The sequence below is a fragment of the Pelobates fuscus genome, chromosome 6 (genome assembly GCF_036172605.1).
Source record: "Pelobates fuscus isolate aPelFus1 chromosome 6, aPelFus1.pri, whole genome shotgun sequence".
Taxonomy (NCBI): domain Eukaryota; kingdom Metazoa; phylum Chordata; class Amphibia; order Anura; family Pelobatidae; genus Pelobates; species Pelobates fuscus.
In genome coordinates this window covers 80,895,830-80,967,918 of record NC_086322.1, presented here as the reverse complement: position 1 = coordinate 80,967,918, position 72,089 = coordinate 80,895,830, and the positions used below count along the sequence as shown (strand labels likewise).

Sequence of the window (72,089 nt, the reverse complement as noted above, 5' to 3'; positions counted from 1 at the left end):
GGACTTCGTGAGATGCACATGCCCAATAGATTCTCCCAGGAAATTCTTTGGTACACAGTGAGGCCTGCTACGGCCATTGCTCCTCTAACCCCAAACTTGTAATACTGCCAAAACTAGCAAGATTTTTTTCTTACATGTTCCAATGATGGACTCCATCATTGGCACAAGCAGAATGAACTGCCTTCATTAATGGAACATGACTTGCATCACTTTGAGAACCAATGTTATGAAACTATGATTAATTACAACCAGTCTTCTCTAAATAAACCCATTTTGCTTTTTTATTTAGCTTCTATAGAGAGAGAAATCACTTTCTAATGAGGCAGTTGATTTTTTTTCCGTTTTACTTTAGGTTTTGACTTTTGTTACAAACCGCATGAGAGACTATAGAATGTATATGGATTTGTTTTAGCAAAACCAGAATTCTAAATGCAAGTAACAAGACGATACAATATCAAGTATGCCAATATCTTTGTTCATTTTAAAAGCTGTATTTTAACAATCCTACGTCTAAGTTTACAAGTACAATCTCATTTTAGTGGGTTTAATGTTATTGCAGTACTCATTAATCAATGGCTAAGAAGAAAACAAGTTGTCAAAATTGGAAGGAGATGTGCTGGATGAAGATTCATTCTAGCAATTCCTGGTAGTGTGTAGTTAACGCAATGCTAAGTAATGAATAGATTCTCATTTGCAATATGGATAGTTTGAATATTGGGTCAAGCCAGACTCCTGTGATTTGTGCCATTGACAATAAGAAGAATTAAGGGTAAAGGGCTTCTACTATGCACTTTGTATTGACTTAATAAACAGTCATTATACACTGGTACTGTGTGTTACTTTTATTACTCCAGAATTGACTTAAACTGCAATTTGTTTTGTCCCCTTTGACTGCAGGTTACTATGAGATTTGAGCAATTAAATGAATGCTTTAGACTCTGATGTGGGGTTTAATACACTTTTAATGCATTGCGGCTATCAATCATTTCATGTAAAAAAAAAAAAAAGGTAAAAAGGGAATATTCATTGCTTATTGAAAAGCCTAAGGTCTCCCAAGACCAAGAAGTACTTACTGTTTAGTTGTGCAAGTCACTTAGAAGTTGCATGGGGGAAAAAGCTGTGCTATAGCATATGAATGAAACAAAAGTAGCTATTGAGCTTTGCTATTAACTTTAAATATAAATGAGCATGTAATGTTAACTATGGAACGCTAACACGCAGACAGGACAGAGTAGAGAAAATTGCAATACCGATCCTTAGAATGGTCAGGTTATGCAAGAAGGGATAGTCAAAATACAAACCAAGGTCAAGGGAAACAGAGAGATGGAATAACAAGCGTCAAAGCCAAATAACAATTTTTTTTTATTGAATAAAAAAATTCTTTATTTCAAAATAAACATTTTACAGGTTAAAACATATCTGCGTCGCAGCGCAGTGTCAGACATTCTTATAAACTTTATACCTTGCTAGCAGTCCGTATTGGGCACTTTGGGCTGAGACCTTTATTAGTGCTCAAGTACCGACTGCCAACCATATATACATTAATGCACCTATACCTTCCCACCAAAATAATAAATTAAGGGGGGGGGGAGAGAGGTGAGGGGGCTTTTCAACTCTTTAACAGATGGGGTTTTGTTGATTGGGATCAAGTCTCAAGAAGAAGAAAGAGGGGGGGGGGCTGAGGGGTCTTGGTCTCAGTCCTCCTCTTCTTCACCGAGGTTGTCTATGGTGTCATAGTCTCTGAGCAGGCTGTGGATCAGCCTGCGGCAGTCTCGGATAGCGACTTGTTCCCTCCTCAACACCAAGCGATTCCTGGCGAACCATAGGGCGTCCTTCACGCAGCACAGTAGGCGCCATGCGTCCTCAATTGCCCCTACTGTGTGTGTTCCGGGAAATAGTCCGTACAGGATAGAGTGGTATGACAGATGCTGTCTTTCAACTGAGTCTCTGAGTTCTCTTTCCAGGGCACCCAGCAAAGTCTGTGCAAATTTGCACTGCCAGAAGGTGTAGAGAAGTTTCCTCCTCCACAATACACTGCGGACAATGTCTGTATCTGCACAGCCCCCTCGCATGCATGAATGTCCTTAGGGGGAGGCCTCCCTGGATGGCCATCCATGCCAAGTCTTTGTGTCTATTGGTCAGCCTGCCGGATGCCACATTTTCCCATACAGTCTCTGTTGTGGCGGCTGGCAGCCCTGGAACAGACTCTGTAATGTCCTGTGCTCTGATGAGTTTGTAGATCACCTTAGGGGTCCACAGTTCCGGTTTGACTCCTTCCAGATGGTGTTCCTTCACAAACTTTCTCACATCAAGGTAATACCAAGGAGTGTTCCAGTTGTAAGGGATGGAGCTGTCCCACTTGTCCCAGCCCAGCCCTCTCCAGATGGGTAGGAGGAAAAAGCGGGACATGGAGTTCCCGGCAGAGCAGTTTGCATTGTCTCTTAGGGTCCTGCGAACTCCGTTGCATACAAAGAAGGCTCGAAGCCAGGTGGGGATATCTGGCACTCCCTTGTGGGGTTCTTTGTACATCACGGTGCGCTTCACTCTGTCCATCTTGGATCCCCAAATGAAGTAAAAAAACGCTCTTGTGATGGCCGTGTACTGCAGAACAGGGAGGATCTCGTTCCGCAGCACTAGTTTTTTTCCTTCGATGGTAAGGTCTCTGAGGCTCCACAATCCGAACTTCTGGTTCACTTTTGCCAGTCTCTCATCCCAGCTTTTTAAGGCAGCACCCTCTCCTCCAAACCAGACCCCTAGAATCTTAATGAGGCCTGTTTTGATGGGGAAAGGGAGAGGGTCTGAGGGTACATCCCACTGCCCAAATAGCATTGTCTCTGACTTCCCGCAGTTGATCTTTGCTCCTGAAGCTCTGCTGAAGTCGTCACAGGTGGACTTGAGCGCACTCACTGCATGGTGGTCGGCACAGAAGATGGTGACGTCGTCCATGTAGATCGAGCACTTGATTTCTTTTCCTCTGGTTCCCGGTGCGGTGATCCCTCTGATCTCCAGGTTCTGCCTGATGGAATAACAATTGCACCACTTAATGGTAAACCAAAGACACAACAGGGCACTGAGACAAGGGAGAGGATAGCTTATATACACACAGGGTGTGTCTGATTGGCTAATCTCCAATTAGTGTTAACCACAACCCTTGTGGTCTCTGAGGTCATCACTGTGTGTGTCAGGTCACATGACCGGGTGTAGCACACATAAGGATGCTGCTCTGGAGTGTGCAGTGTCAGACACTGCCAGTCTGGAGACAGGGACCAGATGACGCCGCTTGCTGTGATGGGGTAACCATGGTCACTGCGAACGGCGCGGAGGAAGGAGACCTGACAGAGCAACTATATATGAGTCATTTATTTGACAAAAAGCTAATTACCAGGCAGACAGCTGACTTCTTTTTTTCTTAACTACACCTGAATTTGGTTTTGTTCACTTGTTTAAAAAAAAATTAAAAAAATCATGTGTGCTTATTATAACTGTATATAAAAAAACAAAACCACAAAAAAAATCTTAGACAGATGACTTAATATGCCCAGCCTGAGTAAATAATAATTATAGAAAAATAAGCTTAATATGAAACTGCAACAGATCATTAAACAAATCAATGCATTTTCAAATTGAAGTTTTCTTTTTGCTGCTACATTTTATATGCGGTCAGGTGGAAAAGGAAAACCTTTGATGTTTGCAATGGGTTATTAGTCAGTATCATAGCAAGGTTAGGAAAGTTTAAAGAGACACTCCAGGCACCCAGACCACTCCTGCCCATTGGAGTGGTCTGGGTGCCGACTCCCACTACTCTTAACCCTGCAAGTGTAATTATTGCAGTTTTTTTATAAACTGCAATAATTACATTGCAGGGTTAACTTCTCCTCTAGTGGCTGTCTACTAGACTGCCACTAGAGGGCACTTCCTGGTTCCTAGCACAGTGCTAGAGCGTCACTGGACGTCCTCAGGCTGTGTGAGGACCTCTAGCGTCGCTCATTTCCCCACAGGAAAGCATTGAAATAGATTTTCAATGCTTTCCTATGGGGTGCGCTAATGCTCGGCCGGTGGGTGGGATCAGTCTCGCCCACCGGCCGACGAAGTCAGAAGGAGGAGCGGCGCGGAGGAGGAAGCAGCAACGAGGGACATCGTCGCTGCCTCAGGTAAGTGACTGAAGGGGTTTTCACCCCTTCAGCAACTGGGGATTGGGGGGTGGGAGGGAGAGGGAACCTGCAGTGCCAGGAAAACGGATTGTTTTCCTGGCACTGGAGTTTCCCTTTAAGTATGCCAAGGCATGCCAGCGTGGTTTGAATAGGAAGTTTGATAAAAAATGTAGGCCACAGTCAGTATAAGGTCTTATAGCAAAGAATGTATTGTGTTGTATTATCTTCTGGTCAGTTAAAGGGACACTATAGTCACCCAGACCACTTCAGCTCAATGAAGTGGTCTGGGTGCCAGGTCCCTCCGGTTTTAACCCTTCAGAGAGTAACTGCTATGTTTACATAGCAGGGTTAATCCAACCTCTAGTGGTTGTCTTCCTGACAGCCGCTAGAGGCGCTTCTGCGATGCTGGAGCGATTTTCGCATCCAGCGTGCAGAGCGTCCATAGGAAAACATTGAGAAATGGTTTCCTATGGAGTGTTTGAATGCGCGTGCAGCACTTGCCTGCCTCGCATCTGCATTCCGCTCCACTCGGGAGCTGACGTCAGCGGGGGAGGAGAGGTCACCAGCGTCAAGGGAGCCCGGCGCTGGATTAAGGTAAGTAACTGAAGGGGGTTTTAACCCCTTCAGCGCCAATGGAGGGGGGCCCTTAGGACCCAAACGGGTTTGTTTTCCTGACACTATAGTGATCCTTTAATGTCTCCAACTTGGGTCTTTGGTTTTTGTATATTTACGGGAAATCAGAATTGCTCAATTTAGGCTTTAGCAGCCCAGCTGAGACTACAGCTTGGTTGGAGAACTTGTCCAGATCAGATAAGCTTTTAGTCTCTACAATTTGGTACTTTATTTTAGTACTCTAGTAGTGTTCTTGTATAGCTACCAAACCAGTCCCCCCTCCCCCTTCTCGTGTTTTTAAGTTTATTATATTCTTTGCAAATGTTTTTACCTTTCAAGATGACATTTTTTTTCCAATGCTTGCATTTTATGTTGGTATAAATACTATATATTGTGTATAAAATACCAATTTCGAACGGCCCCACTGTGATAGACTGGTTGTGAAACAAGAGCCTCCCCTCCATGCTCATATTGTGTATAAAATACCAATTTCGAACGGCCCCACTGTGATAGACTGGTTGTGAAACAAGAGCCTCCCCTCCATGCTCATATTGTGTATAAAATACCAATTTCGAACGGCCCCACTGTGATAGACTGGTTGTGAAACAAGAGCCTCCCCTCCATGCTCATATTGTGTATAAAATACCAATTTCGAACGGCCCCACTGTGATAGACTGGTTGTGAAACAAGAGCCTCCCCTCCATGCTCATATTGTGTATAAAATACCAATTTCGAACTGCCCCACTGTGATAGACTGGTTGTGAAACAAGAGCCTCCCCTCCATGCTCATATTGTGTATAAAATACCAATTTCAAACGGCCCCACTGTGATAGACTGGTTGTGAAACAAGAGCAATAAAGATCCACCGAAAAAAACTGGAAAAAAATCTTTGGAACGCAACTGGAACGCATGACGCACGCACACAACGCAACGTGATGACGTCATACACCCGGAACCAGGAAGTGATTGTATTCCGATGGCGAACAGCTGAATCTCATCGGTGGAATCCACAAATGAACGTTTATCACTGATTGTGGGGGGTATTTAACCCCTTAAGGACCAAACATCTGGAATAAAAGGGAATCATGACGTGTCACACACGTCATGTGTCCTTAAGGGGTTAAGAGGGAGGAAGTGGGAATGTTTTTATTCATTGTCAAACCTGTTACACTGTCGCAAGGTCCCTGAGGAAGTCCCTGTAGTGGGAAGAAACGCGTTGGACTATTTGTGGACTAAATTCTTTTATCCTATGCTGATTGATTCTTGCTTATATGTGAGTAATAAATGCTTTTTGTACTTTGCACAAGTCCTTCTGGTTTTCTCATTCTGGATGTCTCTTCTTTTTGCATCTTTCTCCATCAATGAGATTGAATAATTTTGAAAGCAGAGCAACACCTGAGAACAACAAGGAGTTGTGATACGCCTTATTTTCACTGAAAAAGTGATCCATTTGGCACATATCACTTTTATAACAATTTCAAACAGAGTTGCACTATGTTATTTTTTATTTCCCTATAGTTGGATTGACCCATATTTTGGTTTCATGTTTATATGGAAGATCTGATGATATCTTCGGGTTAAAATCTACTATTTAGAGGAAAGTCTTTTATCTATTTACTACACTTGGTGTTAGGTCACATTGGTGATATTGTATTACCACTAAGTCATATAGTGAAAGGATTTTGTATTTTGTTCTATACTGTTAAAACCTTGCCTCACTGGGATTGGGGAAGGGATTCGCCTTCATTGGATAAGTGAGTTCAAGGATCCCTGCATATTTTCAATCTTCTTTCTTCCACTGCACATTGGGAAAAGGAGCAAGTACAGCTCTCTCTTGTTCAATTTCTGATACATTCAATTGCAAAGATCTCATCATTCAACTTGTTTTAAAGCAGTCCCAATTTTCAGCAAATGAAATATGCCTATTTAGGGATAATAGCCAAATTTCCATATACATGCTTTTAGTAGTTGGTTAAAATTAACCTTATAACCAGTTAAACTATTATCCAAGAATTGTGGCTGGAATTGTAAGTTTAATGAATAACTTTCCTGGGTTACGCCAAGAGTTTATAGAGCAATGGTGACAAATGTCAAAAATCTCTTGGTGGTCACAAGGTATAAAATACTTAAACTTTATTAATTGGGGGGGGAGGAATTCCAAAAATTAACTGGTAAAAATACGAAAAATATGTAACGTAAATTTGAAATACCAAAAAAATCTTGCCTGTTAGCATTCACACAGATTTAAAATTATTTTTTTTTTTTATCTTAAAGTGATGTATTTAAAAAGGGCAACCACTATCCAATTGCCAAATAAATTATAGAATGACAGTCCCTGCAGATGTTGACCATGGAGGCAATATTCATAAAAAGAAAGCCGATGTAATGTGGTTTATCCATGTTCCATACCAGTCCAAACAAAACGAATGGTTTCTGCTTTCTTTAAAATCCTTAGACACTTGATCCACACTTGGTGCTGTGAAGTTTAAAAACAAAATTGTAACCAGCTGCAAAATACTGAGCCCCGGTGTCCTACCACCTGGAGTTTATTGGATTGGACAAACGTTGCAAGGATGATGAATTTATCAGAGGCAGAATGATTGCTCACAGAAGAATGGCCTGGCACTAGATTACAGGTAAATCTTAAGGTGGTTGTTTTGTCATTTACAAAGGGGGGGAGGGCGGTGGGTGAATATAATTATAACGTTAGTGATCCTTTAATGTTATTCCTGCTTGATCCAAGTTGAGGCACATGTTACGTGCAATAACTGACTTTCTAATTCATCAGGATTAATTTAATCTAGGGCAGCTAAAAATAAACTAAAGATTTCTGACGTATTTAAATATCTATAATGTATACTAGAAACGTTTGTTAATCATATGCATAAACCAGATATTCGAAGCAACACTTAAAACCTTCAACACGAGTATATCTCAACTAAGTTTTGAAGCCATTGATTAAACAATCTCTATGTACACCTATAAAATCTGACACTGTGTGTTAATCCTGCATTATCAATGCAACCAAGATACAGTGGGCCATGTGTGTCAACAAGAGTTTTGGTTTTTAAAAGAAACTCTTTATAAATGGTTTCACATTAACCCCTTAACACAACTTCTTGAATAAAAGGGAATCATGACGGAATATTTCCGTCATGTGTCCTTAAGGGGTTAAAACAGGCGACAACGCCAAGGCCTTCTAGGCAACATAACCATTTCAGCTGGGTTATCAAACTCGGCCTGCCAATGTATTTGGACTACAATTCTCATGCAATTTTAGGGCGGGTGAGCAATCATCGATGCCCACAGGCTTCCTTGGCAAAGGATCATGACACCTACTTGTAGCAAAGTCTTGTAGCAGGTCTTGGTAAAACGCACTTACAGTATATCACATGAGGATGGACAGCACTTTCACCAGATGTTTTGTATTCAAATACAAGAGCAGAATAAGGGGGATTGTTTCTGATTCAATCATCCCTGATTTTTGGGTGAATCGGGGAGTCCCCTACTTCATTTTGGTACAATATATATTGTTTCTAATGCCCATTATATCTCTATTGATGTGGAATTATTAAAAATCTTTATTGTACTTGTATTGAATTATTGTACTAACTCCATTTTAACTTTATACTGTGACTTCGTCCTCCATTTTGTCCTCCTAACCTGACTTCTTCAATCCTCCATTTTGTCCTCATGACTTAACTTGTTCATTTTAAAACTACATTACGTGACTGAACTTCTCAACCCAATTAATACAGTAGACAAAGACCGTGTTTCCTTCAAGGACAAGTACCAGGAGGTGCTGGCTACTCCTTAAGACTTGCTGGCTACTCCTTAAGAGCTTGTAAGATAGTACAGTTTGAAGGCCACAGAACACAGTAGTAATGAAATGTTCTATTCATAAGAGACCTTGCACCTGGACATAAGCCTGATATCACTGACCGTGTAAAATGACGCTTAGGACCCCCTTGTCCCCCACCCGTGTCCAGAATAATCCCACCTCTGATGGGTGGGCATGGGACAAACCTCTTAATTTTACTAACCAATAGGTAAGACACTAACTCCGTCACTTAACAATTAATCCAATTGATGATGTTTATTTGCTGATATTCTAATAATCAATGATGACGCAAAATGCCTCTTAAAAGGGCCTGCGCGCCCGCTTTTACTTCACTTGCCAATAAACTTTCTCGAAGTTATTTTAACCTGAACCTCGTGTGTCAGACTTAATTACTTCAGCGTATATACGCAATTTAATTTTATTGATTTGGACAGGAACAGATAGACTTTGAACATTTTGGTTTACTTTCAAAAAGTACCATAACAACTTGGCGCCCAACGTGGGGCACCGGGCTATGTCTGGCCGGTGAGCCGTCCTAAGGAAGACAAGGGTGGACGGAGGAATCCAGGGGGAAGGAAGGGAGATTGATCACCTCCAGATACACGGTAGAGACTTCTGCAGAGCCACCGGTACGTTCCAGCCCCTTTGATTGACCCGTCCACGTGTCTGTGACTGCTTCCCGGGAGGACATCAAAGACAGGTAATATCTTGCCCGGTGCCTCGTTACTCACTTGTTTACCTGCATTTTAGTCTATCTGTTGCCTGGGTGTGTTTGAATTGTTTGCCTGTTTCCCCATTTTGAGATAAAAGGGGGGTGGACCTGCAGGGGATTTGCCTGGGGTTCTGTCTTGCTTGTTTTCCCCTTTTTGGGATAAAGGGGGGTGGACCTGAGGGAATTTGCCTGGGTCTTCGGTTTGTCTGCTTATCTGTTTGTATTTTGCCCCTTTTGGGATAAAAGGGGGGGGTGGACCTGTGGATGTGTTCCTGGGGGTCTTCTGTTGCCTGTTTTACAGTCTAGCTAGCGTTTTGGTAACCCACAGCTCCGGCTGAGGGGAGTCCGGTTTTGGTAACCCACAGCTCCGGCTGAGGGGAGTCCGGTTTTGGTAACCCACAGCTCCGGCTGAGGGGAGTCCGGTTTTGGTAACCCACAGCTCCGGCTGAGGGGAGTCCGGTTTTGGTAACCCACAGCTCCGGCTGAGGGGAGTCCGGTTTTGGTAACCCACAGCTCCGGCTGAGGGGAGTCCGGTTTTGGTAACCCGCAGCTCCGGCTGAGGGGAGTCCGGTTTTTCTTTGGTAACCACAACCCTGAGCGCTGGGGCTTGTGAAATTCCAGTTTTCTGTTTTATTTGTGAGGGGGGCTCTGTTTCCTGGGGGGGATTCAAGTAGGCATTGCTTGTTTTCCGTGGCCGCTGGTAGTGAGACTTACGAAAGTCGTTCTCCGAGCGGAGACACTACGGGGTTGAGGGAGGTGACTTTGGAATAAGCACACGAGTAAAGGAAAGGGATTACTGTATTTCAATTGTATTGTTGTCTTGTTTGTCTAATTAGGAGTCTCATGAACTCCTGTGTCTGTCTCTAAGGATTTTCCTTGTCTTTCATCTTTCCTATACTTCCTATATTATTATACTATCCACTCCCATTCCTCTTAAAAGAGAAGTGATTGGTCACACACTTCTCACCTCGCTCCAATCCGTGTCTACCACCCCGGGTAGGCGGATTCAGTGACTAGTCTACGTTTTGGGAAGACGCACCTGAGAAAATCCTACGATTCTCGGGTGGCAGTCGAGCATTGTAGACGTTCTTGTCCAGTTTTCCTTCTCTCTCTCCCTATATCTAGGACGCTGGTATAGGGGTAAAGGGATTATGGGACAGGATTTAGGCAAGCCCAGTAAGGGCTGGTTAGCATGTGATTTAGTCGAAGACAGAGAGGGTGAGGAAATGGTTAAAGGTGTTGAAAAGATTGCGAAAGTATGTAGAATTGCTGTACCGACATGTGGAAGATTGCAACCAGAAAGTTGGCGTAGGTTACTGACAGAAAAGAAAGGCAAACTTACAGATAATGGTTTATTAAAGACTGCTGAAGCATGGTATAGGGTAGCGAAGGCTATTCAACTAGAAGGTTGGGTTGAGGAAGAGATAAATCACAAAGGTGTGAAATTGTTTGTGTATCATAATAATTGTGTTGCTGGAGTTTACCCTCAGCCAGCGCCCCAAAGTGGCGCCCAGGGGACGTCTATCCCCAAGGTTCAGTCAGCAGTAGGTGATAGCCAACTGACTATGTTCCCCACTCCCAATCCTCCTAACACCCATCCCGTCACCTCCCCTGTCTGCCCAGTCCTGAATTCTGATGGATCTTTCTTTTCCCCCTCCCCGTCTCTAACATTCCCATCATCCTCATCCATCCCTACGTTACCTGCTGTACCCCCCCCTAATATTTCATCTGCCATTCCTTCCCTACACTCTCTCTCCGTTGATGATCCCCTCCCCTCTTCCTCCGCCCAACTAACCACCTCCTCCACCCTTGCCCCGGCTCCTCCCTCTACACCCACCCCTACCAATCCCTCTCCGTTCCCTCCCATCTCCACCCCAGCTCAATACCCCACCTCCTTCCCCTCCCCAGCCTGGCCCTACCCCTTCCCATATCCCATGACCCTGCCCTATCCCGGATATCCACTACCCACTCCCCAAGCCACTCCCCAGGTTCCGGTCATGCCCAGTCCGGCACAGTCTGCCCCAGACGTGCCCTCTTCCAACATGGCCGCCGCTTCTTCCCTTAACCCTAATGTAGTACCTTCTCCGGCCACCAATATGGCGGCCCCCAGTTCGGCCCTGATGCCGGTAATCCCCGGTGACTACTTATCCCCAGGTTATGACTCGCTAGCCACCCCTGCATCTGGGGCTCGTTCCCAACCACCGATCCTTTCACCTCATTCGGGCCCTGCACCACGAAAAAGAGCCAATATCATAGAATTCGATGATGACGAGATGGACAGGGTGTCCCATGTCTCATCAGAGCTTGCCGCGGGAGCCCCAACTCATCGTTCTATCGATGACCCCTTTGGCCACAAGGGTCGGGGAGAACAGGCCCCTCCTAAATATGTTGCTTTCAATCCCACTCAAGCTAGTGCTCTAATGAAATCACTCCCTGACCCAGAAAAACAGCCTATGCCCTTCTACCGAGGGGTTGTTCAAATTCAAAAGACTTATTCCGCCGCATGGCGTGATCTACTGAGTATTTGTGCTATTAAAGCAGGGGATGCATATTGGCCGAGCATGGCCCGACACCTCAGTACTAATCTACTCAACAGTGATGTTGATTACCCCTCTGGAGTAACTTTTTGCACCCAACTAAGAGAATGGGCTAAGGACAAACTTGCGGATCAGGCTGCTGGCCTTACTGATGTTATTCAAGAAAAAGGAGAATCAGTGGAAAGGTTTCATGCAAGACTGTACCAAATGTTTACAGATTTGGGGTTTGATCTCACTGACAAGATTCATTCACAAATGTTGTCCGGTGCGTTCGTCCAAGGTGTTAAAGACCCAATACGCAAGGGAATCATTGCTGCACGCCCCGAATATAAGGTTGTTCCCCTAGATACTTTACTCCTAGTTGCTAGGGGCCTAGAGTCTGCCCAGACCCTTAGAAGGCCAAGTTCTGCTCCCCTCATGGTGGCACGCACTACCCCTATTCCCAAGGGTACCAGACCAGAGGAAGGTGTTTGTTTTAATTGTAAGGTCAAAGGGCATTTTAAAAGTGACTGCCCGGAACCCAAAAGAGAGCCCAGAAAGCCACACAGGCCTGCCCCGGCCCCTAAGACTGAGAAGGAGGTTCCAATAATTGAGGAACCAGATGACTAGGAAATTGGCAAGCCTGTGTCATTAACCCCTGTTATGGCAGTGTCTACAGGGGATAAGGGGGGGCCACTTGCTACAGTAACTTTGCCCATTGAAGGCCACCCTACCACATTTCTTGTTGACACAGGTGCAGCCCGTAGTGTTCTACGAGAACGAGACTTGCCAGACCCATCTTTCCTGTCCAATATTGATGTCTCTTGTGTTGGAGTGGATGGCCAGCCGAGACATAGCCCTCTAACAACCCCGCTACGAGTTGGCTCTAGCCTGCTCGCTCGCTTTGTAGTATCCTCCACATGCCCCATTAACCTGTTAGGTGCTGATGTCCTCTCACGCCTGCAAGCATCCATCACCTTTACCCCGGATGGGCAGGTAGAAATGTTTACACCTCTGTCTGTATCAGACACTTCAGCCCTATGCTCTTTGCCTCTGATGCTGCATTTAGAAAAGCCCCGTGAGGAGACAGCAGAATTAAGGTCCAATTTCCCAGAGGAATTAAAAACACAGGTGCCCGCAAAGTTATGGTCCTCAGGCCCAGAGGACATAGGTCACCTAAATGTTCCCCCTGTGGTGGTAAAGCTTATTCCAGGAGCTAAGTTACCAAGAAAACCACAATATCCATTAAAACCAGCACAGTCAGCTGCAATTTCTGTCCACATCAAGGCACTCTTGGAGAAGGGTGCCCTTGTCAAATGTAAATCTGAATGCAACACCCCGTTATTTCCTGTGAAGAAGAAAACTCCGAAGGGTGAGCCAGAGAAGTACAGGATGGTTCAGGATCTCCGTGCTGTTAATGAAGCTACAGTCCTGGACACCCCTCTTGTACCAAATCCTCATACTCTGCTTTCTGGAGTCCCACCATCTGCAAAATTCTTCACAGTTATTGACCTAGCAAATGCTTTTTTCAGTGTCCCACTGGACCCATCCTGCCAATATCTGTTTGCTTTCACTCATGAGATGCAACAGTATACCTGGACTGTCATGCCCCAAGGGGCACAAAATTCACCAAGTCAATTTGCAAAGGCCATGGCCACCATCCTTGACCCGTGGCAAGCCGAGCACCCAGAAGTTGTTCTGCTTCAGTATGTGGATGATTTGCTGCTCTGTGGAGATGACATACCCACCACCGAAGAGTGCTCAATTAGTCTGCTTTGTTATTTGGCAGAACAAGGATGCAAAGCTTCGCTCATCAAGCTACAGTTCTGCCAACCTTCAGTAATTTTCCTTGGACACTGCCTATCTCAAGGTACCAGACATCTTACTCGGGACCGGGTAAGAGCTGTGCTGGATATTCCGCCTCCAAGGACTTCTAAGTCTCTTCATGCCTTCCTAGGCCTCATTTCCTATTGCAGAGCATGGATCCCAGAAGCCTCTCTGCTCATGCAACCTCTCTATGACGCACTTAAGTCTGACCCTTTCTGTTTAACTAAAGAAGCTATGGACAATTTTACTGCTCTCAAACGAGCCATTGCTTCTGCTCCTGCCTTGGGCCTCCCTGACTACTCCAAAACTTTCAAATTGTTTGTCTCTGAAAGACAAGGCCACGCAACAGGAGTGCTCACCCAAACTAATGACTTAAGAGGCCGCCAGAGGCCTATTGGATATTTCTCATGTCAACTGGACATTGTGGCCAGAGGGACTCCTTCCTGTCTCAGGGCTGTTTTTGCTGCAAGAGAACTCATAGAGAAGACCTCAGACCTGGTCCTTGGCCACCCTCTGGTTGTTTTGGCCCCTCATGACATCTCTGCCATCATCAACCAAGTCCAGCTCAAGCACGTGTCTCCAGCCAGACACCTGCGCTTACAGTGTCATCTTCTTTTGCCTGACAACATTTCCATCCAAAGATGTCAGGTGCTTAATCCGTCCACTCTTCTTCCACTCCCTGAGGGGGGTATCTATTATGGATTTATCACGGATGAAACCTACATTCACCTGCTCTGTGGATGTATTAAGAAAGTCATGCATCCACATTTGACATTTTATGAAGGTGAAAAACCTCTCTGTGAAGGCCCAGATCACGCCTTCTGCACCACGTGGTATAAACCAAATATTACCCCTGAACCTTGCTATGAAGATGAGCTTTACCACCGGACCGATGTAAAGCTTACTGCACAAGACTTCTATTGTGACTCTGACGGCAATAGTATGGTCTTGATCCAGCTACCTCAACAACTTAACTACCTTTACCGCCATTGGGATACTGCTATCCCACATATTCCTGTTACCAAGTTAAAGACAAGGTCATGGAATGATCTTGGGCCCATGGCAAAACTATGGGCCACCATGACTGAAGAACAGCTACAGGAAAATGGTATTGTCAAATACCCAACAACTGACCTTCTAGAAGCATGGCCACGCCATTTCCTGGAAAAGGAATTTCAAGATCTGGTCATAAAGAATGATTATGACCCAGAAACACCTCATGACTGTTTTGAACAGATGAAAATGGAAACAGTGCACTTACCAACTGTGCATGAGAACCCATTACCAGATCCGGATTTTACCCTGTTTGTGGACGGATCGAGATATGCCGATGAAGGAGGAACATATCATACAGGATATGCCGTAACCACAACAGATGAAGTTATTAAATCATCATCCTTACCACCAGCAATGTCTGCACAAGAAGCTGAATTACAGGCTCTGACTTCAGCCTGCAAAATTTCCGAAGGAAAACGTGCCAACATCTATACAGATTCAAGATATGCTCTAGGCGTGGCACATGACTTCGGCCTAATTTGGAAGACTAGAGGATTTCTTACCACCGCCGGTACACCAGTCAAACACAGCACTGCAATCAAGGAGCTAATGGATGCCCTCCTACTCCCCAAAGAAGTGGCCGTTTTGAAAGTAAAGGCCCATGGGAAATTGGATACAGATGAAGCAAAGGGCAACCATTTGGCTGATCAGGCTGCTAAGTTAGCGGCCAGGGATTTGCAGGAAGTGGATGAAGAAGTGTCCGGACAAGAAGAAGAAGTCCCTATTTTTGCCCTGCAAACTCTTCCTACTGATTTGCGAATTTTACAAGAACAGCAAGCTGCAGTCACTCCTGAAGAAGTCCAGAAATGGAAAAAGAAAGGAGCTGTCCAAAAGGACGGAATATATTACAACAACTTCAAATTTTGTCTTCCCAGAAATTTGTATCCAGCAGTTGTCCAATGGGCACATGGGCCTGCACACCTGTCAAAAGAATTGATGGCCGCCCTCATACAGAAGTATTATGAAGCACCTGGAATCACAACATTGATCAATAGCTTCTGCAAGGCCTGTGTCATTTGTGCAAAATGCAATCCAGGGAGACCGGTTAAAGTACCTGCGAAACACCTGGCAAAGCCCATGTACCCCTTCCAGCGGATTCAAATTGACCACATCCAAATGCCCAAGAGTGGGCCCCATGAATATGCACTAGTAATAGTGGACATGTTCTCAGGCTGGCCAGAAGCCTACCCAGTGGCCAATATAACTGCAAAAACAACCGCAAAGCGCCTACTTACAGATATTGTATGTAGATTCGGACTCCCAGAAGTTATTGAGAGTGATCAAGGCCCAGCCTTTACAGCAACTGTGACTAAAGAAATTTGGACTGCTCTAGGGGTGACTCTAGCCTTCCACACCCCTTACCACCCACAAAGTAGTGGTAAAGTGGAGCGCATGAATGGCACCCTAAAAACTAGAATGTTAAAAATGTCACAAGAAACAAAGATGCCCTGGCCAGAAAGCCTACCGATAGCTCTATTTAGTGTTAGGCACACACCTAGAGGGAAGCATTCACTGTCCCCATATGAGGTTCTATTTGGGACAGCACCCAGACTAGGTTGTTATTATCCGCAGCAGTTGCAACTCCAATCAGATGTTTTAGTAGACTATGTAACTGAACTTGCAAATGTCCTAAACAAAATACATGCCCAAGTTTTCTCTTCAATTCCAGATCCCGAATTGGATACAGGTTCCCATAACCTACTTCCCGGAGATTGGGTCCTGGTCAAGAAGTTTGTGCGGAAAAATACCCTGGAACCAAGATTTGACGGTCCATTCCAAGTTCTCCTGATTACCGCAACCTCCGTCAAATTGGCCGGTAGGCCAAATTGGATCCACGCTTCCCACTGCAAGAAATCTCCTGCCCCAGAGGAAGCGAATATCGCACAAACATGTACCTCTGGTACATCTTCTCCTTAATTAGCCTTATGAAGGCCCAGCAAGTAGCCATTACCAAAGACATTAGTGGGTACACCTTCTGGTATAATTCATCATGCACCCAGGTGGCTACTTATACCTTTGACTACTGTGATATTGTAGAATGCCCATTTCCCACACCACAAATCCAGAGCATCTATAGAGATATCCCTCATTCGAAAGACCCATATGTTTGTGTAGTTGACAAACAATGGGGGCACAATTGTGATCACTGGGGGGCGGCGGGATGGAATGCCGGGCCTGCCTGGGGTTACAAACCAAAAAGTGCCGTAGCTAAAGTAGATGATCATGGTAGATCGCTTCTCCAGAGAATGACTTTGAGAAAGCCTGGGGGGAGCACACCAATGAAATTAATCCTTAACATTGAGCGCCCAAGCCCAACAGATGCAGACCAGTATGTGATGGGAATGTACTGGAAAAAGGGTTCCTACCAGAAATTAGGGCATTTCTACCTCAAAGATATGTGCAACTCTTCTGAGTGGCAAGGGGCCACCCATATGGTCCCTAACCCATTAAAACCCCATATCCAGACCTTTCAGGACATGATGGCCATTGCTAACCCCACTTTTGAAGATACCATGGCCGCTGAAACAGGTTTTAATGATGTAAATTTATGGTTAGAATGGATGAAATATAATGCTAATAAGCATAATAGAACCGCATGTTATGTGTGTGGAGGTGCCCGGCCTCACCTGGGTACTGTACCTCTAATCCTACCCGTAGATATAGAAGAATGTGTTTTAAGCCTTTTTGCCTATCACTATAATTTTAACAGGTCCATATGTATTGCATGGACAAAGGAGTATCCTCTTCTAGCCAAAGACGTCAAACCCCCTGATGGTATTACCGTATATAAAGGTAATTACACTTGCTATGCCATGTACGATGGTATTGGTAAATTTGTAGGTAACTTTTCCAAAGGCTATTGTGCTACATACAGAACTGTCCCTGTACGTTTGCTGCAACATCACACTAGGTCACTAGGAGACATTTATTGGTTGTGTGGGGATTTACAGCTAAGATCCAGAATGGACACAGAATGGTGGGGAGAGTGTACTTTGACTAAGGCCATTATGCCTATACATATTATTTCTGACACACACCTCAACACCCATGAGTTCAGCCACACTAAGGTTAAACGTGACGCCCCAGTGAAAGGAAGTTTTGATCCTCATGTATATATTGATGCCATTGGAGTGCCCAGGGGGGTGCCCAATGAGTTTAAAGCAAGAGATGAGGTTGCTGCAGGATTTGAATCAATTTTTACCATAGTTACCGCAAACAAGAATCTAAATTGGATAAATTACATTTATTATAATCAACAGCGTTTTGTTAATTACACCAGAGACGCCCTCCAGGGGTTGGCCGAACAGTTGCAGGCCACATCCCAAATGACTTTCCAGAATAGAATGGCCCTAGATATGATCTTAGCCGAAAAAGGAGGGGTTTGTAAGATTTTGCCCGACACTATGACATGTTGTACCTACATCCCAGAAAACACAGGCCCTAATGGTAAAGTCACACTAGCTATAGAAAAATTAAATGACCTGTCTGAAGAGTTAAAAAGGAATTCTGGGATAAAAGATCCCTGGGAAAGATGGTTTGGTTGGATGACAGGATGGCAAAAGGCTTTAATGCAGATTGGTATGGCTATACTAATTTTTCTTTTTATTTTTGCTCTTCTCTTTTGTTGTGTCCTCCCATGTCTGAGAAAATCCCTCATGAAGACTGTTGACCAAGCAGCACCCACTTTGACCCATCTCGAAGTTGATGACCAAGAATTCCAAGACATCAACTCACCCTGTCTGCCGCTGCAAACATTCCCTTTTGTTGATAAAGTGCAGGAATTCTAGGAAGGGACTAGATCAGGGACAGCATCTGTCAGTGAATGGTAAAGGCCCCATGTGGAGAAGTGGTGGGTTAGCTGCCATGGGATACCCTTGGGTGTGAAGCGTTCGAGAGCCATACTGACGGATGGTTAGCCTATTAGGGTCAGATCTAGGGACAGCCTTGCACTTTGCATTAACATCTAGCTAGCGGCCACGGGGTTTCTGTGCCTTTGGGTTAACACGTCTTCTGATACTAACATAATAAAGTTTTATCTCTTAGAATCTAACATTTCATAGGGGGGACTGATGTGGAATTATTAAAAATCCTTATTGTACTTGTATTGAATTATTGTACTAACTCCATTTTAACTTTATACTGTGACTTCGTCCTCCATTTTGTCCTCCTAACCTGACTTCTTCAATCCTCCATTTTGTCCTCATGACTTAACTTGTTCATTTTAAAACTACATTACGTGACTGAACTTCTCAACCCAATTAATACAGTAGACAAAGACCGTGTTTCCTTCAAGGACAAGTACCAGGAGGTGCTGGCTACTCCTTAAGACTTGCTGGCTACTCCTTAAGAGCTTGTAAGATAGTACAGTTTGAAGGCCACAGAACACAGTAGTAATGAAATGTTCTATTCATAAGAGACCTTGCACCTGGACATAAGCCTGATATCACTGACCGTGTAAAATGACGCTTAGGACCCCCTTGTCCCCCACCCGTGTCCAGAATAATCCCACCTCTGATGGGTGGGCATGGGACAAACCTCTTAATTTTACTAACCAATAGGTAAGACACTAACTCCGTCACTTAACAATTAATCCAATTGATGATGTTTATTTGCTGATATTCTAATAATCAATGATGACGCAAAATGCCTCTTAAAAGGGCCTGCGCGCCCGCTTTTACTTCACTTGCCAATAAACTTTCTCGAAGTTATTTTAACCTGAACCTCGTGTGTCAGACTTAATTACTTCAGCGTATATACGCAATTTAATTTTATTGATTTGGACAGGAACAGATAGACTTTGAACATTTTGGTTTACTTTCAAAAAGTACCATAACACTATAACAGCGCTGTGCCCCCAGCCATGCCCATTATATCTCTATAACAGTGCTGTGCCCCCCAGCCATGCCCATTATATCTCTATAACAGCGCTGTGCCCCCAGCCATGCCCATTATATCTCTATAACAGCGCTGTGCCCCCAGCCATGCCCATTATATCTCTATAACAGCGCTGTGCCCCCAGCCATGCCCATTATATCTCTATAACAGCGCTGTGCCCCCAGCCATGCCCATTATATCTCTATAACAGCGCTGTGCCCCCAGCCATGCCCATTATATCTCTATAACAGCGCTGTGCCCCCCCAGCCATGCCCATTATATCTCTATAACAGCACTGTGCCCCCCAGCCATGCCCATTATATCTCTATAACAGCACTGTGCCCCCCAGCCATGCCCATTATATCTCTATAACAGCACTGTGCCCCCCAGCCATGCCCATTATATCTCTATAACAGCGCTGTGCCCCCAGCCATGCCCATTATATCTCTATAACAGCGCTGTGCCCCAGCCATGCCCATTATCTCTATAACAGCGCTGTGCCCCAGCCATGCCCATTATATCTCTATAACAGCGCTGTGCCCCCAGCCATGCCCATTATATCTCTATAACAGTGCTGTGCCCCCAGCCATGCCCATTATATCTCTATAACAGCGCTGTGCCCCCAGCCATGCCCATTATATCTCTATAACAGCGCTGTGCCCCCAGCCATGCCCATTATATCTCTATAACAGCGCTGTGCCCCCAGCCATGCCCATTATATCTCTATAACAGCGCTGTGCCCCCAGCCATGACCATTATATCTCTATAACAGTGCTGTGCCCCCAGCCATGCCCATTATATCTCTATAACAGCGCTGTGCCCCCAGCCATGCCCATTATATCTCTATAACAGTGCTGTGCCCCCCCAGCCATGCCCATTATATCTCTATAACAGTGCTGTGCCCCCCCAGCCATGCCCATTATATCTCTATAACAGCATGGGGCCCCCCCAACCATGCCCATTATATCTCTATAACAGCGCTGTGCCCCCAGCCATGCCCATTATATCTTTATAACAGTGCTGTGCCCCCAGCCATGCCCATTATATCTTTATAACAGTGCTGTGCCCCCAGCCATGCCCATTATATCTCTATAACAGCGCTGTGCCCCCAGCCATGACCATTATATCTCTATAACAGCGCTGTGCCCCCAGCCATGACCATTATCTCTATAACAGCGCTGTGCCCCAGCCATGCCCATTATATCTCTATAACAGCACTGTGCCCCCCAGCCATGCCCATTATATCTCTATAACAGCGCTGTGCCCCCAGCCATGCCCATTATATCTCTATAACAGCGCTGTGCCCCAGCCATGCCCATTATCTCTATAACAGCGCTGTGCCCCAGCCATGCCCATTATATCTCTATAACAGCACTGTGCCCCCAGCCATGCCCATTATATCTCTATAACAGCACTGTGCCCCCAGCCATGCCCATTATATCTCTATAACAGCGCTGTGCCCCCAGCCATGACCATTATATCTCTATAACAGCGCTGTGCCCCCAGCCATGACCATTATCTCTATAACAGCGCTGTGCCCCAGCCATGCCCATTATATCTCTATAACAGCACTGTGCCCCCCAGCCATGCCCATTATATCTCTATAACAGCGCTGTGCCCCCAGCCATGCCCATTATATCTCTATAACAGCGCTGTGCCCCAGCCATGCCCATTATCTCTATAACAGCGCTGTGCCCCAGCCATGCCCATTATATCTCTATAACAGCACTGTGCCCCCCAGCCATGCCCATTATATCTCTATAACAGCGCTGTGCCCCCAGCCATGCCCATTATATCTCTATAACAGCGCTGTGCCCCAGCCATGCCCATTATCTCTATAACAGCGCTGTGCCCCAGCCATGCACATTATATCTCTATAACAGCGCTGTGCCCCCAGCCATGCCCATTATATCTCTATAACAGTGCTGTGCCCCCAGCCATGCCCATTATATCTCTATAACAGCGCTGTGCCCCCAGCCATGCCCATTATATCTCTATAACAGCGCTGTGCCCCAGCCATGCCCATTATCTCTATAACAGCGCTGTGCCCCAGCCATGCACATTATATCTCTATAACAGCGCTGTGCCCCCAGCCATGCCCATTATATCTCTATAACAGTGCTGTGCCCCCCCAGCAATGCCCATTATATCTCTATAACAGTGCTGTGCCCCCAGCCATGCCCATTATATCTCTATATCGGTGAGGGCAGACCCCCTCCTCTTTGCGTCACTCTGATCACATGGCGCACTGGGAGCGCACTTCCTGGCCCCTGCTGGGTAACACGTCACGGCCCATTCATCCAGCGCTCCATCCCCGGGTCCTCCTCTCCCCACACCCACATGCCGGCACAGCCAATGCCCAGTGTCCCCTCCCAGGGCCGGCCGATCAAGCTGTGCTAGCGGCTCTGGAGCTCAGTGCTGGGCCGGCTCATTCTGGGGCATAGACACCTACCGCTCACATCCACCAGGTGAGTCGTTCTACTGCCCATACAGCATTCAGTGCGTACCGGGGGAGACCTACTACTGTCTGTGTAATAACCTACCGCCTGTGTATAATAACCTACTGTCTGTGCTACTTACCTGGTAACTGATTAACCCTTTACTGCCAGTGCTGCTAATCTGGTCCATGATTAACCCCTTACTATCTGTGCTACTTGGCTTATTACCCCTTGCTGTCTGTGCTACTTGGCTTATTACCCCTTACTATCTGTGCTACTTGGCTTATTACCCCTTGCTGTCTGTGCTACTTGGCTTATTACCCCTTGCTGTCTGTGCTACTTGGCTTATTACCCCTTGCTGTCTGTGCTACTTGGCTTATTACCCCTTGCTGTCTGTGCTACTTGGCTTATTACCCCTTGCTGTCTGTGCTACTTGGCTTATTACCCCTTGCTGTCTGTGCTACTTGGCTTATTACCCCTTGCTGTCTGTGCTACTTGGCTTATTACCCCTTGCTGTCTGTGCTACTTGGCTTATTACCCCTTGCTGTCTGTGCTACTTGGCTTATTACCCCTTGCTGTCTGTGCTACTTGGCTTATTACCCCTTGCTGTCTGTGCTACTTGGCTTATTACCCCTTGCTGTCTGTGCTACTTGGCTTATTACCCCTTACTATCTGTGCTACTTGGCTTATTACCCCTTGCTGTCTGTGCTACTTGGCTTATTACCCCTTGCTGTCTGTGCTACTTGGCTTATTACCCCTTGCTGTCTGTGCTACTTGGCTTATTACCCCTTGCTGTCTGTGCTACTTGGCTTATTACCCCTTGCTGTCTGTGCTACTTGGCTTATTACCCCTTGCTGTCTGTGCTACTTGGCTTATTACCCCTTGCTGTCTGTGCTACTTGGCTTATTACCCCTTGCTGTCTGTGCTACTTGGCTTATTACCCCTTGCTGTCTGTGCTACTTGGCTTATTACCCCTTGCTGTCTGTGCTACTTGGCTTATTACCCCTTGCTGTCTGTGCTACTTGGCTTATTACCCCTTGCTGTCTGTGCTACTTGGCTTATTACCCCTTGCTGTCTGTGCTACTTGGCTTATTACCCCTTGCTGTCTGTGCTACTTGGCTTATTACCCCTTGCTGTCTGTGCTACTTGGCTTATTACCCCTTGCTGTCTGTGCTACTTGGCTTATTACCCCTTACTTTATGTGCCCCTAACCTGGTCACTGATTTAACACTTTACTGTCTGTGCTAATTACCTGGTCAATGATGAACCCTTTACTGTCCTTAGGTCAATGGCTACTGTGCGTTCTTCACAATCAGTGGCTTTTATGGTTAACAAATCCCCCTGTTTCCCGGACATAGAGCATTGAGTCTTGTTGATGAACAGCACATGAAAAGTGATAGCCCATAGTTATAATTTAGGTGCTAGATTGTCCCTAGATAATTAGTTGATTAGACCATCTGTACGTTAGAAGCTTCAAGGCAGCACTTTTCCTGCTCTACAACCCTATCACATACTGAAGGTGGGGGGCTGGGCTGTGCCACTTTAAACTGCTCCCCTGCACAGCCATACATACAGTATATTTTTCTAAGTAATTTGGGGACTGTTCACTTTCCCATACATGTGTTTCTCATTAGAACGTTTCATGTTGTAACTAGTATCTCCACCCCCCATTCTAATTGATTCCATACTGGACATTGCATTGATACACATGGTACATAATATCCTATGAGCTGCAGTTTGTAAGAGCAGTCAGGGCGATGTGTTGCCTGATGGGACTTAGTCCTGAGTGATGGGGGATGGAGATTCAGATTTAAGGGTGGGAGTGGTTTAACACTATTTCTTGTACATCACTGCTGTAACACTGTGTCACTGTGTGGGTTTACAGGAATTCACTGGGTTTTTAGCATTGCAGCTGACCTGGCACTAGATACAGGAGCATATTCTGAATAGTGAGTGAGGTAGTGTCTGCTACAGCTTCTCTTTAGAGGTGAGAAAATATATATTTAGGAATAGCTGCCACAATTTCATGATATGTGTTTAAGGTGAAGATATTTTTGAGAATTGTGTCTTCATCATAATCAAGTATTGTGTTAACTTTTATTCCAGTAGATGCATTAAACCTAAGACACTGAAGAAGAGCACTTCTTGCTGGAATTGTCCCCTGTGTGACCATTGCCTGGACTAGAATTGTTCTAAACACACACAATCAAACATATTCAATGTCCCACATCCTCTGCTGTACAGCAGTACCCAAAGTTTATGAACTACGTTTTCCTGTAGGCTGCTGAGCATTATGGGGATTCCAAGGTTATAAGTCTCCGCTATGTAACATTCCCAGAACGTACTTTTCCTGGTTATACTTTATTATTATTATTATTATTATTATTATTATTATTATTATTATTATGTGAAAGTAACACAGAGCTATACTGCCAAATAACGGAAGGATTTTCTAATTTTGTGATATTGTAGTAAGATTTGCTAGTCCTTGTCAGATCGCCATAAATCCCAGTTTAGTGACTAACGCCTATGAATTGATTCAATATTGTTATATTCCTGCCTTCCAGCGGAATAAAGCGACACATCTTTAGCATTGTAACCAAGTCAGACCATAAAGGTTTAAAGCCTGTCTGAAATCCTCACTTTTAGTAGAATTATATGTGGGATTTACAGCTTTACAGACTTGGTTGGTCTAATCTCCTCTCTAAACAATATACTAATTTACTAATTGTGTCAGATTGAGGAATTCCAATTAACAAAATGCATCTGTTAAAGAACCAAGACAAGTCTTCTCTTCTTCATACAAGTAGTCAAATGAATGACTTCTTTTATTACCTGGAGACCCAATGCACCATGGGTAAATTATTTTTGGAACATACGATTTCTTGTGTGCAGGCCAGTTGTAGATATACTTTTTTTTTTTTTTTGCCTGCTCACGGCCCTGTTAGCACGATTAAACTGTGGTCTTGCATTCAACATGTTTTATTCATTAAACTTTTCTTACTTGTTGTACTTTACTACTCATTAAAGAGCAATTTTAAAAACAAATTAGCAAAATTTGCTAAAATTAAGTTCTACCTTGGCATTGGGGGATGAGGGCTGCTATAGACCATCTTTGTACCATGAGGTCTTGGCATCTGATGGCACTCAGTAGATGTTGGTATAGAAAGCATTTTACGCAGTGTAACACCCCCAGATCCTCAATGATGATGGTGCCATTGGCGTTGGGCAGGAAGTTGCGTAATCACTCACAGATCAATAATCCGTATCAGTTGCTTGTCCAAGAGAAGTGATATTTGCATTGATTGCTGGGATGTTGGCATTTAAACTTACCATGACAGGTTATCTTTAAATCATATGATAGACATGCTAAAATAGATACAGGAGTGGTCATTAAATAAACCATCCCGCCTGAACTTCTTGAAAAATATAAGTCCTATCTAGACCCACCATAATCTGGGAGTTCTAGATGCAGTTGTACAAACGTGAATGTCAGAGTGCTTCGGGAAATAAAACCTACTGCACCTTCCACATGACGAGAAATTTATTGCTGGCTTTTGCTGTTTAATTATTACATGCCCTATTCTGTAAATTTTAAAGGGACACTATAGTAACCTGAACAACTTTAGCTTATTGAAGCAGTTTTGGTGTATAGAACATGCCCTTGCAGCCTCATTGCTCAATCCTCTGCCATTTAGGAGTTAAATCCCTTTGTTTATGAACCCTAGTCACACCTCCCTGCATGTGACTTGCACAGCCTTCCATAAACACTTCCTGTAAAGAGAGCCCTATTTAGGCTTTCTTTATTGCAAGTTCTGTTTAATTAAGATTTTCTTATCCCCTGCTATGTTAATAGCTTGCTAGACCCTGCAAGAGCCTCCTGTATGTGATTAAAGTTCTATTTAGAGATTGAGATACAATTATTTAAGGTAAATTACATCTGTTTGAAAGTGAAACCAGTTTTTTTTTTTCATGCAGGCTCTGTCAGTCATAGCCAGGGGAGGTGTGGCTAGGGCTGCATAAACAGAAACAAAGTGATTTAACTCCTAAATTACAGTGAATTGGGCAATGAAATTGCAGGGGAATGAGCTATACACTAAAACTGCTTTATTTAGCTAAAGTAATTTAGGGGACTATAGTGTTCCTTTAAATACTTTGTTACGAGTTTAACATTTCCTGTTAAATGCCTAAAGAACTACAGTATACATGTGCAATTCTCTCATTTTTTAATATGATCCATCTTTTACAGACTCCTAGAAGAAATCACCATCACTTCAACGTCCTTCACCCCGAGTTGCAGGTAACATGCTCAGTTAATAGTATCCCAGACTCTTGTGGGAAACACTGCATAGAATTTTGCTTTTTAACTGTAGATAAATTACAATGGACAGGGTTTTTTTGCTAATCCTGAAATAGTTTAAAATTGACAAGAAAATTGTAGGTTTTAAGTCAAAGCGGGAAAATGTTCCTACTTTAGTTTCCCTTTTTTTTTTTTTTTTTTTGCAGTATTTCCTAACCTTGTTAATTTTGTTCAGTACTGATATGTTTGTCTCCTGAGTGTTGCACAACACTTAAATGGAAAGGAAAGAAAAAAGATCGAAATAAAGCAGTTTCCCAATTTTTTTTTTTTGGCCACATTACTAAACACAGAATTTATTTTGTCCTAACGGCCCTTGGTAAACATGTAGTGCCTACCATGATGTTCCTTCAATTTATGGGCAAGTTCTTCTAGTATACTCCAATTCTTCAATATAAATGTATAGGGATACTGAATAAAACAAGACTTGCCAAATACAGGAAATCAACTATGGTCAGATTTAGGAACAGATACTTGGCAGCCAGTTCAGCAGGTTCGGTAAATGTATAAGGATAATGAATAAAACAAGTACTAAATACAGTACTTCAAGTAATCAACTACGGTCAGATTTAAGGACAGAAACTGTCAGCCAGTTGAGCAGGTCAGGCAGGTCCTACCAGGGAGCAGGGCCAGATTAACATAGGGGCTGATGGAGCTGAAGCTACAGGCCCATGCCCATTGATAAAAAAATAATAATAATAAACTGTGTATATATCACCAACACAAAATCCAGCCCACCTACTCATTCACTAAACAGCAATTTCAAGTCTCACAGAACGTAATAGTTAAATTATTTATTTATTACAGGTCAAGAAACAGCACACTTTATATATAATTATACTAGAGACAAAAATGAATTCAGTTCCAGTACATGGCCATAGTGTGGTGGGCTTAACACAATATGGCCATATAGTGGAACTGATTCTCCATATTTGTTTGCTGAGGAGAGGTAATTTAAGCAGAAACCTGAAAGGAATAATAACCCTCGGATAGTTCAAATGATACTCCAGCAGCCAAGACGAATAAAGCTAGGGTAATCACCTAACAATGTCCGCTAGTTAAGAGAAAAAGTTCACCAGGTTTTACTTGTATAAAGGGGGAAACCCTAATAATTAACAGTTAGAAAGTAGAAGAACAGAATCCCAGACATCCACCCCCAACAGACTGGGTGTATGAGAAAGAGTACAACCTAAAATAGTATAGTGGCAAAACCAAAATAAATGAAAAATCTTTATTAAAACTCCTGCTAATTAACGGGTACTATCAAAGGGTAGATGGAGACACAAGGGAGTTGTCTGCATATCACTCAGAAGCAATGAAACCGCTCATCCAGCAGTAATTGTAAATAAAGAGCTGAGTATACAAAGAGCAGAATTACTCCAATACTAATATTGCAAGAAAATCAATAATAGGAATCCATCATACCACACCAAAAAAAATACTCTCCCTAATACCTCGGCACTGCACTAGGCTAGTGCCTACCTAAACCATAGACGCTGCGGAGATAACTCAAAGTAAAGGTGGAGTGCTACCTAACGTGAAAACAAGTGCATAATTTAAAAAAAACTAAAGAGCCCAACGCGCGTTTCGGCGTGCTACAACGCTGTCGTCAGGGGCAAAGTAGTCTCTCATCCAGAAGTCTGTTTAAATACCATTTAAGCAATTAGCTATAATGTAATCAGCTGGTCAAGGGGCGGTGCACAAAGATGTCTCATTCAATCCCTTTACTTGGAGTGTAGCCAGACCTCACAGTGAGGTGTATAATCAATGGGATTGGGGAGACCGCCAATAGGCAGTCACCACCTGTGACTAGTATGGCTGTAGGCCAATTAGGCAATATTTGTTCACATTACCCGTTACAGGAAAGTGGCATCCATCCATAAGTTTGAGGAATTTGTACAGATCCTAAACTCTAATCTCTTCAATTTATGCTTCACTAGCGAAATAGGTGGCTCTAAGCTCTGCTTCCTTGATGTACCCATACAACGGTGTAGGGATGGTAAGGTCCAGAACACTCTTTTTAGAAAAAAGACAGCAACTAACAGCCTACTTACTTGGGGTTCCTATTGGGCAATACCTGAGGTTACGCTGTAATTGTTCATCTCTTTAAGACTTCAAGGATCTAGTACTTTGACATTCATTTAGGAAAAAGAGGTACCCAAATAGGTTCTTAAAAAGAGCTTACACCAGGGCTCTCTTGACTGATCAACAACTCCTAATCGATGAAAACACCAAAAAATCCAAAGGTAGCATCATACGGTGCATTGGCACCTTTGATGCAGGTTTGGAAATGATGATAGGTATCTTTAAAAAGTTTTGGCCCATATGAGCATCAGATAGACATCTTAAGGATGTCGTGACACCTCATCCATCTATTACGGCATGCAGAGGGAGGAATTTGAGACCTTTTGGTACCCAGTCATCTCCCTGCTATTGCCACCACGGGTCACCCCAAAAACTACTTACCAGCGGACATCTATCAATGTGGTCATTTTAGTGCGTGTCCCTTTATCAACAGACATTCTAAAGCCTACTCCAATAGTACCAATACGCAAACGTTTAGATCACGCTCTTTCTTTAATTGTCGTACTGTTGGAGTAGTCTACCTACTCCCTTGTTCTTGTGGCCTGATCTACGTTGGTAAGACATTTCGCCCATATAAATACAGAATCTGGGAACACGTTAATTCACCAGGGAGAAGTCTCGAAACTCCAATCTCCAGGCATCTACATCACCATCATGACCACTCCTCAGCTGGTATACAATTTATGGGTCTGGAACATGTACCTCAACCACCGTGTAAAGGTGGTTGGGACATTAAACTTCGTCAGAGAGCGGCGTTCTGGATCTATAGGTTAAATGGGGGATTAAATGAAGGATTTTATTACTCCCCTTCATATAATACAGGGACTGATTTTGTGACTGTGGCTTTTTATTGCAAGTTAGTATGCTATACAACAATTGTTGTTTGAACCTTGCTTAACCTTTTAGTTACTAGCACTTTTTTTAATTGGTGTCTTTAATCACTATCTGACTACTTGCGACATTCTAGTAATTCATGTATTCTTTAGTGGCTTTGTATACCACTTTAAATCAGACTTCTACTTATGGACTTATCTGTTTACAACTATAGGTAAACCAAGTGAGAGACACATGACTTGTTGAATATAAGAATTAAAAACCATGGACCGGACACACTGGGCATTAGTTATATGCTTAGTTGCTGCAATCCTTACACTTGACTACCATGGGATCTTATAATTTCATTACTTATAATGTTATCACTGATGTCTCGATTCATTAGCCATATGGAAATTTTCTTTTTGATGTGATATTCTTTAGAATACGGTCACATAGTAGTAAGCTTGATTGTAGCATAATTTAAGTCACAGCATTTACTTGTGTAACCAACTGTTGATACAATGTAACATTACCTCTGTCCTGGTACTACCAAGGGAATAAAGCAAAAAGATATCCATTTATTATGGATACTCCATTTACGGCTATAATTATAGGGACACTATAGTCACCTGAACAACTTTAGCTTAATGAAGCAGTTTTGGTGTATAGAACATGCCCCTGCAGCTTCACTGCTCAATCCTCTGCCATTTAGGAGTTAAATCCCTTTGTTTATTAACCCTAGTCACACCTCCCTGCACCTCCCTGCATGTGACTTCCATTAACACTTCCTGTAAAGAGAGCCCTATTTAGGCTTTCTTTATTGCAAGTTCTGTTTAATTAAGATTTTCTTATCCCCTGCTATGTTAATAGCTTGCTAGACCCTGCAAGAGCCTCCTGTATGTGATTAAAGTTCTATTTAGAGATTGAGATACAATTATTTAAGGTAAATTACATCTGTTTGAAAGTGAAACCAGATTTTTTTCTCATGCAGGCTCTGTCAATCATAGCCAGGGGAGGTGTGGCTAGGGCTGCATAAACAGAAACAAAGTGATTTAACTCCTAAATGACAGTGAATTGAGCAGTGAAATTGCAGGGGAATGATCTATACACTAACACTGCTTTATTTAGCTAAAGTAATTTAGGTGACTATAGTGTTCCTTTAAGATTACATGTGGGAGGTACCTTCTAATGGGTCAACCCACGTTAGTACTATTCACCCATCATGTATCCGTCTTACGCCTGCCTTTCACCCATCATGTATCCGTCTTATGACCTGGCAGAAATGCCATTTACTGCAGGAATTTTAAAGTACGGTATATACCCTTGTTTACAGCTTATCAATATATATATAATATAACTTTTATTTTCGTCGTGGTATAAACAAGGGTATGAAATATGATGGTAACTGCCCGCTATGTATGTGGTTTGCGGCGATCGCATATGGGCGGTGCTTGAGGGTGGGATGTTTCATCCCAGTACTATTGAACACACCCACTCTGCGCATGTCACGGATGCTGCCCGTGTCTCACGTGGGAGCAGACCTATGACGCTGCATACTGTTGCCTCCTGTGCAGGCAGTTCGATATGGACGAATGGATGCTGCTTTCTTGTAACTGGTAATGCGAACAAATATTGTCTAATTGGCCTACAGCCATACTAGTCACAGGTGGTGACTGCCTATTGGTGGTCTCCCCAATCCCATTGATTATACACCTCACTGTGAGGTCTAGCTACATTCTAAGTAAGGGGATTGGATGAGACCCCTTTGTGAACTGCCCCTTGACCAGCTGATTACATTATTCTCTTTGTATACTCAGCTCTTTATTTACAATTACTGCTGGATGAGCGGATTCATTGCTTCTGAGTGATATGCAGATAATTCCCTTGTGTCTCCATCTACCCTTTGATAGTACCTGTTAATTAGCTGGATATCGAACCAGAGTGCCTCCTATCTGTCCGTTAGGGCTACCCTCTACCCGGCATTCAGACACCGTCTTTCCTATTTAGGACCCCTAGTTAGATCTAGTGGCTCTATGTTTTAGTTGTAATAAAGGGTTTTCATTCATTTTGGTTTTGCCACTATACTATTTTAGGTTGTACTCTTTCTCATACACCCCGTCTGTTGGGAGTGGATGTCTAGTATTCTGTTCTTCTACTTTCTAACGGTGAATTTAAGTAGCTGTTTGTGTGTGCTATACCTTGATCTGTAATATTATAAATAATAGACAAAATACCAGAGTATTGCAGTATGCAATGATACCTTTTTATTATTGGACTAACATAATATTTCAAAGACAAGCTTTCGAGAGTTTTCCTCTCTTCCTCATGTCTGAAGCAATACTGATCAATCTGATACGACTGAGCCAGTTAGGACAGCCCTGATCTTGGCATCCCTCATTTGGGTCAGCACCATGAGATTGGGATCCACTGACATAAAGTCTGCTCTTTATTCTACATATAACATCTAGGATTACATAGGAATACCAGAGGCGAGCAGGCTGTAAAATATTGATTGCTGTCTAAAGCTATCCTTTTCTTGTCTTGCAGTTTCACCATGTATCAGATAAAGAAGATTTGCTGCATTGGCGCAGGCTATGTTGGGGGCCCGACATGCAGTGTCATCGCGCAGATGTGCCCTGATATTAAAGTGACGGTAGTTGATGTTAATGAAGCTAGGATTAATGCATGGAATTCAGACACACTTCCTATATATGAGGTAATCATGATCTGACTCGCATTAGCTGCCATCTCTAACTACTGTCTGTCTCATAATGTAACAAAGTCTTGGAGTACTGGCTGGGTGCAGTGGGAGTTGTAGTCCACCTCTGGAGCCTAGCGGCATATCTGAATTATTGCAAGCACCTCATTAAAACGACAAAGGGGCTGTTATTGGCATATAGAGCAGTTACACACATTCTATCTGATGAGTGGAAACGTGAGGGTTGGATTACATAAAGGGGGGTGGGAGGAATACAATTTTGGGAGGTTCACGTTTTGTGGAGCCTTTTTTCGAGCAGTGAAGGGGGATTCTTTCTATAGCAGTTGGCTGTGTGAGGGCATTTTTGGTTAATACGTTCTGTCTGTTAATTAAAACAAATAATAAAATTGTGTGACTTTATTATATAAAATGCATTATCTATATAATGCATTAAAAAGGAGGGTGTCACTTTCTGACTGTTGCGACTCTTTAATTCCTCTTCCAAGAATAGTATTCAAAACATAAATCTGCAAGCTGACCACTTGAATCCCCACCTATGTATAACAATTGTATATTGTTCTGTAAATACCGAGTATCCTGCAGCATATTGTAATAAATCTTTAAACCAAGTCACAATGTACTCTGTGTCAAACACACGCAAGGGACATTTGCTATGACGTTCTCCTGTTAAAGCCTTGCTCCTGAACTGCACCCTCCGGTAAAACCTGACTCCGATGACAAGAATCAGATTGGCGTTCGGATGCTGAACTTTAAACTGTTTTGCAACTGTTTATATATTCTTCTCCGCTGTAGAATTGTGTGTGTGCTGTGCATGTATGTAAAATGCCAATTATTAACACTTTACGGTGCTCTTTTCACTTAGCACAGATTTGCAGTGAACTGGAAGGCCAGCGGTAAAATTTCTACAAAAATCACAAATTTTTTAAAATTCTCCATTGCCACAATATCCTCCGTCTAACTATTGCAACGTAACATTTGAAATCTGTTTTAGCGAATAGTCTCCTACTTGTTGAAAGTGCTACCATTTTACTCAACTTTGTGTATATATTACATTTAAATTAATAATGTAACTTTATTAGAAAATCTGCTTTCGCAATTCTTGATGATTCTCCCTTGGCATGTAAACATGAACCACATAATGAGCTATTTTTAATCATGTGCACTTTCACTTGGTTTTTGCTGTGTTTTTTTTTAACTGCATTAAAATCCCAGTTAAACGACACGTTAGAATGTGTTTCTGGTGTGATTAGAGTGCCTGGCCAGTAAGCGATTTGATTGCACTTCCTGTGATGAGGTGGCAGTTGAGTGTCGTTGCAGCTGTACACAGACACAGGACGATTTTAGGTTTTAGAGCTTGAAGCATGCAGATTGTGATTTTGGTTTTTGTTTTTGCGACTTGAATTTAGATTTAGACTTGTGTAAAATACCTTCCTTGCCGACACAACCGTTGCTTTCCACACCAAATTCTAAACTCCCCATTAAGGCAACTGTATGACAGGGGAAATATTTGGAAGGCGGCTATTTAATTTTGAATATGCAATTGTCATCAATAAAATTTAAATTGTGTAAGCAACTTATATCCAAACATAAAAAGAATAGAATGTGTGATTAACATCACATATCATAAATAAGGCAGAGGACAAAACACAAACACCATTTACAATCAGAACGAATTCCACCTGACACATGTTTAAAAAAAAAAAAAAAAAAAATTGTGTCAAAGTCCTTTTCTTTTTTGAATTCTTTATTTTGGTTGTGCAGGTGGTTACAGATAATTAACAGCGCCACAACAGCGTATTGCAAGGTTACAGTAGTTATGCAGTGGCAGAGAAATTGCACTTTTTTTTTTTATGTGATGGATAGCAAGATGTAGGATGACACGTGGTCAACAGTGTCTGTGTAGCTATAACAGCCGTAACAGACGCATTCTTGTGGAACATATTAAAACATTTTCATGGCATAAGTTAGCTTAGTACGTTTTTGCTATTTAGTGAACAGAAAAGACAATCTTAAGCGGCGTACGGGTCAACACGTGTGTGAGCAAAGGTGTGTAAGTGGCTAAGTGGCATGTTGGTGTACGCCTTATGTGCTGTATACAGTATTGCGTTTCGGCAGTAGTTGTGGGTGTCGGTGCTTATGTATCGCTCGGGGCCTATGTACTAAGCAGTAGCGTAAAAACATTGCGCAAAACGAAGCCATCTAAAGTGTAACATTGGCAGAATTTTGGGCTGATCTTGTGTGTGTGTAAGTAAATATTAAGCCGGATCAGACGCTAGCTGAGGTATATGGTAGGGCTCCTACCTAGCTGATCGTATGGAGCTCCAGCAAGATGTGTGGGTACGGGAGCATATATTTCGCCTAGGGCTAAGCAGCTGCTTATAAACATGGCGCAAAGCCAAATTTTCTTTAACTATATAGGTAGCTTAAATCCTGGCTAATCTTAGGTAGTTTACTCATATTTTACAATTGAACAACTTTTTAGATAAGGAGGACCTGGGTCTCCAAAATACGGGCAAAAGGAAAATTGTGTAACTGCAACATATAAACAATAATAATTAACGATTCGGTATAGGTAGGATAACGTTCCTTGCTGCATAGTTACATGCTAAGTCCCTTGGATATAGTGGGTGTCCCTGGGGTCATCGCGGTGGGGACTGCTTAGCCAATGCCCGCCTGATGGTGCACAGAGTCCCGTGGCCATGTGGCATACAGCAGGCTGACCCATCCTGTGGTGGATCGGCAGGTAGGAGTTTCCTCTGGGGTTCTCCGTAGCACCGTCGGTAAGTCCTGTCGGCTTGCCCCGTTGGTAGGAGTGGGAGGATGTGCTGCATCCGGGCGCCCCATGGTGTCTCCGCCGGCCGGGCCGCCTTCTTGTGGAGTTGTGGAGGTCGGAGTTAGGGGTGGTAGTGTGCGGTTTTGGCTGGGCCCACTTCCCGGTCTGCGGGCCAGAGCAGGTCCTTTGCGGCTGCTTTGTGCCTGTGAGCAGCATTGTGGTTCTTGACCCTGCCGCCCGGGTGCTTTGGGTAAGTGAGGTCGGTCCTTGCCGGGTAGTCGTCTGGTTGGGAGGGCTCGATTGCGTTGTCGTCCTGCTTGGACGGTCTTGGGTGTTACGTGTTGGCGCGGACGCCGGGATGCTTGAGGGGGTTCGCTAGGCAGTGCATGCTTCGAGGAACCAGGGGACCAAGATAGGGCAGATCGGTTTAGCCTACTCTCCAGCTTCCTCCAGAATTCCTCGAAGTGATGATCGAGTCGCATGAGGATATCTGGTTTGGTGTCTGTCGATTCAACGGCATATGTCTCGCCCGCCATTTTAGGTGGGCCTCCGCTTGTTTGTGTGGGCGATTTGCCGCTTCTCAGCCTGTCCGAGGTAGTCCTCCTTGGGTGGACCGGGATCACCCCCACCGGTCCGGGGGGGGGGTAGCAGGGCTTGCTGGCGTGGCTTGTGGCTCCAGGGCGCCCCCCAGCTCAGGGGAGCGGCCGCCTCCCCCGCCCGGCGGGCACTAGGCCGCGACGCCGTTCTTGGTTCCATCTGGTCCCAGTCAGGTAGCGAGTCGTTCCGCTGTGGGCCCCTGGTATTGGGTGGCCAGTGAGTGTTCGGAACTGATGGCTGTGTGACCATTTTGGGTCGGATTTCGCCTGATTTGCCGAGATTGTGCTGGAGCTCGTGGAGAATGCGTCTCTCCGCCATGATGGTCAGGCCCCGCCCCCGTCAAAGTCCTTTTCTAATGATTCTGTCCCTTTGCTAATTGACTCGAACATATCGCTTTGTTTACGTGAATGTTATAGTGATATGCAGTTCATTCTATTGTGAATTTTTTTTTTTTTTTTTAAGGGCGAATTTTATTTAAAAAAAAAATAAAAATAGCTTATTAAAAGGTTTTATTGGTAGCCAGAGTGTCCCTTGAAGACCTCTACACTATATTTGTATCTCATACAATGTATGCTTACTTTTGTTCCTTCTTTGTACACAGCCAGGGTTAAAGGAAGTAGTAGAATCCTGTCGGGGGAAGAATCTATTCTACTCTACTGATATTGACGGAGCAATACAAGATGCTGATTTGGTGTTTATCTCTGTAAGTATGTTAGTTACCACCAGCTATGTAATGTTGTTATTCCTACCCTCTCTAGTCCCCAATATTTAAAGCAGTGTTTATTCTATTATTTAATTACATTCTATGTAGGTTAACACACCCACAAAGACCTATGGAATGGGGAAAGGACGAGCTGCAGACTTGAAGTACATTGAAGCATGCGCAAGGCGGATTGTCCAAAATTCGAACGGTTACAAAATTGTGACGGAGAAGAGCACCGTGCCGGTGCGGGCAGCTGAAAGTATTCGCCGTATATTTGATGCAAACACCAAACCTAATCTCAACCTCCAGGTAACAATCAAACGTAATTTATATCAATATCACCAGATATATATTACACACATAGAAGTATCAGTTTGATGAATGAATGAAGACTTGTCAGAGTATAATATGTTGAGTTTACCGCTATTTAATGTTTGAAGGAAAACTGGTGTGAAATTCTAGAGTAGTTATCGAACATTGTTTCTACCTTACTGTAAATGTTTGTTTGTTTGTTTTTTTGTTTGCTTTTTAAACTTTGCATAATTTTAGGTTATTTTTTTAATGTAAGACTTTAACAAAAATTGATTTTAAAGCTGTACAGTTGTGAGTTACAGATACATTTTCTTTGCTTTTTTTTTTCATAAAATTACAAAACAATGTGAGGACTCTTTAATAAAACAAAACCATCAACAACCGGGTGGAGGAGGGGGGGAGGGGTGGCGGAGCCTGACTGCCAGGCTGCACGTGGAGAGAGCTCCGTGACAACTATTGCAAACTCTTGAAATGTATCGACTTAAAGCAGCTGTATACCTGCTCACACTGACAGTGCAGGGGACGCCCAGCACTAAGCACAGCCGACATCCGCAGGTTTTTACCGCTGAAACAAACAGTCTATAACCGAGAAGCCTCTGCGGCCTACCAGAGCATCAAAGCTTGGGAGCCCTGGCTGACCTCCCCACTGATATACTCTCCGGAAATGGAGAAAGTGGAAGGGTCCCTGTTCCCCCCCCCCCCCCCCCCCCCAGTTATCCCAGTACCAACAAATCAATTTTACCGACCTATATACTTAGCTTGCTTTTACATAATAATTTTAATTAGTCTAGACGGTCCAACCTTGTGTAAGAATAGGACCTATAACCAATCTAGACGCATATCCATCGCCTGTTACTTAGCTTGTTGTGATATATATTAAAACAAAAACGAGATATCTTTCATGTTCGGAGTGACACGTGTCTAACCTTGTATGTTGTTCTTGTTGCCAAGCTGTCTTACTGTGACTTACTATTTTTCTCTTATCATTTATCATTTCAATAAAAGAAAGACTGACAAAAAAAACAAAAATTCTAAATCCCCATACTTTTCATTACTGTTAAGTTATGCATTTCTCCCCCCCCCAATAGGTGCTGTCTAACCCAGAATTCTTAGCAGAGGGAACCGCTATCCGGGATCTGAAGAATCCTGACCGGGTGTTAATAGGAGGAGATGAGACTCCTGAGGGTCAAAAAGCAGTCAGGGCTCTCTGTGCCGTGTATGAAACATGGGTCCCCTCAGAAAAGATCATAACAACCAACACGTGGTCATCAGAGCTGTCTAAACTGGTCAGTACCTCAAATCAATGTTATAAGGCCTAACTTAGACACCGATTGTGCAGGAATCTGATTATTTTTGTATTAAAGGCTGCATGTGTCTGTAGCTGGAACTTAAGAACAATGTTTTGTTTTCTGGTCTCAGGTGCCCAACCTACATCTACAGCTGGATTTTGCAGCTAAATAAAACCATCCTCACATTTTCATCTTAATATTGAAGCATGTAAAATCTTTTTTTCACAAATGGGCTGAGCCACAGAGAGACTTGCTGGGGATACAAGGGGTCACGGAGAATCCATTCAATGGGTCATGGGGTTCTGTGAAACATGACCTTGGAGAACGAATTGGCTATTGCTATGTTCATGGTTTCAATGGCACATTTGGGCCCCTCCAGTAGTTAATTAGGGCACGGATCAGATACAGATTGGTTTATACAGTGCCTAAGCCACTTTATATTTATATGATGCACAGGTAGCGGAAGGGAGATATCTGTGCTTCCTCAGACATACGCTGTGAGTGCAGCAGATATCAATACAAACATCAGGCAGCGTGAGCCTATTGCAAAACATGTACCTGTAGCTTCAGCTCCAATAGTCCCTATATCAATCTGGTCCTCAATCTAAATGAGCATCATGCAATTAATTTATTTGTAAAAGCCAATAAAAAAAAAAAAATATATAAATATATATATATATATATATATATATATATATATATATATATACACACATCATGACTGAGCTTGTCTCCCGTTTCCAACAGCAGAAAGCAAATAACCGTAAGCCTCCTCACGACCTGTACCGTGTTGGCTCAGTGAGCAGCAGGGGTTTGTGGGAAACGTATAGAACTCTGTGTACAGTAGAGTATTTTACACTGACTTACTAACAAAAATTTAAAACAAACAAAACTACCAAGTGAAGTAGTTTTTAAAATGCCACCAACGTGTATAGACTAGTCAGTCATAATTTTTATCAATACAAACTATGTGTACTTTTGCATTGTACGTAGAGGAAGGAAGAATCCATCGTTCCAATCGAAAGTTATGTCAGGACTAGGTTAGGCTGAGAAATCTGCTCCTGGTTGAGGAGAATGTCACTGGAGCAGGAAGAGAGTCAAATAATTTTCTGCAAAAAGAGGAATGCAGAGTTAAGTTTCTTTATAATGGACAACAAACAATGCTGTTGAGAATGAAATCTCCTAATAGTAACTAAAATAGAATATGTCAAATACAGACAGGAAATCCTTTCACTTCATTTAGTTGGGACGGGATAGTAAAAGGTTTTCTAAGTTTCTAAATATGTTCTGAACTTCCTAATGATAATGTTGCAATCAATGTGTAGTGTATGATTTAGAAGATGAAATTACTTTTTGTTGTATAAAACCATGCAGTCTGTTTTGGACATTCTGATGTTGATTATAATGTGTCCCAACTCTGAGAGCGGTCCAATCAGAACTCACCGTTCACTTACAATGCTCGACTTAATTACCTATTTGAAGTTGGGGATTGTTAACATTCTCTTGTGCTGTTTCTAGGCAGCCAATGCCTTCCTTGCCCAGAGGATAAGCAGCATTAACTCCATCAGTGCCCTTTGCGAAGCTACAGGAGCTGATGTGGAGGAGGTTGCACGGGCTATCGGAATGGACCAGAGAATTGGAAACAAATTTCTTAAAGCTAGTGTTGGTAAGGCAGCAATCGTGTGTGTGTGTGTGTGTGTGTGTGTTTGTGTCTAATTGTGTGCTCATGTTACAAAATACTTTTTTACTCTATTTAATATTACTAAAACCTTTGAAGAGCATTCCTTACATGTATTAACTTTTAAAAAGCAAGATTATTTAGGCATCTCCCATGAAATTTTTTGTTGTACCTTTTCACATTTTGCCCAAGTTAGTGCTACGGGATTTGTTAATTTAGTTTTCCATTTATTGATTTCTGTTTATTTAATAGGATATAATAATTTGACTTGTATGTTTTAACTGTCGCGTTAAAACAAAATGTATTTTCTTTCAGGATTCGGTGGCAGTTGCTTCCAGAAGGATGTGTTGAACCTGGTCTATTTGTGTGAAGTTTTAAACCTGCATGAGGTGGCCAGATACTGGCAACAGGTATGGGACAATTCTCCTGCCACGCTCACCCCTGCTGTCTAAACTGCTCAGCTATAGGTTCTCGTATAGCAAGCGGCATAATGTGGACAGTGTAAAACATGCTACCTGACGTTTAAACATCTGTTGGGAGGGTCACTTTGTGTGCTTAACAATAAAACACGTTGTTTCGTGTTTGCTGGCAATGGCTATAAATCTGCTTCACTTCCAAGAAATATTTATTTATTTATAAAAGGAGACCTACTATAAAAAGACAATGTGATTTGAAGTAGCAGGAAGGAACATCCGTATTGAGTTGATAAACCGTTTTTCTGAAAGGGTAGTAGATACGTGGAATGTGCACCAGTGGGAGTGGTAAAGGAATTCTAAAATACTTGCAAATGGGTTCAGGGAGAACCTGATTTAATGTGAAGTGCTTCAGGTTTCAAAATGGTCATATAGTTTAGGGCAAAAAGTTTTGATCTGCCGTTATCTCCATTGTTCCTCTTTTGAGTTTCTTATATTTATTTATTTTATTTAACTTTATTGTTTGGTTTTAATTTTCATATTTTAGGTTATTGATATGAATGATTATCAAAGAAGAAGATTTACTTCCCGGATTATTGATTGCCTTTTTAACACTGTAGCAGACAAAAAAATCGCCGTTCTCGGGTTTGCATTTAAGAAAGACACTGGGGATACACGGTAAATATCTGGCTCACTTCAATTCTTTTGTGAAATATAAATAGCGGGCAGTCAATGAATCCTTGTTTTTCTTTTCCAACCACTTGCTGATTGCATATGGTGACCACACTGGCTCTTGAATTATAAAGTATACTTGAAATAAAACACATCTTGTACCGTATTTGTTATGCAATGCTGCTTCACTTAGTTATCACTATTTGCAAAGCATTTTACACAGTTATTTTATATTGGCTTTTAAATTAATTATAATCCACAAATAATGAATCCTAAAGGTACAATCTCAGAGTGAAAATTACCAGCATGTCAAAATTTAGGCTGAACTGGAGAAATTCTACAAGTCATTTCTGTTTTTAGCTTTTCTATTTTAACCTAACTTTTTTAAATTCCCAGTAATACATTCTTAACGTAAGTGAATAACCATGAATTTGCTTGTGAAACTTTACCAATGCTTTATTCAGAATGAATGACTTGAGTTACTAGAATGACGAGATTGGCAGATTTGAGGCCAAAATTTTACATTTGGGTTTTCAAATTGGCTGTTGAACTAAAATTAGCAATTTCCCTTGTCAGTCCTCTACAATTCACAGTTTAATAATAAATCCATTTGGGTTGTATAGTTATTCACCATTCATTTTATTTCCCTCAGAGAGTCCTCCAGTATCTACATTAGCAAATATCTGATGGATGAAGGAGCAAAACTTCACATCTACGACCCCAAGGTTCCAAAGCAGCAGATTATTATGGACCTGTCCCAGCCTGGGGTGTCTGCCGACACACGAGGTAGCTTATAGCAAGCAAGTTATTATTCAAATTCTTCAGGAGCTGTACCCACATTAAAAATGATCACTTCATTCTGTAATTTATTGCATGGTTTTAGTAACTTTGAAATCCTAACTAGTGATATCTTCTTTCATTATGAATTAATTTTTATCCTAGCCCTTTTTTAAAAAAAACAAAAAAAACCCTGAAATGTTTGTACATCTAAAAATTCCTATACAACCAATTCTTTACTTGATTATGAATTTCTTCGCTTATATCCTGGTTAATTTCTGGACCAGCCAGGTTCAAAGTAAAACATCTAATTACTAGTGGAGGAGCTGTTTAAACCTTCTACTCAGTGCAAAATGCAATGAATGTCACAATGAACGGATAGCCAAACTGGATAAATGTTGGCTAAAATAGCCCAGCTTGGAATAATGCAGAGTTGCAGAAGGCTTGCAACTCTACTGGTTTGGCATACATTTTGCATCTTTGTTTTTCAGATCACTATTATGTAACATAATTTACTACAGGAAAAGGTTAGGGATTCTAAAAAGGGTTTCAATGTTACATTGTCAAAACTGGAATAAATCCTCCATTTAATCGAAGCAGAAAGTATCTGCAAACAACTGGAATGTTAAGTGATTGAGTGTTAAATCTTAGACAAGCAGGGAGTTATGGGGGTTGTAGTTCAGCAACAGGTGAAAGGTTATCATTGAACAAAGGCATCATTCAGTCCGGTCTTCATCCATAGGTTAAAGTGTAAAATGTCAGTCTTGTATCAAAGTATGTCACTTAATGTATTTCCCCCGTTTATTTTTAGTGTCAGAACTGGTTCACATTACTAGTGACCTATATGAGGCTTGTGAAGGGGCTCATGCGATCGTTATCTGCACAGAGTGGGACATGTTTAAGGTAAACCAAATGGCTTCTGCCTCTGTCAATAAATGTGGAGTTACTCTGATTGTCACAATGTTTTGTGTAACTGTTAAAGGGACACTCCAAGCTCCCTATCCATTACCATTTGCTGCAGTAGTTTTGGAGCCAGTAGTGCCTTGATCTCCCCCAGTGCAGGGTTAGCTGATCAACTGAGAGCTTAATACATTACGACTCTCTGACTTTTATAGTGGAGGTGGGAAATAGTGCCTGGCAGAACCCCAGGTACGAAGTAAATCTGTTCTAAAACAGTTAGACTCCTTATATGGGGGGGGGGGGGGGGGGGGGGGGGAGATATAATGCTTATCATGTTTGGAGTGTTCCTTTAAAATTTCAACCATTCCACCCAAATGTTTTTAGTATTGCATGTAAAATTTAGTATTTTAGAAACTTTTCAGAACACCTGATGGTCTTAAACATACAATGCAGCGTAAACGTTACTTGCTAAATAGTTTATCTGCTTTAAAACCCCAATTTTTTATTTAATGAATTTATTTATTTTTCTCTTGCAGGAATTGGATTTCCAACGTATTCACAAAATGATGCTGAAACCAGCGTTTATTTTTGACGGAAGGCGTGTTCTTGATGATCTTCATGGAGAACTACAAAACATCGGCTTTCAGGTACGTTTGTGTTTTTTTTTGTAGGTTTGAATATTTGAACATGAAAACACTTTCACTTTTAGAAATCAAATTTTAAAGCCTAATCGTTGGGTTTCAGCCTATATGATGCTCAATTTAATATTATTTTTCTATAAAATCTTGGTGACCATGAGCAGGACTTTAGGGCCTTATCCCGTGATCGCTCACTGGGTGAGATGCATTGACTGGTGTAAAATCCACAGTTTAGCTGATAATATTAATTAACCTCCCATGACTGGATTGGAATTTGCACCCTACAGCTGTTCATCTCTCATTAATGAGGTTCTTCATACAAACACAGTTAGTTATACATTTGCCAGAGGGACACACATATTCATTAATGTGTGAAATGTCAGGATTATAAAGTGCATTTCAAATGGGATGGGGGGGCTGCGGGGGGTCTGTTTGAATATTTCATCTAAATGTCGAAATTCACTCTGCATTTTTGAATATTTACACTTTTAGTGATTAAGCAGATGGCGTTTCCCTGAAAAACATGCAGACCAACAGCTAGGTTTTGTTTTGAGACCCTACAGCTGAGGTTATATCTAGTCGTAAATTAATTTGTATTTTAGTGCATTTAAAAAAAAAAAGGGGGGGGCGTGGCCTGACTCCGCATGGAAGCAGTCGCATAATCTGAGTGCTCCGCCATTCCGTGGACTAACACAGCGTGTAACACAGCATTACACCACCAACAACACGACTGAAAAGCCGAGGAGAGCTCAGGGGAAGTCATGTCGACTAAATCAACGAAAAAAATGAAGCAGAGAACCCTCCACTCGCACCTCACAACGGGTCGCAGTGACAGCCAAGATGGCGCCGACGACCGCAGCCCCACAGCTATAGACTGCGAACCGGGTGAGAGTCAAGACCCAACGGACCCCCCCTGTACCCAACCGGCCACGGATGCCTCCGTGAGCCACATGCTGCAGTCCCTGCAGTCCAATCTCCGCTCCGATTTCTCTAAAATGGCGGCGGACGTCAGGGCAGACATCCAGGCCCTAGGGGACAGGACGGCGCATTTAGAGGAGGCGACAGAAGGGCTAAGGGAAGCCCACAACGACTTAGCAGAAGCACACACTGCACTGCAGCAAAAGGTACAATACTTAGAAGGGAAAATAGCAGACAATGAGGACAGAGACAGAAGAAACAACATAAGACTGAGGGGGTGCCTGAAGAAGTAGGCCCACAAGACCTGCCTAAATTTGTACAGGACATGTTTAAGGCACTCATCCCAGAGTTAGAGGCCTCGGACCTCCGGCTAGACCGCACGCACAGACTGCCTAAGCCTAAACACCTGCCTTCCTCCACACCAAGGGACGTAATCACCAGAGTCCACTACTTTACAGTGAAAGACCAACTCATGCAGGCCTCCAGGAAGCACCCTCCGCTGCCTCAACAGTTTGCAGACATCAAGTTGTTCATTGATCTATCAGCAGCGACTATGTTCAAGAGAAGAGCATTTGCACCAATAACCCTTGCTTTACGATCGGCTAACATCCCTTACAAATGGGGATTCCCTACGAAATTACTACTTAAAAGGAATGGAACCGACAAGATAATCTCCACGCCACGTGACGGCGCGAGACTACTCAAAGAATGGGACATTCCTGTACCACCACCACCGGGCATCTCCAGATCCCCGACGACATCGCCACCCCGAAAGCAGACAAAAGGCCACAACTCGCTCCCTTGGCACAACATGAACATTCCAGAAATATACCAGCGACAAGACGACAACTTGGGGCGCACCGTTCCTGCCCATCGTTGATAAACCACAGATATGTATATGTTAACAGAGGCTACACACGCAAATCCCCCCTGTGCACCCTCATACCTGTCTTCACTTTCATGGTGTCGTACAGCCGAGAGTCCACACGAGGCGGCTGATCATATATGATTGTTACAACTATTAGTTATATATTGTTATAATATTGAATATTTCGCTTTCTTTAAGAATTGAGATTTCTGATACAGAGTGTTACCAGTGGAGCACACCCACTAATTTGAGTTATCTTTATTTTAGCTTTTCCCCACGTGTGCACACCCCATTAGTAACGCAACGACAGCGCCCACGGTACCCCACAAGGCTTAAGTACTAAGCCACTTTATTACCCGTCAGCAGATTTCTGCACTAGCCACCTGGCTATCGGGCTTGTATATAGTTCAAGTTTTTCTGTCATATAGTGCTACCTAACCCTCCCCCCCCCCCCCCCCCCCCCACCAGTGTCGCCCACACACTCCGACGACGCTGTCAAAAAGCTCAGGTAGACAACGAGCCTAGAGTTACCACTGGTGACATGTCCCTCAAGGTACTTTCTCTTAATGTAAAAGGGCTAAATACACCCAATAAGAGGAGATTGGCACTGCTAGAGGCCAAAAATCAGAAGGCGCATGTCGCTTTCTTTCAAGAAACCCACTTTAAATGGGGATCTCGCCCCAGATTCAATTCACCCTGGTTTCCTATAGACCATCACTCCTGCTATTCCACAAAAAAGAGGGGAGTGTCCATTTTAATTAGCAAACAAACCACTTTTGAACTGATCCGAAAAATCACTGATAAAAAAGGTAGATACCTGATAATACAATGCCATCTCAACAACAACCCCTTCACCCTTAATGAACATATATGGGCCTAACGATAACCAAGAGGAGTTTATGTCTAGAATGTTTGCATTATTGAATCTGTATAAATTTGGGGAGGTAATACTTGGAGGCGACACCAATTTTCTTCTAGATAGCTTTAGAGACTCATCAGCCTCGAAAACAGTGGCAACGACCACCTCCAAGAGGCGGCTCACACAGTCACGTAACATTCAAGAAGTCTTAGCAACACATGACTTTGTAGACCCTTGGCGAATCACACACCCCACTGAAACAGATTACACCTGCTACACTGCGGTGCATAACAGCTACTCCAGGATAGACAGGTTCTTAATAAAGACCACCTCCCTCACAAAAATACTGGACACAGAAATTGGAGACATCACGTGGTCAGACCACGCTCCTATCACATTAACACTCAAAGAGAGATTCCCTAATACCGGCCAAACATCTTGGAGGCTAGACAACAAATTGCTAACACAGCCACACATAGTCAAACAAATAACAACAGACCTCAAGAAGTATTTTACAGACAACGATCAACAGGACATTAACTCAGACTACGTCTGGCTAGCTCATAAAGCAGTCATTAGAGGAAGCTTTATCAAGCACGCTAGCCACACCAAAAAAGTACGCCAAGCGCAATACTTGACTATAGTCAATGAGATTAAAACTCTCACACACGAGAACAAACAATCACCCAATAACACACTACAGAGAAAACTATTGGCACTCCAATCCCAGTTGAGGGATATTGAACTGGCTAAAACTACCTACCTCTATCAAAACACAAATTCTTCGCAGCAGGGAACAGGGCGGGAGCCAAATTAGCAGCACAAATAAAACAAAAAACTGTCGCCTCCAGAATTGCCTACCTACAAGATAGCAACAACCACAAAATCATTGACCCACAGGGGATAGTAAATGCCTTTGCAAAGTACTATGGTCAACTATATAACCTTCAACACGAAGGAACAACTATAGTCCCGACAAAAACAGACATAGACAGCTTCCTATCGGACCTACACCTACCCTCACTGACCCCAACCGCAATAGAGGCCTTGCAGAAGCCTATATCACTGGACGAAATCTCGGCAGTGATCAAGGCGTTGCCCACAGGCAAGTCACCAGGACCTGACGGACTCACAAATACGTACTATAAGCTGTTTGCAGCTGTCCTCTCACCTCATCTGCTAAAATTATATAGGCAGAGTAGCAACAAAGGTGCCTTACCAGAAGAAACTCTCCTGGCCCACATCTCCACACTCCCTAAACCCGGGAAGCCACCTACACAGTGCAAAAATTTCAGACCCATATCATTGCTGAATGGAGACGCCAAAATATACGCCAAAATACTTAGCAATAGAATAGCCCCCTTCCTCACGCAACTAGTGCATAACGACCAATCAGGGTTCGTCCGCGGCCGGCAAGGCTCGGATAACACCCGACGCATTCTAAACACGTTGGCATGTATGGATAGTAGCAACACAGAGGGCCTTCTCCTTGCGCTGGACGCGGAGAAGGCCTTCGATCGCCTTAATTGGACATACATGTCTAGGGTCTTAGAAGAATATGGGTTCCCACCAGAAATGATCACAAGTATCAATGCACTGTATAGCACGCCAGCTGCCAAGGTTTCTAGTGGAGGCTTCATCTCGGACAAATTCCATATCACCAATGGGACACGCCAGGGCTGCCCTCTATCCCCCCTCCTATATATCCTGTCACTAGAACCTTTGGCCCAAAAGATCCGCAGTCATCAAAACATCAAAGGAATACATGTACTAGGCCAGGAACACAAATTGGCTCTATTCGCCGATGATGTCCTAGTGACGTTAACAGACCCGGAACATTCACTGCCCCACCTGGTACATACCCTTAGAGACTTTGGCCTGGTTTCCCACTATAAATTAAATCTGGACAAGACCCAGGCATTACCAGTTAACCTGCCTTCAGGCCGCATAACAGCTCTAAAAGACAAGCACCAATTTGATTGGAGGTCATCCTCTCTTACATATTTGGGGGTTAAAATTGCGCCTTCGGTTGACAAAACTGCCCGCTTAAATTTTTCAACTCTCCCCAACATGTGCAAAACGGAGACACTGAAATGGAAACATACACATATCTCTTGGTTGGGAAGGATTAACGCCTTCAAAATGACCATATTGCCCAAGGTCCTATACATCTTTCGCATGCTTCCCCTAAAGATAGCACAACCCATACTCAAGACCCTACAAAAAACATGTAATGCCTTTATATGGGACAATAAAAGACCTAGGATCCCTGCCAAACTCCTGTACACACAAGTCAAACAAGGGGGTGTGGGGTTACCGAATATAGCCCAATCCGACAAAGCGTCGGCGCTAACAGCCGGGATCCTACTACACTCCCCTAAAGGAGAGTTGAGCTGGGTAGATATGGAGAACAAACAGGTTCAGGGAGGGAACATGGTTGACACCCTGTGGACACCCAAACACCTGAGAACCCCTGGACTAGCCCTGTACCCAACCACCACTCTCACACTCAGCATCTGGGACACGTTCATGTCCTCGCTAGGATGTAAAACCTTGTATCACGTCAGGGCACCACTATCGGCTTTAAAAGCCACTTCACCGCACCTACCTCTAACTAGGTGGGTTAAAGCTGGTATCACCAACATACAACACTTGCTGGAGGACAGGGAGGTTATACAGTTCGCTGACATACAAGCGAAATGGCACCTACCACCGGAGGAACTATTCACATTCCTCAGACTTAAAGGTACCATACTGACTCATGTACAAAAACACGACGATACCCGTGAGAAAATCCCTTCAACAGAGGGAATTATAGAAAGATGCTGGGCCGTACCAGGCAAACCCAAGTCTATCTCCCTCTGCTATAAAATGTGGGAAGAAGTGGTCCCCCGTCAAACTCCCCAGTGTAAAAAGCAATGGGAGGAAGATTGCTCCCTCAATTTATCCACTGAGGATTGGGTTCAGGCCCTCAATGGTCTCTCTAAACTCACTAAATGCTACACACACATTGAAGCACATAGAAAACTGCTCTACAGATGGTATATGACGCCACTGAGACTACACAAAATTTACCCTACTGTGCTGCCAACGTGTTGGAGGTGCTCCAAGGAGATTGGAACATTTTTCCATATATGGTGGTCGTGCCCAGTGATTCAGCCCCTCTGGACAGAAGTCCGGAGTTTGCTGGAGTCGCTGGGCGTAGGGAGCCTAACTCCGAATCCCCAAATGTACCTCCTGCTTATATTCCCGACCAGGATTCCTAGGGAACACAAGCAAATAAGTGCTCTCATACTATTGGCTGCTAGGAATCTTATAGCAACTAACTGGAAATCACAAGCCTGCCCATCCAAGTCTCAGTTATGGGACAAGATCCAACAGTATCAGATCTATGAGAGCATAACAGCGCACCAAAGTGCAGACACACAACGGTTCGAAACCGCATGGCAACCATGGCGGACAATGTATGCTAGAGTATTGAACAAACAAAACCCATAACGAATGCTCAGAGGTACGATTGATAACAATACCGACGGACCCCAACGGTCGTCTGGGATGTCCCCAACACACGTTTGAACCGAGGGCTACCCAGGTGGTTGGGGGTGACAAATCCGACAGATAACTTATCAGGTTAATACCAATGTACATGGCCATACCATGAGATGTAAAGACACTGACCCACCACTGTTTAACCCTACCTATCCCTCTACCCCTCTTTGCCTTGTAGGCCTTCGCTTCCCTACTACCACCCCACTGTGTCATCCCAAATTGTATAGCAATGCATAATTTGTATCTTATTTCTGTATAACACGTTCGCATATTGTATAACTTGCTGAGATATGTAACCTCGTGCCCCCCCCTCTCTTTTCTGTACCCCGTAACTTGCAAAACAATAAAAAGTTATATGAAAAAAAAAAAAAAAAAAAAAAGTACATTTGGTTTGCCCAGTCAGTACTGTCTACTGACTAATTTTAGTTTTTCCAAAGTATTTTAGTGCCTATAAAAAAATAAAAATATTTATGCATATTGCAAAAAAATCCGTAAGCTAGGGATCGATATTATCGGCCGATATTCCAAATTTTATTTTTATTTTTTTATCGGTATTGGCCGATAATGACTAGTAATACTGGTAAAGAATGGGTGGGCCGGCGCGTCCATAAGGTGGCACAAGCAACCGCCTTAGTACGCACTGGCCCAGCAAGAGGTGGGCACACAGCACTCCCTCCTGCCAGGCTCTCAGTGTAGCGTGGCCGAGCGGAGCAATGCACACCGCGGTATACAGGAACTTATGTTTCCTGTACCCGGCCGGACTAAAGGGAGTGCTCACTGAGAGAGCACTTGCTGTCAGTCTGGCCAGGTACAGGAGATGGAATCTCCTGTACCGTGGTGCGCACTGCTCCGCTCTGCCACCCTACCAGAAGACATACCGGGGAGCGGGACCAAGGAGGGGAGAGGGGCACCAAGGGACGGGGGTAGGGATGGTAAGGAACACCATGGGGGAGAGGGAGTGGTAAGCAACACAATTGGGGAGGTGGGTGGGAAAGGAACACTATAGGACAGGGAAGGGGGGGGGTGAAGAACATTATAGGACAGGGAAGGGGGGTGAAGAACACTATGGGACAGGGAAGGGGGGTGAAGAACACTATGGGACAGGGAAGGGGGGTGAAGAACATTAATGGAGAACCCTATAAGGTGGAGGGGAGGGAAAAGGAACACTGGGGTAGGGGGTTGGACCACTAAAAGAGAAGGGAGAGAAACATTAAGAGGAATGGGGGGGGGGGCACTAAGAGCTTGATAAAGACGCTATCATGGATAGAAACGTTGCGGTTTCTCACTTGTTCCAATAAACGTATTTGAAGATATTGGAGTGCCTGGATCCTCTTTCTACTACTAATATATATGCCCTTTTGTCCTAATTTTCTGAGTAAAATTTACAATGTAGTAAAATAATGAACGAAGGTGATCTTTCTACTAAGTTAATTCTAGCTGCTACCACACTCCCATGGTAACACGCAGTCATGCACATACAGCCACTATAACTACATCACACCACTAATATTTCATGTACATTATTACACGAAAGCTACCATTTTCTAAATTTCAGAGCTTGTACCATGGCTCACCCTAGGGAACACAAAGCTTAGTAATAGTGGTGCACGATTGGATTTCTAAATGGGCACAGCTTTAACTGGAAACACAAGGATTCAGTCCTGCTGTCCAGTCATTCAGTGGGTGTGACGGCAAACATCTGGTATTATGACCATCGTAGTAGCCTCGAGGGTGTGACTGCAGACATGACTTAATGATGTAGAGAGGAGTAAGGCGGAAAGTCTGCTTCACGTCAGAATGACTAATGCTCTATGTCTGACATGAGAACTGTTACATTACCTCCCAAAACTGGGCCTGGTCATTTCCATCCAAAGCGTCTGCAATCCTCTCAGATTTTTATATCTGATGTGAGCAATAAGCTGGACCTTCTATGAGCAGTTCAGCTCGGCATTGAAATAATTAAGGAACGGTAGAAAACCAGAAGACTTTTACTGGCTGTGTTAATTGCATTTTATTCCTATGCAAACTACAGGGGGGTTATTAGAGGCATTCCTCGTTCCTTTCTTAACTGTCTCAGCATGGAATCCTCACACAAATTGTTTACCTTGTTCCGAATGAGAGTGAGCGATCACATCTGAAGTCATTTCCCTGTTTGCCTATGCCACACTGTTGTGTGTCTCTCGTTTAATTTGTTGTACAGCGCTACTGCAGTTGCTGGTGCTTAACAAATAAAAAAAAGATTAGCTGGATGCTGGGACTATTTCTGGTTCTTTCAAGCTTAGGGCACCTCCTTGGCATTTTAAAACTTGATTGACTTAAAGAACAACTGTAATTTTCACTTCTAATTTTGGCAAGTTTTAACATTTAATGAAACTTAATGCCTTTTGAAAAAAAAAGAATAATTATGTATACTGATTTTCTCTTCTCCTATTAAAAAAAAAAGTTATTTTAATTAAATGTAACTTTTTTTTTTTTAAGTGATTTTTATATTTTATTTCTTTTTTTAATCTGGCTGAGTAGCCATGTTGGGTCAAACTTTACTGTTATCTGACCCACTGCTGCCCAACCCAGCTTGTTTCACACGGTATCACATACAGCAGCAGGCAAGTTAGATTGAACAACAGTTAGTCCGATTACAATAGAGTTTGACTCAACATTGCTTCTTGGCCAAAAACCTAAATTATAAATCACTTAAAAAAAAATCATTTAGTTTAACTAAAATAATACAAATAAAAAAAGAGAAACTTTGATGACAGCTGTCTTTTAATGGCAAGATCACTGCAGTGTATTATTTGAAGTTTCACATGGGTTTGAAGTTAAAGTGAGAAACAAACAAATATTACACACCTTGCATTAGGAAAAGTCTGTATTTTCTTTATTTATGTGGTAAAGTAACGGTATTATTTTTTTGTTTTATTTTACAGGTTGAAACAATTGGAAAGAAAGTGGCTTCTAAAAGAATCCCATACACGCCCACAGCTGACATTCCCAAGATAACTCTTCAGGATTTCCCTCATAAAAAGCCCCGGGTATAGGTTTTTAATAATGCTGTGATCATAGGTTGTATCCCAATCTCCCTGCACACCTGGTCAGCTGATCTATCTTCATATTCCAACCAGTATGACTCTGGAATAGAAAATGCCACCAACGTTGAAAAACACTAATCTGTACAGAATAATTTACTGGTAATTTATCCACTCAGCTCGCTACACATCCCTGATCTGATTTTTTTTTTTTTTTCCCATATCAAAATAAAATGAAGATTGAAATTGGTGTCACCGAATAACCCAAATCCTCTAAGGGGAGAGGAGAAAGGAGAAAAAAACCAAAACAACAAAAAAGATAAACTGAACAATAATTATTTAAACCTGCAGAGTGAGGACTGAAATTGATCTTCCTCATCTGTTGCATTGAAGGAACTGGCATGTATTTTCAAGACGATAATCAATTTCCTGGTTTTTGTACTGGGGAATTGTTTTTTTTAGGAATATTTACAATCCGATCTATTTTTCAAGCTTCTTTTTTTATATTTTTATAATCCTGTTTAATTGTTTACTTCCTATAGCTACAGTAAGAGGCTGGCCAAGGAAAACGGTATTTGGGTTTTTTATGATAATTGAAATAATTGTATGTGCAATGTAAACAATGTGTTGGTTGTCTTTGACAGAATTCTGATACAGAACCAAGCTCACTACTACTAGTCCAGTCATTGATCTGGAATACAGCTCTGTGTAATTTAGTCAAAACTAGGCAGTCTGTCCCATATACTGGACAAGAATTGGTCTCTTGCCCTCTGCTGATAGTCTTCATTAGGATCATAGAGTTCAACCCATGTATATGTCCATATATATGTCCAACCCACCAATGAGCAAGATTTGCATTATGATCATGATATGGAAATAAAATTGTAAACTTTGCTCCATGTTTGCGCAGTGCCTTATGGTTACACACACATTAGATACTGAATGTTGGCGTAAAGTTTGCGAGGCAAAATTGGTAACCCGGTGGGCTTACTCTGGTTTGATCAATTCCTGCTATGGGAAGTCAGTGTAACTGTATTATGATATAACTATTGTATTCTAAATGTATTTTAGCAAATTATTCTTAAATCCTATACCAAGTAAACAATTTTCAATACTTCTTGGTCTCTGGAACTATTATATCTCTGCTAAGATAGTGAACGTAGGTATCCAAAATCTGCAAAGGCAGTAACCCTTTATGGAGTACACACCATTTTACTTTAAACAGACTGTGTAACAGGTATTATTACATGAGTACTTTTGGTTACAGCTCTTGGGTAAGGTATCACCAAAGTTTTTGTTTTTTTTGTAAAAAATGCTTTCACAGACTTTATATGGTGTGTATATATAAAAAAAAAATGAAAGATGGTCAATAAGGACACAAATCAAATGACAGAATACACATACTCCGCGTTAGAATTGTCAGGAATTCAAAGTGGGTTTTAGATTTAAGGCCATAATAGCCTAAATTGAAACAAGAGCATGTGTAGACATGGTCATTCTTAGGCCCCATTAAACCGTGATGTGCAGTTTTTTTTTTCTTGGTTATTGACCCTTTTGATGCCACCAAATAGATGCAGTCTGGCAAGTCTAAATCGTCTTACCCCAGTGTGTACAGCTTCTCACTGCGCAGCATGAGCACCTGAGGAGAGATTGGGACAGTACCATAACTACTATAAGCAGTGTGTGAAATATTAATGTACTACAGTATGGTTTATTGATTTCAAGGCATGAATAAAAGTATGCAGTCGTTATGTACCTTTTTATGGCAATAATGCAGAAAACAAAGGAAAAAAAAGAATTAAAGGAGAACTTTTTCAGAATGAGAGAAAGCAGGACATTATAATGCGGTGTGTTCCAGTAAGGGCTTACATCAATCCTTCAGGGCACCATATGGACCCTGGGCCTCCAGTTGAATAATAAATAAAACAAACAGTTGTGCAATTTCAACTTCCTTTCTCTCCATGACTACGTCTGCCTATGCATAGTGGTTTGCTTTTTTTCCTTAACTTTTTTTTTTTTCTTTCTGTAACTGGCTGCTAATCTACAGGGGGAAGGGAAAAAAAACAACAAAAAGCATAAAAACTGTGTGACGCACAAATTGGAAAGGCCAGACGCTTTGCAATGAGCAGATAACTGGCAATGATGCCGATTTGGTCAGGAAGTGTTCGATTACATGTACTGTAAATCAGAAGGTTAAAGTACTTTATAATGCCAAAATCAAAATAATGACTAAGGATCCACATCATGGAATCCAAACTAACTTCTAGAATGGTTACAGCTTACATAGTAATAAAGGCTGGGGGAAAAGGCAAGTCTGTCAAGTTCAACCTTTCACATGTTTTTGCCAATGATCCAAAAGGCCGTGAAAAAACGAAATTGGAGCGACTTACAATTTAGCCAACGAGAATATTTCATTCCAGATTTTTCGTTGGATCAATCCGTTACCCAATATACTAATTTATATATTTTAATATTGTGTTTTTTAATGTCCTATATATAAACTAAATATTTTTTTTAAATTGCAGTTATAATTGTCACATTATTTAAAGCCTGTTACTATAATATATAAAGAACCGCACTGGTTTCCAAGTGCAGATTGAAAATACCAGGCTACAACAGGGGAAATATCGGTTTTGCAATAAGCTGGAACTGCCAATAAAATGCAAGACAATGAGATTTTTATATTCCCGTCCACCATGAAGCCACTCTGTCTCTCTGGCCATGGCACAGCAGAGATATATTAAAGAAGCAAAATAAAATATACCGAAACACCCAGATGGACTGCACTTGAGTTCTAGAATTTCTTCTGCCTAAATGAGTTTCAGTAGCTCCAGGTAGAATAATTCAGCAGATTCTGAACCAAAACGAAACCTGAAATTGCAGCTATATGTCTGCTCAACCATAATTCACTTCTTTAACCCCCTTAAGGACACATGACATGTGTGACATGTCATGATTCCCTTTGATTCCAGAAGTTTGGTCCTTAAGGGGTTAACACCCATCTTATTCTAGATTATTTTGTTAAGAAATAGGGCTTTTCACACCAAATATTTATATATGAAACAATTTAAAATTAATATAATCTAAAAAAATAAAGTTCTGCATGACATTTTAACTGTGAATGTTGTAATACGGTTTGCTTTTATTGCAATAAAATACAATATTTGTGTTCAGGGATGTCTCACGAGTACACAGTACACCCATTTACAGGGTTGCCTCGGAAATCGTGGCACCCCAGGAATGAGAATTAACCCCAATATGGCATACCATTGCAAAAGTAGAAAACCCAGGGTATTTAAAATGGGGTATATGTCCAGTCTTTTTCAGTAGCCCCTTAGTCATAAACCCTGGTCAAAGTTAGTGTTCGTATTTTACGTGCAAAAACTGCCTTTTCACGTTTTTTAATGCTGCAGCCTTATGCGGTTTATATAATTACCGGTATATATTTTTAAATATTATATTGGACAACCTATTTTTATTGCCAGAATATCTAAACACAAAATTAAAAGATCCAGGCACAGCATGGTAAAATCATTTCAGGCTCCCATGAGCCCATTTAGTAAAGATAAGTCAATCAGCCACATATGACAAGTAACATCCAAAATATAGTGACTTAATCAGACATGCAAGCTACAGTTTGAGTATCCTTTTTTGCAACTGGAACGATGTGGAATTCCCTGTTTTAAAACTATTTTTATTGCCATCTATCCTAGCTTGGTACATGAATACAAAAATAATGTACACGGACAGTCATGATCAGTAGCATACCAAGGTGGTGGTGGGGTCTGCCTCTGGTAACAGATATCAGGGAGATTTACCCAAGGCGGATCCCTACCAACAAGGTATGCTAGCACCCCCTTCCTGCAGGTCACACTATGTAGCGTCGCCATGCGGTATCCAGGTAGAGGATTTTGTTACCCCCTACCTGGGTCTTGCAAAGAGCAAGTTGCAGCACTGAACTGAGCTAAATGCCACCTGTATCTGCTGCCTATTAACTACAGCATACTGAACGGACAGTAGGATGGATTTCCTGCTTTCCTAACCACTAGACATCAGAGACTTAAGTGCCCCATCTCCCAGTGCCCATAAAGGAAAGCGGTAACTATCTGCATGTGCCTGTGCACATATGACTGTGTGCGTGTGAACAACTGAGGGCATGTATGTGACTATGTGTTAAGGTGTGTGTGTATAATATGTAAGGGACTACTATCTATTATTTTTGCATAAATGTGTGATAATATAAGTTATGTGTATGTGATTATGTGTCCGTGTATGTACCCATGTTTGTATGTGACATGTATGCATGTCACTGTGAATGCATGTGAGGGGAGAAAGGGGTAAGAGCATTCAAAAACAGACAAGAGGTAAGAGGGGGTCTTCAAATATATACAAGTAGTAAAGTGAGTTAAGGGATATACCTGCTTTAAAGGGGGATTTGGAGAAACCCACAAAAGGGATAAGTGGGTGCACAGCAACACAAAGGTGTAAAACTTGGGGGGAGGAATGGGGTGCCAACATATATATCTGTCCCGGGTGCCATGTGACCCAAGTACGCCTCTGTTTAGGATATAGAAACCTTATTAGTACACCATATTTGGACACAAACATATTGATATCAGAGAGTTTAATTAGCTTATGTAGCAGCACCAGTAATAGGTGCAGAGAGGACATACAGTTTCCGATTCTTGAGCACATACATGTGAGGGTCGCCCTTAATATTTACCCGCTTCAACTAGTTATGAGCACACGTCCTGTGGGACACCCACAAACATATGAATTACTTTCTTCCAGCTTTTTTTTTCTCTTCCATTATCAGACAATCATGTATCTGTAGTTCAAATTGCCTTGGCTTGGTGTCCATTATATGAAATCATTTCCTGGTCCCTGGGACATCTCTGTCTGCAGGATATGCTAAATAGCACCAGAGTCCTAACATTTAGTATAATTTTTCAGTTTTCCTGCAGAGTTGTTAAAACCATATTATTCCATAGGATTCAAACTGTTCTTCAATAATTTTTTATTTTAAATGGCTCTGGTTTTTCTTTTCTCCACCAAATTCTTCAAAAAGAATTCACCTACAAAATACAATAATGTGAATTTTTACATCAATTAACAAATGTCTTCATCTATTTCAATAAATCTTGTTTGAGGAATTATCAAATATTAGCTCATAAAAAGTGCTTTACCTGCTTTATAGGAGGAACGGACAAGAGGTCCACTGGCTGTGTACAAGAAGCCCAACTCTGTGCCCACTTTTTCCCAGTGCTTAAATTTTTCAGGTGTAACATACTCTTCAACCTGCAATTAGGTAGAGTGTTAACAGCTATTACATTTATATAGAAACTCGCATTAAAGGGACACTATAGTCACCAAAATAGCTTTAGCTTAATGAAGTAGTTCTGGCAGTGTCACTGCTCAATTCTCTGCCACTTCCTTATAATTTCTTATCTCCTGTCTTGTTAATAGCTTGCTAGATCCTGCAAGATCCTCCTGTGTCTAATTAAAGTTCAATTTACAGAGCAGGAGATAAAAGCTTTTAAAGTTAACTTCTGATTAAAAATGAAACCATTTTTTTGTTTTCATGCAGGTTGTGTGAGTCACAGCCAGGGGAGGTGTGGCTAGGGCAGCGTGAACAGAAACAAACATGATTTAACTCTTAATTTAATTGAGCAGTGAAACTACAGGAGGCATGATCTACACACAAAAACTGCTTCATTAAGCTAGTTATTCTGGTGACTATAGTGTCCCTTTAAACTTTCAGTTACCAGACTAGCCAATCTATTATCAACCCATAAAAATACATGTTCATTTCCCCAAAAACACTCTTAGCGGAAGTCCCACAAGTGTGTAGTCCTCAGTCTTCAACTAGAAGGAGGCATGATTACCTTAAGATGTCGTTTTGTTGGCTGCATGTACTGTCCAAGGGTCAAGCAGTCTACACCTGCTCCTCGTAAAGCTGGCAAAACACAAATACAAAATTATGAAGACTTGTTGGTCCCCCAACAATTGTGACAGAGCTCCATTCCACACGGTTTATTGCAATCTACTGCGTTTACATGTTATGGACCTGTCATTGTGTTGTAAACTTGTTCGTCTGTCTCCCCTAAACCGAGCATGATGGACGTTTTGGATATAATATCAGGACGTACATTCTTCGCGTGTTTCAGGACATTGATAGACTGTTCAAAGTTAGCACGTGGGTCGCGGACAAACCTAAAAAGAGTAGCAATTTGCATTACAGTTTCTCTCTTTTTTTGTAAAAATGAACAATGGTGAACAATACAAGGCAACGAATTAGAAACAAAAAAAAATAACAAATTTGGTGTTTGGTTAATGTCATATGTTGATATAAGCAGGGATATTTGATACGTAGCTATTGGTAAAAAAAAAAAATTGGTTTAAATAGAAGAATCTTCTTCTTTAAAAAGTCAGTCTGAACTCTAAAATTGAATTATGTGTTTTGGGGGCATCTTGATGATCTCGGCCAATCCAATGCTTTTCCATAGGAAATATTTTTCCTAGACATTTCTGCAGCTTAGTCCATTATGGGTCAAAATGTGGAGGTATGTCTCTTGAGGCTCACATAGACGCTAATATTAATCGATGGACATTTCATGGATACTGATGTTTCGCTGGAAAAGTAAATCATTATGGTAGATTTTGTATATATTTTACTCTTGGAGTAAAAACAAAAAGGTCCTCTCACTCCCCTCCCTCCTGTGGGCCCCCTATGGTCTCCCCATTCATTACAAGCATGGTATAGTAATGCATATAGTATAATATACACACAATATCAGCCCTTTTGAGGATGACGCAGCACTCCAAACCTCAACTGAGCAGACAAAGTCTCTAATTTGTAGGTATTTAAAAAGATCTTTAAAATTAAAATAACTGTTGTACCCTTTCCTCGGATTATATTATAGTTTAAGTATAGATCACTAAGCTATGCATTCTAATGCCATTCATAACTTTGGTCCCTAACAAACTAGATTAAGAATCTCTGACTTGCATAGTAATCTGACAAGACGTTCAGGTCTTGCTGTACATTTTGGTAAGGGTATCTCACACATCTTATTCAAAAGTGTCAATAAAATGTGTATTTACTATGCTCCAACCCATGATGCGGAGGACACTGCAGCATGGTAATGCTTTACACATGGTTGCACTGGCAGTGTACATATAGTATACAGGAACATATGAAGGGTTGCAAAATATAAGTAGAAGTCATCTGCTGGCCACAAATATCAATTCCTATAGAATATAGATTTTCAGCAACTGACCAAAGAAGGAGATATTATTGAGCTAGATATTAACTAAAGTATCAGTACCTCTGCAATTCTGGCACAGTCTCCACATTATGGGCATAGACATCCAGCCCAGACACAGCCACCGTCTTCACTGCTTTTAAGTCCCCTCGGAAATCTGGAGTTAGACACTCAACGAGAATTTTAGAATTCCTGTGTAAGAGAGGGACAAAACATAGAACTACTAAACAATGTGCAGACTGACACAGAATTGTGTCATCTTTGTGAGGTCTTTTATAAACTTTTTTGACAAGGTTAATTACATGCTTTCTTTTACAAAAGGTCCTCTTTACATAAAAGTGGCTCTGTTGCTTATTAATTTCCTCAACCCTGAGCCCTCCACCAAACTTTTTATGGCCCCAGGACAGGTGCAACTTACCCTTTTTCTTGATGTGCTGATCCCACCAGGCTTTTTCACACTGCCACCATCTTAAAGTGTCTAAAATGGTAGCGCCTGGAAATGCAAGCCTTTTCCATTCCCTGGACATGCGCCCACATACCCATTTGTTAAAACAGACCTCAGTTGACGTTCGCGTTTGCGCAAAAATCAATAATGAGGATCTGTGATGCAATGCTGGAGGGAGGCGAGTGTTAGCCAAAATGGCCAATGACAAGGTTGACAAAGGACATAGAACTTTACTACACCTCCACCCTATGTCAACTATTGTCACCTGCTGGTTATACATAAGGAAAAGTAGTCCATACTGTTCCTTACATCTAACTTTGTAAATAAGCTAAAAACACAAAAAGGGCACATGAAGGGGTTTGCAAATTGCATATGAATGGAAAATAACAGAAGCTGTCTTATATAGATACTCTAAGCAGCAGTTTGGGAGTATAGATCATGCCCCAGCAGTCTCACTGTTCAATTCTTTGCCATTTAGGAGTTAAATCACCTTTTTTTTTTATTATTCAGCCCTAGCCATACCTCCCCTTACTGCTACTCACTCATCCAACATTTTTTTTAAATGGTTTGATTTTCAACCAGATCTTACAGCACAGTGTATGTACGTTAGAGGTTCTTTTCTCCTGCTCTATTAATTGAACATTAATCACGGAAATGAGATCCTGCAGGCTCTAACAGGCAATTAACAGAGAAATTCTAAATTTAACACACTGCAAAAAGGAAGTTTAAATTGATATCCTTCTTTACAGGAAGTGTTTATGAAGGCTGTGTAAGTCACAGATAGGGAAGGTGTGGCTAGGGTTGCATAAACAAATGATTTAATTCCTACATGGCAGAGAACTGAGCAGTAAGACTCAAAGAGCATGATTTTTTACCATAAAACCATTTCATAAAGCTAAAATATGGTTCAACAGTTTCTTTAAGGGGGGACAGAATAAGATGGCCCTCAACATGGTACTGAGAAAACAATGGGGGAAAGAAAAGTCTTACACCTAAAACATGCATGCAAAATTATTATTTGGGGTTTAGCTGCATAGATATATATTTGATTTCTCCCGCATTTTGCACTATAAACCTCTTATCTCTTCCCCTCTGCTAAGAAAAGTCTTTGAAAGCTGATCAGAATGCATTGATGTAAACACTAAGTGGGTTGGATATGATCTCCCAATACATACAGTGTGTGTACATAGACAAGTCTCCATTTGTAAATAACTTAGACTTTCCCAGTTGAACCCCAACGTCACCCCATTCTCAGTGCTTCCCATTTTTAAATTGTCGTTCCCCTATGCTAGTCCAACTTCTCTTCTCACCCTGCACATGATGCCGCCTTGTCCTTCCTACACTCTATGTCCCTTGTCATCCTACTCTTTGCACGTCAGCCACACTTATCTGCTCCTAGCCTTTTAATCAGCCTAAATCTCCTCTCAGCCAATTTTAAAGCCCATTATTCCTCTTCCTCTTCATGTCAGGCCCCTGCATCCCTCTCGTTCTTCACACCACAATACCTTATCCATCTCTCTCTTCATGTTAGTGGCTTACTTACTCTGTATGACATTTTTTCTAGTCCTTCCCTCTCTCTACACCACTCTAAATTCTTCTTCTCTCCGTTTATTCTACTCAACCAGAAGTACGCCACCGTCAACACTCCAGATGTTGTGGAGTGTCGAAGGTTGTCTACCCTTGGAATAAATTGTTCATTCACACCAGTTCAAATCTGGCTGCACTCATTTGATGCTATTTTCCTTTTACCCATCACTAATGTAAGTTCTCAACCACCATCTTTTTCACTTCAGTCAGTACACCCATTAATCACCTTTACGTCAGCTCCATCTTTTTATCTCCCTTACTACCTTAGCATGTCTGCACCTACATCTTTAATACCATAAGTAATCCACAGAGTATCATGAAAACAGTAATTCAATGGGTGCTATCCTAAAGAGGCATTCCCTAAAATGCCAAACTACAAGTATACCTACCTCTTTTCAATTCAAACTCATCTTCTTTGTTTTGTGCTAATCCTGCCCTTGTATCCCAGTCTGCAACTTATTCTATACCCACCTTTGCCAACCCATTATCCACAGTCTCTACCATTAAGAAAGAATATTATTGTTTGCTAGTCTATTCCTTTTAGAGCATGTGACATAAAAAAGTCCCACAACAGGTCACATCAGTGGTTGCCTCATTCTCCCACACATTTTGAAGCCCTGTCCATGTTTATGTCTGCCTGCAAGCAGGTTTTCAAAGTGCGCTTGGTCCTGGAAAAATGCCACCATACACCAGTATTACCTCTCCTTTAATAGAGACACTGTTTTGGCGAAGTGTTCAGCTCCTCCGTCCGAAATGTCTGAGGAAGACAAAAAGGGGAAAAAATTTAACAGAGTCCACTATCTACACGATTAAAAACAGTACACAAAGGGCTACTGTGCATTGAAGACGTTTAATTAGGCTGCATGTCGCGATTGTAAGCTTGTTTGGGCAGGCCAATCTTCACCCATCACTGCAAGTCATACGTGTTCTGTTAGCATGACTTGTTTGTCTTGTTTCACCTGGTTTTACAGCGTTGTGGAATATGTTGGAACTGTCAGGGTTATTTACTAAAGAGAGAATTCAAAGGGAATTTTACATTTAAGGCCAAAGTAGCTGAACTGAAAGCATAGCGGACTACATAAGCGCTACGGAATCTGTTGGCACTATATAAATGGCAATAACAATAATAATAATAATAATGAATCTTATCATAGGCATTAGGTTTACAAATACATTCTCCTTCTTAATAAATTCAAATAAAATCTCCCTGTTAAAACAAAGAATAACATCGAAGACTATATGCATAGCAAGCACTTGTAATAATCGGTGTATACCAACCATCTCTGTCCACTGAAGTGAGCACCACGTAATCCAATCCCCACTCCGCTATGGCTTTGGCTGTGTTGTATGGCTCGTCCGGGTCTAAAGCAGGAGGCTTTCTTGCAGTTTTAATAGAACAGAAGCGGCAGCCTCTGGTACAAGTGTCGCCCATTAACTGTGGGGGGGAAATAAATAAATAAAAATGGAATTACAATCCATCCACGTGATCTACCAATGCAATAATGATTTGTAGTAATTAGCAATACCCCATTTCATTGCATGCATTTTGCATCACTGTGCAACATGTCTACTGTAGCGATTCAATATGCAGTATGGATGCGTGTTTCTGGAGGAAACTGTAACTGACAGACATTCACAAGTGGGGAAGTAAATTAGATTTTCTCTTTAGCATAATAATAATAATAATAAAATAATAATAATAAAAAATATTATTATTCTAAGCATAGCTGGGATACCTCTGCTTTCCTACCCTCATATACACATTACCCTCCTTCTCCAATGCATTTTTTCAGTAATTAATAAAAATCAATTTACATGCATGAAACAAAAAGAAAATTCTATCATTCAAGGTGATTGAGCATGAAAAGCATCTAACTATCCGAAGTTCCATCCTACCCACGATCATGAAAGTATTCTGAAAACCTGTGAGTGATTATGCGTGCAAAAGGTTTGGCGTCATTGAATATGTGGAGTTTATTTCTAACATACTACGGAGTGCCTAGAAAAGTATGACAATTTCAATTCCAATAATTCCAATAATTCACAGATACACAGATATGTATTAACATTGTGGGATTCTATGGTAGTTCTAGTCGCTCACCATAATAGTAGCAGTAGCTGTGCCGTACTCTCCTCCTCCCCAGCATTCGGATATGTTTGGACACCGTGCTTCTTCACACACCTTAATGTATTAAAAAATAAAAATAAACAATTTTTTTCATTTAACAGCTTGTGCATAAATATAAACATACAGAATACCTACTCTAAACCGTAATTGTGAGTTTCTAAAAAATAATACTCCCACAGCTTTCCTTATTTCTATGTGTTTGTGAGATGTGAAAAATATGACTAAATGCAGAAATTCACACCTCTTTAACTGGCAACTGGGTGCCTTAACACTCTGAAAAAAGATCCATGGTATGCATTTTAATTCTTTACTTATAGGAGTAAGGAACAAAATATAAAAGAAACTCAAGGATGTTTTCATTTTGCAGCGAGTTAACACAAATGAGGATGGAAAGTTGGTCTGCAGCACAACGCTCTGTTACAAATTAAGCCTGTGTATGGCATGCTGAAGTTCAGAAATAAGACTCATGTGGTCCAGCTAAATGTCAAATTCCCATCTCTAAGCCTCCAGCACTGCTCTGACACTGTTGTGAAGCGGACAGCCATAAGATCTCTCTACTAGCAGCGCTCTTCCCTAGACTTTTATGCTTACAGTTACCATAGCAACAGGCACCAGTAAAACCTTATTTCAGATGCTTGGACCTGCTTTAGTTAAGAAAACGGGCACGTGCAGGGTACAATGACGCATAACGTTCAAAGTGTGTGGTTTTTCCCTCATGAAGATGCTTAATTTACTGTTAAAATGAAGTAATAAGAGAATAATTATGAGCAGCTAGAACAGGCATAGGCAACCCTCGGCACTGCAGATGTTTTGGACTACACCTCCCATGATGCTTTGCCAGCATTATGGGTGTAAGAGCATTATGAGGGATGTAGTCCACAACATCTGGAGTGCCAAAGGTTGCCTACCCCTTAACTAAAAGGTCCTTGTGATCTGCACTTCCTAATGTATGTGGGAGCCTCCATAGACATTGTCTTGTGATCAGCAAGACAATGTATTTTTCCCACAGCAGTCACTAATGCTGCGTGGGGGATTGTCAAAACTTGATTCAGGCAGCCCTGCCTTTTGTCAAGCTAAGAAATAATATATAAGTTAACAAGTCCCTACTTTGTCTTAGAATATCTTTCGACTGCTTGGAATTTCTGTGACATTTCAACACAGTCAATGTAAGTATTATCACAGATCTTTATAAAATACTCCTCATTTTTGTTTGGTTGGGTGACAGAGCAGCATTAACTAAGTTAGGCTTCTTTTATGTAGTGTTGGAGATCAGATTTCATATATTATTGATTCATATACTCACAGTGTGAAGGTTTAGGCTCCTCAGTGTGTTTTTCAGTTTATTGTAGTTTTTACCCATTGGAATTTCTGTTTTTACCCAAGGAGGAAGCCTTAATCTATGGAAGAGTAATTAAAAAAAAAATAAGCAGTGTTATTTTGAACATACTAAGCTATAAAGGGACAGTTTTATGGATTACATAAGTTCAGATTGCTATATATAACAAGGAATTATCTTGCCGTTTTGTAGGCTGCACTAAAACATCTGTAGTTTGAAATGACAAGCCAGGCACTCACAAATGTTCTGTGCAGTATGCAGGTTAGCATGCAGTTTGTTATGATGTGAAGGGTGTTTAAAGAAATAATCATTTGTTTTGCGCTATAAGCCCACACTTATTACCCCTCACTCCGAATCTGCAAGTATTCTATTTTAATTTCTCAAAAATGCTGATTTAGAGGAGGTCATGACTTTACAGCTGACAACTGCTGTGGCAACTGAGATTTCATTTGGATAAGTGCAAGATAATGCATCGTGGACGCAAAAACCCAAGGGGAGAGTATAGAATATTTGAAATAATCCTAACCTCAACATCTGAGGAAAGGGATTTAGGGGTGATTATTTCTGATGACTTAAAGGTAGGCAGACAATGTAATAGAGCAGCAGGAAATGCTAGCAGAATGCTTGGTTGTATAGGGAGAGGTATAAGCAGTAGAAAGAGGGAAGTGCTCATGCCATTGTACAGAACACTGGTGAGACCTCACTTAGAGTATTGTACGCAGTTCAGAGAATGGCTACTAAACTGGTTCATAGATTGCAGGATAAAACCGACAAGGAAAGGTTAAAGGAACTTAACATGTATAGCTTGGAGGAAAGACGAGACGGGGGGATATGATGGAAACATTTAAATACATAAATAGAATAAACACAGTAATGGAAGAGACTATATTTAAAAGAAGAAAAACTACCACAACAAGAGGACATAGCCATAGGCAAAGGTTTAAACTAATATCTGAAAGTATTACTTTACTAAGAGGGTAGTGGATGCATGGAATAGCCCTCCAGCTGAAGTGGTAGAGGTTAACACAGTAAAGGAGTTTAAGCATGCGTGGAATAGGCATAAGGCTATCCTAACTATAAGATAAGGCCAGGGACTAATGAAAGTATTTAGAAAATTGGGCAGACCGGATGGGCCGAATGGTTCTGATCTGCCATCACATTCTATGTAACTGAATTACACTTCCAGAAACATTTGGGATAAGTTGATCAGCACTATAAAAAAAAAAAAAATAATAATTAAGTGAGCTATATGAACGGACATTAAATCAATCAACAAATTAAGTTTAATTAAGGCATAGCATGTCATGCCTAATGGTAGTAATGGCTAATGTCTGTTCTGGTTTTGGGACAGGGTGCTAGTGGGCCAATTATCAGCTTTGCATTTCACCCAGGAAAACCTAATAAAGTGGTAAAAGAGCCAACACAAAAATAAAATGATCAGTTACCGCGCTCCTTTCTCTCTCTTTAGGTCACCCTTATATTCAGCCCATTTAGTTTTGTCATCCAAGTCGCCTGATAAGAAATCTTTAAATTCTGGGCCATTCTGAAGGAGTGTCTTCCGGTCATCGGGTAAACTGCTTAATGCTCGGTAAGAGGTACGACATTCATGTAACTAGAAAATAAATGGATTCATTTAATGGCTTACAAACACAATACAGATACTGCCAGACAAGCGGGCTGATAATGTTCTGCGGAAATATTCACACTCTTTCTATTCCACACATACAGGGTTATTCACCAAAGTGATAACATTCTGTAAATCAACGTTTCAAAATTGTCAGGTAATCAAAGTTGAATTCAAAATTTAAGACCAACATAGCTGAACTGGAAGCATACCTATCTTAAATAATTTTTCCAGTTCAGCTATTTTGGTCTTAAATTTAAAATTCACTATGAATTCCAGACATTTTTTACTTTTGTTAATAACCATGTTGCTTTCTGTGCGTTTACTATTGAATGTAGTTTATCGACTATCTGTATGTATTGTAATACGTTATAAGACAGGCATCCCTAAACTCTGGCCCTCAAGATGTTGCTGAACTACAACTCCCATGATTCTCAGCCCATTTCATTCATAGAATCATGGGAGTTGTAGTTCGGCAACATCTGGAGGGCTGGAATTTGGGGAAGCCTGCTATAAGAGCTGCCAGGTAGGTTTTCCAGCTGTGGGTGTGTGTTAAAGGAAGAGGATGTGTAAAGAAAGATATAATTGCAGTTCAGTAACTAATGTCCCAAAGCACAAAAACTATACAGAATACCTCTACCCCTGCACGCAATGAGACAGCCTTATATTAGGAGCTCTAACTTTGGAACTTTCCAGGGACTCACAAAACTGTCTGAGCAAATGACCCTAGTTTAACAGAAAATAAGTGATTTACAGCATACCCCAAACTCCCAAATCACTTCAGCATGTTTTAAGGGTTAACTCCCCCACCCCCCTTAACTTCTTAACGTTGACCTTTAGTATTCAAAATGCAAATAATGCATGATTTAATTTCCATCATGCAGCATACGTGTTCTATAAACTGAAGGGCAGCACTATTCACACACTGCTACTACTACTATAATGTAATTGTAAAAGTAGTATGTGTCCAGGTAAACATAATATAACAACTATCTAGAGAGGAATGGCTTACAGTAGAGACATGGTAGTGTTAATGGTAATGATATGCTTGCCCAATGTATTTACAGTGGAGACATGGTAGTTTTAATGGTAATGATATGCTTTCTCAATGCATTTACAGTGGAGACATGGTAGTGTTAGTGGTAATGATATGCTTGTTCAATGTATTTACAGTGGAGACATGGTAGTGTTAGTGGTAATGATATGCTTGCTCAATGTATTTACAGTGGAGACATGGTAGTGTTAGTGGTAATGATATGCTTGCTCAATGTATTTGCAGTTGAGACATGGTAGTGTTAATGGCAATGATATGCTTGCTCAATGTAATGGAATTAACTGTGTGTGTGCCATTATGACAAGGTGACACTATGGGCAGCATGGTATACAGCAGCCATACAGCTGTTCCTATATAAATCCCGTAGTGTCTCACCGTTATAACCCGTAAAAGCTGTGCGCCCCTCAGCTGCCCGGTCAGTCTCATGGTCACTGACAACACAGCAGGTCGCTTTGCCTCGATAAGCGATTGGTAGGGTCTGGCACCATGCTCTGCGCCTGCTCTGCGGCTAAAAATCCCAACGGGCTGCCGTAGTCAGTTCGTAGTAATCGAACACCGAATGGCTCCCATGATTGTACATGTGTATATTATTAAAGTAACATGACTTATTGTCCTCTGTGTATCTAATAAGCCAGTTTAGAGCTCAGTATCAAAACTATTCAGTGATTACAATTATTTACAAAACAGTAATCTGACACCATGACTTACACAGCTGTGTATGTTATATATGTAAATGGTTAACTAATTTAGAACTGGAACAATTACTATTCCAGTCATTTCTTGTAGTGTATTTTATTAGGAGCATCTATCCATTATAGTATTTTAGTTTAGTTTATTATGAGCATCTATCCATTATAGTATTTTAGTTTAGTTTATTATGAGCATCTGTCCATTGTAGTATTTTATTTTATTTTTTTAAAAATTTTATTTTATTTTATTAGGAGCATCTCTCCATTGTAGTATTTTATTTTATTTTATTAGGAGCATCTGTCCATTGTAGTATTTTATTTTATTCTGAATGCAGCACACAATTTTTTAATCTTTAACTCCTTAAGGACCAAACTTCTGGAATAAAAGGGAATCAAGACATGTCACACATGCCATGTGTCCTTAAGGGGTTAAACAATGTTGAAAGTAGCAAGGCAGCAGTAACTAAGCATCTTACTGAGTGCATAGTTCTGCTAAAATAGCACTTTAAAGGAGAACTTCCCATGATTTGTAATATTATGCTTATGTATTCCTATATTTATCATATATGTATTTGTGAGATGTAAATTAAATGTAGAAATCCACATCTTTTATGTGTCTTCCATCTTGGTTCCCTGTTACAGGGATTCCAGACCACTTCATATCAATGGAATAAAAGGTGAATTTGCAACTTAACCGGTAGTTACCAGTAACTAGGACACTATAGCATTTGGAATACACATCTGTTTATCTCACACTATTGTGTTCCTTTAATCATTGTTAAAAGTTCAGTCTTTTGCGTTGTTTCTATTTCTTCCGTTCATTAGAAATTCATTACTATTCTTATTATTCTTATTATTCTTATTATTATTATTATTAAATTCGACTACAAAATGAAGATATTGTTCACAGTATGTATCAATCTCTGATTTTAAAACCGAGCCTCTGAATTAGCTTGAAATTGTTATATTCCAGGAATGGGTGCCTAAAATCATGGCCCCCATTTTAAAATTCTAATTATTTCTCCGATGGCAGCTTCAGGTGGTGTGTACTAAATGTGAAAAGCGGGGGTGAACATTGGTGGGTATTAAATGTGATAAGGAAGGGTAGACTGCTGGTGGTGGGTATTATGTATGATAAAGGGGAATGGACATGCCATTGTGACAGGTCTTCCATTATTTTACAGGCCCCATTCCCATAGAATGGCATACCTCTCAATTTTTGGGACAAGAAGCAGGACGCCGGTGGAAGGGGAATAAAACCAGCAGGCCACTGATGCAATTGTGTCACTGGCTCCACTCACAGGGGCATACATGCAGAAAAAGTTGGCATGTTAGCCTGGTTGCCTGAAAATCAACCCTCTAAAGGCAGACCCTGCACTGTTTTTAGTGCTCTCTGCAGGGTACTAGTGCTCTAAACTAGTGCAAGGGCGTCTATGGATGTGATACACTGTGCGTTCTGACACCTTACTATCATGGCCAGGGTTAGGATTTTCAGCAATTTAAGCTACAGTAGCTCTTCTGTGTGATCGGACCAGTTGGGCTAACCTGCACTCCCCATGTGCATCAATGAGCATTGGGTGCCCATGATCCTGATGCCAGTTCACTGGTTTTACTTCCTTACACCACTTCTGGTAGGTACAAACCACTTCATACTGGGAACACCCCACAAGACTTGTCATTTTGGAGATGCTCTGACCCAGTCAACTAGACAAAAAAAAAAAAACATTGCCTGTTCTTTATCCCAAGTCATTATGAACATTTAAATGACATTTAAAGGTTTTTTTTTAGTACCACTGTTATTTAAATGTGCATACGGATAGAGATAGTGGTTTTGTTCTGTGTATTTGGGCTGATGAATACTATAGTCATTGCTGCCACCCAAGAGTATAAGGAGTTTCAGAGCAGGGCTTATGTTGCTGTGTCCAACATGTCCACACAGGGTAGCCTGCTGTCAGCTTATTGAGCAGTTCCACTCATAATATTTGATGAGTGGAACTGCAGTTATTGGAAAAACAACATATGCATAAACTTCTGTTGCCAAAATTCCTGTTGTTTTTGTTTTTTTAATGAGGAATCTATTGGCTACAACACTAGCCTTACTCTCCTTTTGTTATTATTTTTTGTAGTTATTTTGGTTGTATTATATTTTGCTGCCTTTTTAGTGCTGGTTTTGTGCAATACTTTACTCAGTACATGTTTTTGCATAACACCCCTCAGGCTAGCTGACTCTAGCAGCCACTAGCAGCGCCTAGAACACCTTTATCGGTAATCGATAGCTTGGAGCTGCGTCCATCACGTTCTTCTTTTTGTCCAGTAGGTGGCAGTGTGCGCTACGCGGCCGGTGATATAAAAACGTGATGACGACACGCTCTCTCCCTTTCCTCTGTCAGCAGCGAGGTAAGGATATGGATGGCGGCGGGCAAGCTGGTGTAATCATGTTGCATCCTAGTTGTGGGGACCGAATCCGACCCCGCTCTGGGCCCCAGCGAAGGCTGCAGGGTGTCCTTTGACCGGGGAGCCGTGTATGGACGGGGTGTACTGGCGGATGGCTTGGCTAGCCAGGGCTCAGTGGCTTGTCCATTTCCTGACTCACCGCTACCATAGGATCAATAGGGGCTGTACAGGCCTCTGTCTATGTAGGGCTGCTGGGAACCGGTCTGACATTGATACTGTATACCTGGGCAGTAGGTTATTCTGTCAAATAAAATCATTGCTGTGATGTTATATATTGACTGTGCTGCCCTAGTTTGGAGATTGTATGATTTGTATGGCCCATTCTAGTGCTGTTTCAGTTATAATGTCCTTTTAATGTGTTAATAGTAACAGTAATCGTATTTTTTGGGGTATCCCTTTCGTTGGCTGAATTGCCATGTAGACTCCTTAAAGTACACGTGTATAAATACCATAATAACAGCTGTACATTGTAGCCTTACACTTCTAGAAAAACTTATGGCTTTTTATCTTGTTATGGTACTCTGGCTTTATAACTCCTGCATAAGTTTAATAATGTTATGGTGGTGTAAATTAATGCATATATGTTTTGGAAGCATAGTTAAATTTGCTTGTATCTCTGGCACAGTCTAGACAAGTCCAATATGCATATGTAATTCTGACTCTTAAACAATTTCTATCTCAGAATGAAGACCATTCTCAGCAACCAGACTGTTGACATCCCTGACAAGGGTGAGTATTACTCCAAAAATGATTTATGGTGTTGATTTTCATTGGGTCTGGCTTGTGCGAATCTTGCTAACCTGCTACTTATATTTACAGTTGATATCCTCCTCAAGGGCCGCACAGTAACTGTGAAGGGGCCCAGGGGTGTCCTGCGCAAGAACTTTAACCACATCAATGTAGAGCTTTGCCTTCTGGGCAGGAAGAAGAGAAGGGTTAGTGTTTTTTTTTTATCTTATACTTTGTGAAAGTGTAATAGCATAGCCATCCATGATTAACTGCTCCAATTAAAATTCTTAATGTGTCAATCTCTGTTATAGCATTATACTTATAGCCATTTTGTAGCATTAGTGTTGTAGATATAAAACCAGCACTGTCCTACTTGGTCTCCTATTTTTGTGAGCAAAGTTGCAGTGTTTACTTACACCTCTAGTGGCAGTCACTCAGATGGCCACTAGAGGTGCTACCTGTGTCAGTGCTGCACTGTGCAGTACAGATGTTCAGTGTTTCCATACAGGGACCCAGTGCTGCATTCCATCACTTTAGTGTTTAAAGGAACACTATAGTCACCTAAATTACTTTAGCTAAATAAAGCAGTTTTCGTGTATAGATCATTCCCCTGCAATTTCACTGCTCAATTCACTGTCATTTATGAGTTAAATCACTTTGTTTCTGTTTATGCAGCCCTAGCCACACCTCCCCTGGCTATGATTGACAGAGCCTGCATGAAAAAAAAAAAAAAACTGGTTTCACTTTCAAACAGATGTAATTTACCTTAAATAATTGTATCTCAATCTCTAAATTGAACTTTAA

The 72,089-nt window shown here is 41.8% G+C and overlaps 3 protein-coding genes across 3 annotated transcripts in view; 2 read left to right on the top strand and 1 right to left on the bottom strand.

Moving 5' to 3' along the window:
• Window positions 1–21,867: 21,867 nt before the first annotated feature.
• UGDH (UDP-glucose 6-dehydrogenase) lies at window positions 21,868–52,249 on the top strand. Its single transcript, XM_063459916.1, has 13 exons — window positions 21,868–22,058; window positions 26,278–26,328; window positions 31,834–32,002; window positions 35,977–36,078; window positions 36,187–36,387; window positions 37,479–37,676; window positions 39,198–39,345; window positions 39,673–39,767; window positions 40,318–40,448; window positions 41,095–41,228; window positions 42,031–42,122; window positions 42,656–42,766; window positions 51,876–52,249. Exons 3-13 carry the CDS (start codon window positions 31,841–31,843, stop codon window positions 51,984–51,986), a joined length of 1,485 nt encoding a protein of 494 aa, XP_063315986.1. The 5' UTR covers window positions 21,868–22,058; window positions 26,278–26,328; window positions 31,834–31,840; the 3' UTR covers window positions 51,987–52,249.
• Window positions 52,250–56,583: 4,334 nt separating this feature from the next.
• LIAS (lipoic acid synthetase) lies at window positions 56,584–67,903 on the bottom strand. The gene is made up of 11 exons (XM_063457879.1): window positions 67,789–67,903; window positions 66,181–66,347; window positions 64,703–64,796; window positions 63,373–63,453; window positions 62,550–62,706; window positions 61,971–62,028; window positions 59,303–59,431; window positions 58,042–58,187; window positions 57,860–57,930; window positions 57,161–57,272; window positions 56,584–57,049 (listed from the first exon to the last, which is right to left on the bottom strand). The coding sequence occupies exons 1-11, from the start codon at window positions 67,837–67,839 to the stop codon at window positions 56,997–56,999; spliced, it is 1,119 nt and encodes a 372-aa protein (XP_063313949.1). The 5' UTR covers window positions 67,840–67,903; the 3' UTR covers window positions 56,584–56,996.
• A 3,274-nt stretch (window positions 67,904–71,177) lies between these two features.
• RPL9 (ribosomal protein L9) overlaps window positions 71,178–72,089 on the top strand; it is a 5,494-nt gene continuing 4,582 nt past the window's right edge. The window contains exons 1-2 of the mRNA XM_063459915.1: window positions 71,178–71,285; window positions 71,376–71,491. Of these exons, the coding sequence (XP_063315985.1) occupies window positions 71,240–71,285; window positions 71,376–71,491 (162 nt within the window). The 5' untranslated portion in view covers window positions 71,178–71,239. The remainder of the gene's footprint in view (window positions 71,286–71,375; window positions 71,492–72,089) is intronic.

Bases quoted from the DNA above. Each gene is read 5' to 3' on its own strand.
- UGDH (XM_063459916.1), top strand. From the start codon at position 31,841: ATGTATCAGATAAAGAAGATTTGCTGCATTGGCGCAGGCTATGTTGGG. The intron at 32,003-35,976 runs GTAATCATGATC...CTTTGTACACAG, and splicing joins ACACACTTCCTATATATGAG to CCAGGGTTAAAGGAAGTAGT. The intron at 40,449-41,094 runs GTAAATATCTGG...TATTTCCCTCAG, and splicing joins AAAGACACTGGGGATACACG to AGAGTCCTCCAGTATCTACA.
- LIAS (XM_063457879.1), bottom strand. From the start codon at position 67,839: ATGAGACTGACCGGGCAGCTGAGGGGCGCACAGCTTTTACGGGTTATA. The intron at 63,454-64,702 runs GTGAGTATATGA...TAATACATTAAG, and splicing joins GGAGCCTAAACCTTCACACT to GTGTGTGAAGAAGCACGGTG. The intron at 62,029-62,549 runs GTTGGTATACAC...TGTCTTCCTCAG, and splicing joins CACTTCAGTGGACAGAGATG to ACATTTCGGACGGAGGAGCT.